Source organism: Vicia villosa, linkage group LG6, assembly GCF_029867415.1.
Source record: "Vicia villosa cultivar HV-30 ecotype Madison, WI linkage group LG6, Vvil1.0, whole genome shotgun sequence".
Taxonomy (NCBI): Eukaryota; Viridiplantae; Streptophyta; class Magnoliopsida; order Fabales; family Fabaceae; genus Vicia; species Vicia villosa.
Window position 1 is genome coordinate 111,754,742 of NC_081185.1, and position 72,089 is coordinate 111,826,830.

At 36.0% G+C, this 72,089-nt stretch overlaps 1 protein-coding gene and 1 pseudogene across 7 annotated transcripts; one reads left to right on the forward strand and one right to left on the reverse strand.

Moving 5' to 3' along the window:
- Positions 1-21,679: 21,679 nt before the first annotated feature.
- On the forward strand, positions 21,680-56,168 carry LOC131612103 (nucleobase-ascorbate transporter 6-like). 7 transcript variants are annotated; one of them, XM_058883920.1, is made up of 6 exons: positions 21,680-21,985; positions 22,186-22,249; positions 22,676-22,836; positions 22,921-23,083; positions 23,581-23,732; positions 55,849-56,168. In XM_058883920.1, exons 3-6 carry the CDS (start codon positions 22,726-22,728, stop codon positions 55,927-55,929), a joined length of 507 nt encoding a protein of 168 aa, XP_058739903.1. In that variant the 5' UTR covers positions 21,680-21,985; positions 22,186-22,249; positions 22,676-22,725; the 3' UTR covers positions 55,930-56,168. The 7 variants fall into 7 exon arrangements, with proteins under 7 accessions (XP_058739903.1, XP_058739904.1, XP_058739906.1 ...); XM_058883921.1 differs by having other exon boundaries at positions 21,680-21,955; XM_058883923.1 differs by having other exon boundaries at positions 21,680-21,911.
- Positions 56,169-66,702: 10,534 nt separating this feature from the next.
- LOC131614349 (protein FAR1-RELATED SEQUENCE 5-like) lies at positions 66,703-68,446 on the reverse strand (annotated as a pseudogene).
- Between the last annotated feature and the right edge of the window lie 3,643 nt (positions 68,447-72,089).

Genomic DNA, 72,089 nt, shown 5'->3' on the forward strand with positions numbered 1-72,089 from the left:
TGGCACAATTAACCGCAATGATCAATGGGTTTGATCACCATAGTCAAAAGATTAGGGGTTTTGTACCATTACCAATTCAAATCGATTGATTCGATTATCACTAATAACGGATTATTGTATTTTATTATTTTTATGAATTTTGTTTTGTATTGTTACCCCTCATAACCGATTGATTCGATTACGAATAATAACAAATTAAATTTAGAACAAGGGAGGATTAATCATCACAATCAATAAGATGATTGCAACCATTTAATCGAATATGATTTGATTTGTAATTTATTTAAATAATATTTTAATTAAAATTATTGTTGACCATAGCGATTAATCGATTTAATCGGCACGAACAACAAATTATCATTTTAATATAATTATCATGTACTAATTTATTTATAAAAATAATCATTAATACACAAATAAATATATTAAAAAAAATTAATTAAAACAAATAATTAATTAAAAAAAAAGATTTTAGTTTAATAGGACTAGGATTCAATGTGGTGGTCAGTAGGGTGCATGGTATAGGGCATTAGATCTGCAGCGTTGGATTTGGCTGAGTGGAGGTTGGAGGGTTAGATTTGTGAGGTTGTATGGTAGCTTACAATATGTAGAGCATGGGATCAGAAGTTAGAAATTCCAGAAAAATAATAGCAAGGGCCAGGGATCGAACCCTGGACCCTTGCGTGACCAACAACATGCTTACCAACCCAACCAGCGCGCGCACGTGTTAGCAATTTACCCTGAATATAATATATACAAAAACTAAATGCTAGACCACCAAACAGGCGCGAAATTCAAACAGCCCAATAGCGCGTAGCCACATCATCATCTTCCTCACAGAAACTCGTAACAAACCTGCAACATTTGCTACGAAATTGCTACAGTTTGGTTCGTAGCAAATTAACCTAAAAAAATAACGAATAGAACATAGATGCTCATAAACATTTCGCGATACCCTCATCTTGTTCGTCTGAATCATACGAACTCAGCCATGTTATTATTCAGCCCTAATTTTACCCCTATGCGAAAGCCCTAAATTCCAACCTAAAAGCTTCGATCGGCCTCCAATGGCCGATCACGATAGAAGACACGAGAACCTTGTAAATACCCCAGAAACGTTCGTGGCAGTCAGACAAAACCAAATACACCCTCAAAACAACATGGATATGCGTATATGATGCTAATCGATCCAAGCTTTAGAACGACTTACCTTGGTCAATCGGAGGTAATTCTGGGGTTGTTGTTGCAGAGCAATGATCCAAACAGCTTCAGAATGATCCCACGAATCTTTTGCAACTCTCAAATCCCCTTGAAAGCTCCCAATTCTCCAAAACCGAAATCAAGTTTCTTGGTGAATTTTTTTTGTTCTTGAATGTATGCCTCTGATCCGAATTCCTGAACCCTTATTCATATGCCTTGTGTCAACTACTTATAGAGGTTCAATTAGGTCTGAAACAAAGGCCCAAAACCCTTTAAATCCCTTCTTGCCATGTTTGTGAAAATTGGTTTTATTTCTTGAATAAAAACTTTCTTTTTTTGGCCAAAATTTGTGTTGATCTTTATCCAATTAATATGCACGAAAATTATATTATATTTGTCATTAATATTGATTGGAATCAATCTATATATACTTATTTAACAAAATATTTGATTCTCCATTTAATTTAAATCATTAAAAATGAGATAAAAATCATATTAAATCAAATATAATGCTAAATTTCGTGGCAAATGATTTTAGGCATACTAATGACTTGTGGACCAAGATTGCATCAAGAAACCATAGGCCCGTTTGCAAAATTTCTCCATTTGAACCTTCTCTTTTCACATTTTACCTCCAAAAGTCACCCAACTTTGATCAATCATATCTCACTCAATTTTTAAGCTATGAGGGAGTTCTAAGACTTTTTGGAAACCTCAAGAGGTCCTCTATAAGCCACTTTGGAATATATTTTTCATTTGGAGCTTTTATCTTGACCATATCCTCTTTGCGAAAAAACTGCTTTTGAAGGATGCCTGAAAAGGACCTGTAATCTTTTGCACTGTATCTATCAAATGAATCATTTCTAGCCCTGGCTTGTGAGAGGCACATTTGTAGATAATCCAATTTCCTTCAAAATAGGCTTTGAGTGGAGAATTTTTGATGTTCCATGTGAAAGTTATGCCCAGTCAAAGTTGGGTTGACTTTCTCCTAAGAAACCCTAATTTGAACCTTTTTGCATTTGTTCATCTCTGAGTTTCTATTAATGGAATCATGATCATTCTTGATCAAATGATGGTTATACTCCTCTATACTTGATGTTTGACCAATGATCATAATTTGAATCATGCTTTGATTGCGGTTGACCTTCAGGTTTGAATCAATTGACTGTGGATCTTGGGGATTATTTGAGCAAAGCTTTGGCATTGAATCTTGAACTCTGAATCATTGTGAATGGAACATGGAGGGGCAAATTTTGGGGTATGACATATAGCTTATTTTGTCTTGAGTTAATGTTAATTTGGTTTTGAGTTTGCAAAAGATCATTCAATACTTTAGTAGCAAAGAGTAAATTAATGAAAGTTCTAAGTTAAAGAAAATGTATCAAGATTCGATTTCATCGACCTAACTTCGTATGTCAACCTATAAATATATACATATGAACTTCTTAACGATCAATATAATTACGTATCGACGTCTATACCGTCCGTGTCCGCAACGATATAGTTAGATTTATCGTATTGTTTAACCGCCGATTTCTCCACCGTTTAAACAATACAAATAACGTTTTATAAACCGATACTAAGTAAATATCAAACGCTAAATCCATGTCTGCAATTTATAGTTTGATAGATGATGAAATTAGATCAAGGTACAAATATTGATGTCTCAAACATTTATACCATAGAAAAGCTTTAACAGACAAACTAAACCATCTATATTGATCATAACTTGTTCATACACATATATTCACAAGAAATACATACAAAAGTCAAGGAGGATTACATCTTATCTTGATACAAAAGAGATTTAGCTATCCATGAAAATGGTAGCTTGCTTAAGAAGATAAGGATGAAGAACAACAAGCATCTACGACGATTAATCGACGATCAAGGCTTCGATTCTCCAATTCTTCAGTTGCTACAGTAGTTTAGGGTTCTTTGAGCTCTTAAGATCATCCAACCTTTGGAAAATATCTGACTTGCTCCTTAAATAGCAATTCTGTTTTCTGTCAAGGGCGCGTCGCGCCCTCTAGCGCGCATCGCGCCAATACACTTGAAAGTTAAACCGCCCAAGCGCGCCACGCGCGCTTCTCTCTGCTGGAAACTTCAAGAAAATATTTTGCCCAGGGTGCGACGCGCCCTATTACTGCGCGACACGCGCTATGCTCTACCCAGCAGTCTTCAAACAAGGCCAAAACAAGCTCAAAACTTCCCAAAATGAGCTAAGACCTACAAAATCATAACTAAAACACATATTAACATAAAATGAAAGTTAAAAATTATAAACTATAAATAATTATCTAAAACTTCAGGGAATTGTACGAATACTCGATAAAAACGGTCGAAAGGTGCCACTAATTAAACTAAATATTAACACAATTTGGCACCTAACATAGTCTCATAATAATACAGAAGTCTCATAATAATACAGAAGTCTCAAACTAAAACATAAGTATAAACATAAAACATGACATCTATCAGACTCATTATCATAAGTAATTGGTCCTTCCCTAGGTAATGGTTCGCCCTGTGCAACTCTGAGTGCCCGAAATATCTCAGCAAACTGTTCGTCATCAGGATATGCCTGATGACGCTGTAAGTAACGATGAAGCTCATGAGAAATATAAGATAACCTCGGGTCTGACGGTCCTTCGTCATAGATAGGAACTGGTACTTCCCTCGGTTGATCATGTCGTGGTGCTATCAAAAGAGGATGTAACACAGTATAATAACACGCCAAATAATCATCGTCTGTCTCATACTGTATGGTGGCAAACACGGCTGTGGTACCATCTGTTGCTCGGATCACCCGCAACACACTCTGCAAATATGTAGCCCACTCAACATCCACATCAAGTGTGTCTACATTAGGAGGAGCAATCGGTATGTACTGTCTGTATCCAAACTGACGCAGACATCTGTCAGGTAAATATAGCACTACAATACCATACCACTTCAAACCACTCATGTACAAACAGATATCATCAAACAAACGGTGATGCCTATGATCCTTAAAAGGCCGCCAAATGACATCGCGAGGGGTCAACTGATCTAACACAGCTCGAATCTCATCAACTTTTTGCGTCCCCTGCCTATATTCCCATCTCATCGCCCTAGCCAGTGGACTACCGATGCCACAAATCCCAGAAGTACCTCTCTTTCCAATAGTTGGAAAATACTCATGAATCCAACACTGTAACAAAACATTAATATTATAAATTAAACTAAATCATAATCAAGTATGGATCAATTCTAATTTAAATAATTAAGTAACATTATAATTATGTATAACTAAATCATAACTAAAATTTTGTACCTGAAGAAGAGAGGCATAACCGCCAAGTTGCTTGCATGAATAGAATGAAGCATCTCCTAAATATCTGTATAGAGCCACCAGTGCAGCTGCCCCCAACAGTATCTACAACATCCATCCAAGTCTCTCAATAGTGGTAAATATTTTGCCTCGAAAAAGTAAAAGTCTTGTCGGCAAGAATAGTACAACCTAACAGCAACATGACGTAGGCTCCGACAGCACCGGTAAAGTTATCAGCAGCTCTTTGTTGCTCAAATACTTGCTTCAACCAATCCAACTTATAATAAGGACCCCTTACGGAAGAAGCCTCCCTAGATGCATCACTCAATGAAACACCAAACAACTCAACATCTAGATGGATAGCATCATAATCAGTGACAATATTATCGGGGTCAGCTAGCTCACCCCGAATAGGTATATGAAGAATACACGAGACATCATCTAGCGTAATGGTCATCTCGCCGAATGACATATGAAATGACGATGTTTCAGGATGCCACCTCTCAACAAAAGCAGATAAAAGATGCGTATCTACTCTGGCCAAACTAGTATGCTGTAGAGATGACAGACTAGAGGCAACTAACCAATTATCATTCATCGGCCTTGGGAGAATATGCGGAACCCATCCTATTAATTTACTGCCATGTGCAGCAACCTTTAAGGTTGTCTTCGGTCGTCTCTCTTGAAAATAATTTGTAATATATGTGTTAACATATAAGTACATATAATTTAAAATTATTCAACATAAATTTTTAAATTATTCAAACTTTTTTTTTATCATATGCGCTATTAACGTACCTCGCGGAACCATAAATGGAGGGCAACATGCTCCTGATACCTAGTCAAAAGAGAAGTATCGCTCGGTCCTCCGGAAAATCCCGGATGTTGTGGACCAGCCTCCGGTGCAGCTTGTTAGATGCTGGCCTTAGGATCTAGAGGGGGGGTGAATAGATCGTTCACAGTTTTACGGAGTTAAACGACTTTTCAGTGGAAGTGATTCTGAATCGACTCGCGTCTATTCCGAACCACTATCGAAACGATTATATATGTGTTTAAAAACCAGTCAAAGACTTGAGGTAAGTGATAAGAGTATACGTTGCAGAATCAAAGCGTTGCTCTTATTGAAAATCAGATTAACTTCTTGTATGATGGACAATGTTTGCAATGCAGTAAGATTGATAGAAACAAATATACAAACACTTGGTGATAATGATCAAATTGAAGGTGATTCAATGTGTGGTGGATTGTGATGTTTATGTAAGTTCTTAATTCACAATCTTAACACTCGAATCGTTGATCAATTTGCTATTATAACCAAATATGAACAGAATGTAAATGAAAAAGTAAAAGCGACAAGAACACGATATTTGTTTAGGCAGTTCGTCGATCGTCCTCGCTACGACTACGTCTGCCCCCAATTCCAAACTGAAATTGGGTAATCTTTCATTAATGTTGAAAGTAGTATATACAAAGAAGATAACAAAGCGATAAACGATAAACCAATTATGTCGATCCTTTGAATCTTCTTCCCCCTTAATCTTGAGCAAGATCAAGGTTATCCAAGAGCTTCACTTTGATTCCCTTCTGCAGTGTCTTGATTCCTTGAACTCCCCGTTCCTCAATCGTTACACTCAGCCGAATCCTCAATGAACGCCTCTTGATAAAAACCCCCAAGGACCACCCGTCGTGGAGGACAAAACCCGCAGATTTTATTCACCAACAAACCCCACAAACCTTCACCCACTAGGAATCTTCAATTCCGTTCCATGGACGTTATCGAACTCATCACTAACCCGCAACGCAAGAATGATTATGTGTAATTGTGTTGGAGATGATGAAGAACGAAGATGAGAAGCGTTTGTGTATCTTTCAGTCGTTGGTGTTCCTTTGAATAATGAACCTTGGACAATATATATGATAGCTTAACAGTTGGAGATGAGAGAAACAGAATTTTTGGCATTCTTGATCAGTTAGGTCGACCTCTTGTAGAGCTTAGGTCGACCTAGCAGTGCTTGCAGAATTTTGCTCCCAGTTAGGTCGACCTGTTAAAGGAGTAGGTCGACCAGAATCCCCTTCAGATGCGTTTTGGGAACAATTTCTTAGGTTAGGTCGACCTAGTTGTTGTATAGGTCGACCTAGCAGACTGATATGTAGATTTCTTCATTTTAGGTCGACCTGGGTTGACAGTAGGTCGACCTAACTACTGATTTTCTGCATTCTTCTTGTTCTGCTTGTGTTGAGTCGACCTATATGCATAGTAGATCAACCTGTACTGTCATGAGTGATCAATGCTTGCTTTTCTTTGAGTTTTCTGCTTCCGCCTTGTTGTTTGAATGCTTATTTGAGTTTGCCATGAATCAAAAACATCTTTGAGTGTAATCTTGTATTGACATACTCCCCCTTTTTGATGATGGCAAACCAATAGTCAAAACTTTGGTAGTAAGTGATAAAGACTCAACAAGGCTCCCCCGTACATCCAGCATCTATCTCTCAACCAAGCAATTTCTTCACAAAACTCCCCCGTACACTCAGCATCTATTGCATCTATCTCCCCCTTTGACAACATCAAAAAGAGGAACAAAGAAACAGAATAGGAGAGTAACAAGAGAAATATAAAGAAAATATCGGCATTCATAGTAATAGATAGCATGTAGATAGTGAACCAATAATAGCCAAACATGTTTTAAAGAAACACCACAACATACATAGTAGTCCAAGAGATTTATAGAAAACAACACAAAAAGTACTACATCATATAGAATTTTAACATAATGCTTAATGAAATGAAATGCAATGAAATGATGATATGATGAAGAATCCATCCTAACGCCTGCCCCTTCTTCCTCTTCCTCTTTGAAATGTGTGAGGTCGATCTTCTTCAACTTGTTCCAACAGATCCAGCACAGACATGTTAAGAGTGTTGAAGCTTTGACTTATGTTTGCATGACGATGCAATGCCGTTTCCTCAAACTGATTCTGTCTTAGAGTAGAGTTGGAGGCAAAAGTCTCAAAATCGCTTTTGTGGTCTTGAACCAAACTATATAGCTATTGATATTGACGTTGTTGTTCATCATACCTATCTTGTTGAAGCTGCTGCATGGTTTGGAACTGAAGCTGCTGTGTTTCAAAGTTCTGCTGTTGTTGAAGTTGCATAGCTTCAAGCATAGATACTATGTTGGATTGATCAGGAGGAGGTGGAGCAGTGTATCCCCAAGGAATTTCTTCCTCTTGAGGAGGTACATATTGCCAATTTGAATCCATGTCATTGGCAGCATCTTCCATGTTGTGATCCTCATCATTGGCAATTTCATGATCATTGCCTTCTTCTTCATTCTCAGGAATATGACCAAATTCCGTAGGATCATCGTAATTGTAGATGACTTTTCCCGATCCTTTCTGAATGAGATAATAGGTTTTCCTAATTGGATCCCAATGATATCTCATGAGGGTTAAGGTTGTTTGAGAGAAATCTTGATTCTGTTTCAAGTGAATGTACGGCAATCCATCAAGATTCATGCCAAAGTGGTTCACAATAGTTTGAATAATCGAACCATAACATAAAGCCGTAGTCTTCTGCTTTACTTCCTCAAACTTAGCAGTTAGAAAGTGTGGCCAATGCACACGAGTTCTGTTTTGAATCAGATACATTAACACCACTTCGTTACGTTCAATCCTTGAAAATCCCCTTGCTCGTGGTCGGATTACCCTTGAGATGATCCAGTTGAGAAGCCTAGGATCTCTTCTTAGATGCCCAGCTGTGATTGATTCATTTTGCTTGTCAAGAACAGCAGGATCTTTGAGAATGGATTTCATATAGGCGACATGATCATAATTTGCCGGAATGTCACCGTCTTCAATGCGAACTTCATCTCCCAAAAGTGTAAGGCCGAATATACTTATCCATGCCCGTTTGTCGACAATATGGGATCTTGACCCCATTTTAAATCTGAAATTACAGCCCTCCTCTCTTGTGAAACCAGCATAGAATGCCCTAATGGTATTCTCACAATACGGTGTAGCACATTCCAAAAGTGTATGAATATTTTGATGTTGAACCAAATCGACCACATTTGGAATATGCATGTGCTTGGCAACATGTTGATTATAGATATATTGTTTGACAACCTTCCTTTTCATTTGCCACTTTTCAAAATTATCTTTGCAATCCGGATGAACAAGAGTTAAAGCACTTACCGGTTGAGAAGATGAACTTGATGCAATTTCCTTTCCCTTTCTTGATTTTGGAGGCATGTTGTTGAAGATTTGAGAGAGAGAGATGATTTTGACACTTATTGAACTTTGAGGAATTAGGGTTAGCCGTACCAAATGTGATGAGAATGAGAGGGATTGAAAAAAAATGGAATGTTTTGAATGAATGAGAATGGGTCGGGTCGACCTAACAGACCCAAATCTGGAAAAATGATAGCAGTAGGTCGACCTAAAGTGAGGCTGGGTCGACCTAACAGAAGTAACATAAAAAATGACCAATTTAGGTCGACCTAGATTATGAGTAGGTCGACGCAACTGGACCTTTTTAGTTTCTGTAAAGAAAATTCTTCTGTAGGTCGACTCAAATACAGAGTAGGTCGACCTAAGTTCCCTTAAATGATGAAAATGCCTTAGAAAAGTTTCTATATGATGTATTTTTGCTTTGTCATTTGCTTGAATGCCCAAACATTGTATGTTATGAATGAAAATGATAAACACATATACATATGTAATTGAGAAGAGTAGATAAGAACACATGAAGTCACTATAAGCATGTTAATTGATAGCATATTATAGCATCAATAAAATTTTTGGAAGTGAACAATAAACATGTTACCGCTTTCTCAATATGTAGGTGTTTTGTCATCATTGTGTGGAGTCCTCTTGTTAGTGTGCCATACTCCTAGATTTGATGATGAATTGTTTTGATGGAATGTTTCACAGCTTGTTTTGCTTGATTTTTGCGAAAAACTCATCTAGTATCGATTACTTGATGTTCTCCCGGATGCGGGACAAGGTCCCAAACAATATTCTGCTAAGAATAGGTTTAAAATCTCTTTGCAATGCAACTTGCCAATTGCACATCAAGTAATGCGTCCTTTGTGTTTTTCGGGTTAACTGTATTTGTGATGTATCTCATACATTTGTGATGGCCAGGTCACCTACATTTCCTCTGCCAAGTATGGTTCTTCAATCTGTCTTTATAGATGACATACCAAGAGTGGTATGTCTTCCTTTATGTGTCTTGAGCACCAGCTGTCAAGGAACCACCACCTTTCGGCGATGTCAAGACACTTTTCCTGCAAAATTAAACTAGAGTGGAAGGTCCCCAATCTTCATTGGGTCCTGGATGGTGAGTACAATCATTGTTGCACTTAGGCAACCATTGAAATACTCCTTTAGGAACTAAAATTCTCCTAAATTTGCATTTTTCAATGGTATGTCCCTTTTTGCAACAATAATGACAGTTAATATGATGAGAATATGGAGTTTTGCTAGTTGATACTTTTGGTACAAAAGTGTATTTACTATATAAAAGAGTATACGATCTTTTGAACTTGTTTGGATCAACCGCAAAAGTCACTTTTGGTTGTAGAGCCTTGTCTAACTTGGCTTTTAGATCTCTTACTTCTTTTTGCCAAATGTGACATGTCTCACAACCAAACCATGATGTAGGATCTATTTCAACTTTATCCTTTTGAATGTCTAGCATAGATTGTTTTAAAGCTTCCATATCCTTTTCGGTTTTCTCAACTTTTGATTCAAGATATGAAAATATTTTCTTATTTGAGGCCAAAAGTTTGAAAGCTTTAATTGCATCTCTATGTAATTCTTCAAAAGCAAGTTTTAGTTGAGAATGAGATACCTTATCTATGAGTTCAGGTTTAAGATGACTTACAGCTTTCTTTTTCTTGTGTTGATGAGCCATGAAACATAGCTTTGCTGATTCTTCTTCATCGCTTGATGAGCTTTCACTAGATGAATCACTTTCCCATGCTATGTAGGCTCTTTTAGATTTGTTATGACCTTTGCTTTGGTTCTTCTCCTTTTCTTTCTTAAGGTATGGACAATCCGGTTTGTAGTGACCGGCTTTCCCACAATTGAAGCAAAGACCTTTGATTTTTCCCTTGTTGTCGTCATCTTGTTTGAACATGTTTGATTGCTTTCTATAGTTGATCAAGCCTTTGTCAGAATGTTTTGCTCCATTTTTCTTTAGATATTTGTTGTATCTTCGCACAAACAGTCCCATTTCCTCATCATCGGAGTCTTCGTCATCACTTGTGTCACTATCCTTTGGCTCTCGTTTTGAGGTCTTGGAGCTCTAAGCTTTTAGAGCTATTGACTTCTTCTCTACCTCTTTCTCCATGTTCTTTTCTTTCTTTGTCCTTTTCTCATGCATGTCAAGGCATTTAAGGTGTTGTTCATGTTCCTCTAGTTTACCAAATAGAGTTGTGATGTCTAAAGTGTTTAGATCATTTGCTTCCTTTATTGCTGTAACTTTGGGTTGCCATTCCCTGTTCAAACATCTTAAGATTTTGTTAGTAGCAACTGCATTGGAAACAGGTCTATCAAGAGAATTTAACCGATTTTTCAGATGAACGAATCTCTTCTGCATGTTTTCGATGGATTCACCATCTTCCATGTGGAAGAGTTCGAACTCTTGAGTTAACGTATTGATCCTAGCTAGTTTGACATCATCCGTTCCCTCGTGGGCAACTTGCAATGTGTCCCACATAGCTTTAGCTGATCTACAATGGGAAACGCGATAGTATTCATCAACTCCTAGAGCTGAGATTAGAATGTTTCTCGCTTTCCAATCGTATGCATATCTCTTTTCATCTTCAGCATCCCAAGTATTTTCTGGTTTTGGAAAAACTGCACCAGCTGCATTTGTCATGGTGATCTGAAAGGGACCATTGACAATAGCTGTCCAGATGTTCCTATCAATTGCATTGATGTGGACACACATACAATCCTTCCAATAGCCATAGTTTTCACCGTTGAAAACTGGAGCTCTATTGTGAGCCCCTTTAGGTCCGGAAGCCATCTTTCCAATAAGTGTTTCACGTAGCACGGAATAAACCAGGGCTCTTGATGCCACTTGTTAGACGCTGGCCTTAGGATCTAGAGGGGGGGTGAATAGATCGTTCACAGTTTTACGGAGTTAAATGACTTTTCAGCGGAAGTGATTCTGAATCGACTCGCGTCTATTCCGAACCACTATCGAAACGATTATATATGTGTTTAAAAACCAGTCAAAGACTTGCGGTAAGTGATAAGAGTATACGTTGCAGAATCAAAGCGTTGCTCTTATTGAAAATCAGATTAACTTCTTGTATGATGGACAATGTTTGCAATGCAGTAAGATTGATAGAAACAAATATACAAACACTTGGTGATAATGATCAAATTGAAGGTGATTCAATGTGTGGTGGATTGTGATGTTTATGTAAGTTCTTAATTCACAATCTTAACACTCGAATCGTTGATCAATTTGCTATTATAACCAAATATGAACAGAATGTAAATGAAAAAGTAAAAGCGACAAGAACACGATATTTGTTTAGGCAGTTCGTCGATCGTCCTCGCTACGACTACGTCTGCCCCCAATTCCAAACTGAAATTAGGTAATCTTTCATTAATGTTGAAAGTAGTATATACAAAGAAGATAACAAAGCGATAAACGATAAACCAATTATGTCGATCCTTTGAATCTTCTTCCCCCTTAATCTTGAGCAAGATCAAGGTTATCCAAGAGCTTCACTTTGATTCCCTTCTGCAGTGTCTTGATTCCTTGAACTCCCCGTTCCTCAATCGTTACACTCAGCCGAATCCTCAATGAACGCCTCTTGATAAAAACCCCCAAGGACCACCCGTCGTGGAGGACAAAACCCGCAGATTTTATTCACCAACAAACCCCACAAACCTTCACCCACTAGGAATCTTCAATTCCGTTCCATGGACGTTATCGAACTCATCACTAACCCGCAACGCAAGAATGATTATGTGTAATTGTGTTGGAGATGATGAAGAACGAAGATGAGAAGCGTTTGTGTATCTTTCATTCGTTGGTGTTCCTTTGAATAATGAACCTTGGACAATATATATGATAGCTTAACAGTTGGAGATGAGAGAAACAAAATTTTTGGCATTCTTGATCAGTTAGGTCGACCTCTTGTAGAGCTTAGGTCGACCTAGCAGTGCTTGCAGAATTTTGCTCCCAGTTAGGTCGACCTGTTAAAGGAGTAGGTCGACCAGAATCCCCTTCAGATGCGTTCTGGGAACAATTTCTTAGGTTAGGTCGACCTAGTTGTTGTGTAGGTCGACCTAGCAGACTGATATGTAGATTTCTTCATTTTAGGTCGACCTGGGTTGACAGTAGGTCGACCTAACTACTGATTTTCTGCATTCTTCTTGTTCTGCTTGTGTTGAGTCGACCTATATGCATAGTAGATCAACCTGTACTGTCATGAGTGATCAATGCTTGCTTTTCTTTGAGTTTTCTGCTTCCGCCTTGTTGTTTGAATGCTTATTTGAGTTTGCCATGAATCAAAAACATCTTTGAGTGTAATCTTGTATTCACACAGCTCCCCAATGTCCCTCGTCATCCATCAGCCTCTCGACGTTGTCTTCCTCCTCGGTGCATTCCGTCGATCGAACCCCCTCTTCTACGAACCACTAAAAAATAACAATAAAATATAATTAAAATATAAATAATATATAAATAAAATATTAAAAAATTTAAAAAAAATACGAGCCGGACAACACAAGGCTGGGATGTCCGGTTGTGGAAACCTAAAACCGAAACACACAACAACGGGTTATCCGGTTGGTAATTTGAAATTTTTTGAAAACCGGAACACCCATCTTTGTGTTATCCGATTGCTAATTTGCCAGAAAAAGAAGAACCGGAACACACACTCTTCGGTTATCCGGTTGTGCACTGAAAGAAATGAAACTCAGCCTTTTTGGATGTCCGGTTTATGTACTCTATCGTGTGACTTTATGCAAAATGAGTGAAAAGTAAATTTTTTTAATTTTTTCACTATTTATATAGGGGCAAATTCGTCCAAATTATTTTCCGCAAAGGTATAGGGATAATTGTTGGGCTACATGCTATCATTTTCATGATATTGTCTCAAACATGGAATTGTCTCACGTGATGGATTCTCTCACATGATATTTTCTCTTCTCTCATTTTATTGATCCAAACTCTTTAATCTTACATTTACAATTAATAGTTTTCATGTTTTATTTTTCTAAAGCTTTTATTGCGATAGTTTTTAAAATTTTAAGCTTTCTATTAAATTTTCCCTCACTAATATACTAATTGTCTTAGTTAGTTTTGTTATTACTTGTCCATGCTAGATAAGTATTTGTGTAAAGAAGGAGTTTGAATTTAAATATATATTCATATATAGTGTGGAGAAATTGTACAAAAGATATGTTAATATTACTTAGAGCAAACATGAAACTTAACTACAAATGGAAAATAGTCAAAGGCAATTAATTAAATCAAATCCTATTTTAATGAAAATATATTCTATTAATAACAAAAGCACTGCCATCTTGATTTGAATGGAAACCGTACATCTATGCACGATTTGTTGTGATAATAATTTGGCAGAACAAGTTTTATTTAATTATGAAATTGAAAGAATTGCACGAAAAAAAAAAAGTAAGAATAGAAAGAATTAGCTGCAAGCCAGGTTATAACATTTAGAAAATACTTTGTTTGAAAATAAGAAACCTATCAACAATAACAACAAAATCAATGCAATGGAAGAAAAATTCTTGAAACTAGAATGCAATGGAAGAAAAATTCTTGAAACTCTTTGACAACAAACAAATTATTTTTCGCTACAAATTCATTGAAGCAAAGACAACCATTGCGGTGTTCTCCCAAGGTGCATCTGAAACTCTTTGACGATCATTCACATATCCTCATCTTTACAAATGGATTATAAGAACAACCAAAGTTGTTGTTATTAGATGTTACTGCAATTGCAATCATTAAAGAAAAATGGTATCTACAAGTCCTCAGTGATCGTCAAGGACAACGTAACAAAAGTCATTTGCAAAGAAAAATGGTATCATAGAGTTGAAGACCAATGATCATATTCTGACGCAGAATAAGTTGTCGACACAAACAGTGGGTAAACTGGCATAGAAGTTGCCTAAACTGGCACAACAATGAAAGGAAATATTGTCAATAATTCTTGGCTTCATACTTTTCTCATTATTATTTCTCGTATATATAAAGGTTACAGGGCTATATCGGTAATTACACTAAATAATTACATTTAAACTAATTCCTATTCACACCCCCCCTCAAATTGATGCTGCTTGTCAATGAGCATCAATTTGCTAACAAGAAACTGATGACGTGGACGCAGAACAGTCTTGGTAAGAATATCTGCAATCTGCAACTGAGTACTGACATGAGGAAGTGATATTATTCTGTCATCATAAGCGTCACGGATTGAGTGACAATCAACTTCAATATGTTTGGTGCGTTCATGAAAAACAGGATTCGCAACAATTTGGATGGCACTTGTATTGTCAGCATAAAGTGAAGTTGGCTCTATTTGAGGAAATCCAAGTTCAGCCAAAAGACTACGAAGCCAAATTATTTCAGAACAAGCAGCAGACATGGCACGATACTCAGATTCAGTAGAAGATTTAGAGACTCTCGCTTCTTTCTTACTTTTCCATGAGATCAATGAAGAGCCAAGAAACATGCACCAACCAGTGACAGATCGTCGAGTATCAGGGCACCCTGCCCAATCGGCATCACTATAAGCACTCAATTTAGGAGGAACTCCAGTAGGAAAGAATAAACCACGATGAGAGCTTCCCTTCAAGTAACGAATTATACGACGAACTGCTGCCAAGTGAAGGTGGCGAGGAGAGTGCATGAATTGACTTACTTGTTGAACAGCAAATGATATGTCAGGGCGAGTAATAGTCAAGTAATTAAGGCTACCCACGAGTTGACGATACAATAAGGGATCATGCAATAGATCACCATCATCACGATGATATTTAACATTAACCTCAAGAGGAGTATCCACTGGATTAGCCGATTGCAGACCAGCCATAGAAATTAAATCTGTGGCATACTTGTGTTGATGGAGGAATATGCCCTTGGATGTAGAATGAACCTCAAGACCAAGAAAATAATGCAAATTACCAAGATCTTTCATATGAAACGCTGCTTGTAACTGCTGTTTAAGGCTTTGAATGGAAGCATGATCAGAACCAGTAATAATCATATCATCAACATACAGAAGAAGTAGGACAATTCCAGTAGATGTTCTATGAATAAATAGAGAAGAATCATACTGACTCTGAGTAAAGGAAAACCCAAGTAGAGTGGAGCGAAATTTTTCATACCATGCTCTAGGCGCTTGTTTCAAACCATATAAGGAGCGTTTGAGCTTGCACACACCCTTAGATGACGGAAATAAACCTTGAGGAGGAGTCATATAAATATCTTCCGTCAGATCACCATGAAGAAAAGCATTTTTCACATCTAATTGATGAAGAGCCCACCCATTAGAAGCAGCTATAGAGAGTACCGTACGAACATATGTCATTTTGGCAACCGGTGCAAATGTGTCATCATAATCAATTCCATATTCCTGCTTGTTTCCTAAGGCAACCAAGCGAGCCTTGAAACGGTTGAGGGACCCATCAGAATTCAATTTCACAGAATACACCCATTTGCAGCCAATGGGTTTAACATCAGGAGGACAAGAGACAATATCCCATGTGAAATTCTCTTGAAGAGCTTGAAGTTCCTCATTCATTGCTTTTATCCAACGTACATCTTTAACAGCCTGTGAATAACAAGTAGGAATAGATATGCTAGAGAGTGTGGCAGTCAGAGAAGTATGTGAGGAATCATACCTGTCTGGTGAATATCTATCTGGTGCTCGAGATATTCGACCAGAACGTCGTGGTTCAACCGTTACAGGAGCAGGTGGCGGTTCAGCGTCGGGAAGGGGTGTGGGAACCTGCTGTTTGTGTTTTCTGACATATACATGACCTGCTTTATAGCGTTCTATAGATTGAGGCATAATAGAAAACTTAGGAAGAGTAACAATATCATCCATGACAGGAGAAACACATGGAAACATAAACTGATTATCAAAAAATGTCACATTCCTAGAAATGCGAAAACGATGGTTAGTGACATCATAACACACAAATCCCTTATGAGAGTGACTATACCCCATAAACGCACATTGAACAGACTGCGCTCCAAGCTTATGCCTTTCAAATGGAGGTAAATGAACAAAACAAACACATCCAAAAGTATGTAAATCATTATAATTAGGCTGAATTTTAAAAAGACGAAAAAAAGGAGAATCGAGATCAATAATCGTAGAAGGAAGACGATTGATCAAGAAGACAGCTGTGGAAAGAGCCTCCACCCAAAATCGGGGTGGTACAGAAGCTTGAAGAAGTAAAGTGCGGGTCACATCAAGCAAATGACGATTCTTGCATTCTGCCATCCCATTTTGATGGGGGGTATTGGGACAAGATCGTTGAGACAACATGCCTTTTTGTTGAAGAAATTCTTGAAACTCACGAGACATGTACTCACCACCAGAATCAGAGCGAAATTTTTTAACATTTTCATGAAATTGAGTTTCAACATATGTTAGAAATTTCTTAAACATAGAAAACACTTCAGATTTAGACCGAAGAAAATATATCCAAGTAAAACGACTATAATCATCAATAAATGTGACAAAATATTTATAGCGAGCATGAGAAACTACAGGAGACATACCCCATACATCACTATGAATCATTTCAAAACAAGAGGAAGCCCGATAAGCACCAGACGGAAAAGGAAGTGTTTTACTTTTAGCTAATTTGCAAACAGAACATGAAAGAGAGGCATTAGAAACAACATTTTTTCCCAATAAACCAGTTTTAAATAAATGAGATAAAACAGCAGAGTTAGGATGACCCAATTTTCTATGCCAATCCTCATAAGAATTCAAGACATTATTACAAACAAGAGATAAATGACTAGAAATAAACTGAAGTGGAAACAGTCTTCCCACTTTAGGCCCCTTCGCAACCACCTTCCCCGACACCTGTTCCTGCACAAGGCAACCATCACGAGAAAAATTTACATTACAATTATTATCAACCAATTGACCAACAGATAATAAATTGGAAGCAAGTCCAGGTGCTACAAACACATCTCGAAAATCAGAGTTGAGGTCACCAACATTCGTGATAGAGAGAGCATTACCATCCGCAGTTTGAATTTTCTAATTACCATGGTAAGAATGTAAATTGTGCAAGTATTTAGAAGAGGCTGTCATGTGATTGGATACACCAGAATCAAGAAACCACGGGCAGGAAACATTCGAAGACTTACCCTGAATTCCTAAGGTTGAGAGAGCGGAAAGTACCATCTGTTGGATTATTTCAGGTTGGAGAGCACCACCATTAGATGGATTGGTGATGGAAGGACCAACTGCAGAGCTTGTACTAGCAGGAAATGCTTGCACCGAACGTTGTGCTGATCGTGGAGGACGGGTGGGACAATCAGAGATAATATGGCCCCGCTGCTTGCAATAATTACAAAACTTCTTACTGCAACTCTGAGAAAAATGTCCAAATTGTTTGCAAGAGAAACATTGGACATGTCGAATATCACGACCTTTACCTCTACTCTGAGGAGCATATGCAAACATAGCAGACTCAGAAATGACAACATCGTGAGACATGGATCCTTAAGTAGCAAGACGTTGTTCCTCTCTGAGAAGTTCACCAACACATGTATCTAAAGAAGGAACAGGATTCCTATTCAGCAAAGCACCTCTGACAACCTCAAATTCTTCACGAAGCTTCATGAGAAATTGATCTCGCCTACTAGTATTGTAGACCTCTTGGACATCCGCGAGAGAACTCTTGGGAACATCAACATGTAAAATCGCAGAGTGTTCTGTCCACAAATTCAAAAAACCAGAATAATATTCTTGAATAGACAGATTGTCTTGTTTGTAATTGGCAATGTCTAGCTCCAACTGAAAACGTTTGGCCGCGTTGTCTAGGTTATAGATACGCGTCAAGTAGTTCCACATTTCTTGGGCAGTGGAAAAAGATCGCAAATTATTAATCATGTGACGATCAATAGTACCGAGAATCCAAGTGATAATCTGAGCATCTTCTATTTCCCATGCATCTAAGTCAGTTGTCTCTAACGGTGCTAAAGAGACATCGTCCAAGTGACTCCATAATCCTTTCCCTTTGACATACATCCGAAACTGAAATTCCCAAACAAGATAATTCTTTCCGGTAAAATGAACACAAATATGATCTATCTCTTCTTCGGAAGCCATAATATCAGAGATGACTTAAGAACAATTTTGTTAACGTAACAATTTTGTTAACATGAAACAAGAAACACCAACGGAACACTGAAGAAAATACTTGCCGACACCAAATCAACACCCCAATTCAGGATACTCGCCGACACCAAGTCAAAACCCTAATTCAGAATACTTGCCGACACCGAGTCAAAACCCTAATTCAGAATACTTGCCGACACCGCTACGATAACACGATCAAAGCAAACACGATTTGTAAGCACCCGAGATTAGAATCGCAATCTTGGAAGAGATTACCGAGAACCGAGATGATTTCAATTACTGAGAAACGAGATCTACCGAGACGATTTCAAGAGCGACCCAGTGGGGTGACGCTGAATAAAGTCAAGATTAACCTAAAACTCACAGGTTTGATCGAAAACCTACTGATACCATGTCAATAATTCTTGGCTTCATACTTTTCTCATTATTATTTCTCGTATATATAAAGGTTACAGGGCTATATCGGTAATTACACTAAATAATTACATTTAAACTAATTCCTATTCACAAATACATGAATCACAACAAGCATATTGCATTTTGTGAATTATGCAAGGGCGATCATCCAACTAGATTTTTCCCTCCAACTTATGAAAAATAGAAAAATAAAATGAAAACTAAAAGGAGGTGGAAATAATAAATGTGGAGAATCACCTTCAACAAGAGAAGTAAGAGAAAAAAAATAAAAATTTCACCAGTTCAGAACTTACCTTATCTCCGTAATCCGATAAAGAAAGATAAGGAAAGTCAATATGCCAGGTTTCTATGCATTTTCAAGAAGTTACACATAAACATCATATTTTCAGAAGCCATATAGAAAATGATTGATTACACCAAATTCATGAAAGAGATCTTGACCAAGAAAAGAAGATATACTGATGAGGATACAATTCAGTTAGAAACTAGTTGCAGTGCAATTATTCAAAGAACGTTACCTCAAAAGGAAAATGATTCAGGTAAAAATACATTACCTGTCACCATAAGCAATATCAATGTAGGCAAATATCTAGTTGACTTGGGCGCTAGCACCAATCAAATACCCCTAGAAGTTGTTAGAAAAATTCGTGATCTCGAATTGAAAAAGACAAAAATGACATTACAGCTACTAGACAAACCTGTAAATGAATCTTCGGTATTGCAGTAGATGTATTGGTAAGAGTGGCAAAATTATTTTTTTCAGTAGATTTCATAGTAATGGATGTTGAAGAAGATCATAAAGTCTGTCTCATCATAGGTAGACTTTGTATGAAGACATCTTGAATACTGATCAATGTCAACAATGGACAAATGATGGCTAGACTCCAGAGTTCAAGATGAAGATGTAAATTTCAATATTTTTGAAGCCATGAAATGCCCTAATGAGATAGGAATTTGTTTTCTAATATATGCCATAGAGCTATACGAGAAGTTAAGAAACAATTGCATAACCCTAATCATTTCGAACAAGTACTTACAAAGTATTTGATACAAAAGATGAGCAGGAGATTCAAGAAAGATTGAATGAATTATATGCCGCAAAGGAGATCTCCCCAAAAGAATCTCAAGTGAAAAAATCGAGAAAAATCCATACCAAACAACCTCAAACTGAAATTGAAAACATTGCAACCATATTTAAAATATGTCTTTTTAGAAGAGAGAGGCAATAAACTGGGAGTCATAATAAACTCTCTTTCACTAAAACTAAAAAGAAAGATGCTTCAGATACTGAGGAAAAACAAAAAAGTTGTAGATTGAGAATTAGCTGATTTGAAATGAATTAGCATGTCATACTGCATGCGTAAGAAATGGTCAAATATTGATGGAGAAAAATTTCAAACTTATAACCGAACACCAACGACATATGAACTCCAACGAGAATTGTCACTAGATGGAAAATGTGCATAGACTATAGAAGATTTTTCTAGGCCACAAGAAAAGACCATTTCCACTATCCTTTTTGGACTAGATGCATGAAAGACTAGAAGGCCAAGTATTCTATTGCTTCTTGGATGAGTATTTCATATATAACCAAATCACGACAAACCCAAAGGATCTGGAGAAAACTTCTTTTACCAGCCCCTTCGGTGTCTTTGCATATAGAAGATTGTCCTTTGGTTTGTGCAATGCCCCCATAAACTTTCTAAATATGTATGCAGACAATCTTCTCACACTTAATTGAAAAAAGTATAGATTTCTTCATGGGTGACTTATCTGTGTTTGAAATGTCATTTAACATATGCCTAGACAATTTGGATACGGTACTAAAAAAATGTATCAAGAGCAACCTAGTTCTAAATTTGGGAAAATGTCACTTTATGGTGAGCAAAAGTATTGGGCTTGGACATAAAATTTCTTCTAGAGTCATTGAAGTGGATAAAGCAAAAATATAAATGATCGATAAGCTAATGCCACCAACAAATGTCAAAGGAATTAGAAGCTTCCTCGGTCACTTTAGATTCCACGCACTGCGCCAAAAGAGGCTTTAGACAGCGCATTTTAGACAGCGCTTTTTTACAAAAGCGCTGCTATAAGTAAAAGAAAAAATAAAACACGGACACTGTATACGAAAATGAGTAAAAGCGCTGCTAAAAAGCCGACCTTAGACAGCGCTTCTGAAAAACGCTGCTAAAGGGGTTGCTTTAGAAAGCGCTTTACAAAAGCGCTGGTAAAGGACTACATTAGACAGCGCTTTTCAAAAAGCGCTATCTAAGGTCAAATAAATTTCAAAAAAAATATCTTAAAAGCGCTGCTAAGGCCCATATTAGCCAGCGCTTCTCCAAAACCTCTGTCTAAAGTCATATATAATTAGAATTAAAAAATAGAATCCCTTTTCACATAACTCGTTTTCCATATCTCGTTTCTATTTTCACCGACGCGAAACCCTTTTCACTTCCTCCTTCCGCCGTTCCTCCAACCTCCCCCCTTTCCGGAAGACACAACTAACACCGTACGAACGGCCGCTGACAGCCTTTCATAAACCCTAACCAAAACAACAGTTGGCTCTCGAAGCTCGTTGATCTCGCTCAGAGGTTCATCACTTACAGCGCTCACAAACTCTCCTTCTCTGTTTTTCGTAAACGCCTTCCTCCACCACCTCCTTTAGGTTCTAATTTATCTGCCAGATCATTGTGTGTTTTGGTTTTATAAAAATTATAATTAGGTTTTAGGTTTTATATAGCTGTTTCTTTTGGAGATGAATGACATTATCTAATTTATCTCTAATTTATGTGGTAAATCATTTCGTTTATGTTTTTATTCCCTTTTCATTGTTTCATCTTGATTTGATTTTCAATATATTATCAGCTATGCAGACAAAGGATCAACCTGTTGTCCATAAATTTCAGCTCATCGAAGATCCTTTCTCTCCGTTAGTCCTCTAATCTACTCTTACTATCATTATATTAGGGTTTATCATCGCAGTTTTGGAGCAGTATTCGCTTCCATTCCCCCTTCCATTGTTGCTGCACTATATTGCTTGTTCTTTGCTTATGTTGGTATGTCTTATTTAAGATATTAAGCTTGCGTGTGTTGATTTATTTGAGCATATATCTATTGATCTTAACTTTTGTGATAATGTTTGGATCAGCTTATGAAAATAACTTATGACATGTTCATTAGCTCTCTAGAGTAGCTTATGAGAAGGACTTAGTTTGATTTAATTTCTCTTCTGATAGAAATAATTTAATACGCATATGATAAGCACTTATGCTATACGTGGTTAGTTAAGTTTAACATTCAGGCTTTTCAGTTACTTTGATGCTTATAATAACCATAATTTAACTTTCATTTGTAGGTTCGGGAGGTCTAAGTTTCCTTCAATTCTGCAACCTCAATAGTTTTAGAATGAAGTTTGTATTAGGCTTCTCTATCTTTCTGGGCTTATCTATCCCACAGTACTTCAATGAGTACACAACAATTAATGGGTTCGGTCCATTTCACACTGGAGCAAGATGGGTATGGCTCTATTTTTTCGATTCTTGTCATGCACTTTTTTTATGTACCTTGGTTACACTAACATTTTGATGCACCTGTGTGCAGTTCCATGATATGGTAAATGTGCCATTCCAATCAAAAGCATTTGTAGCTGGAGTTGTGGCATATTTCCTTGATAACACACTACATAAGAAGGAATCTGCTATTAGGAAAGATAGAGGAAAGCATTGGTGGGACAAGTACAGGTCCTTTAAAACCGACACAAGAAGTGAGGAGTTTTATTCACTTCCTTCCAATCTAAACAAATACTTCCCATACTGCCATCGATGCTTTTTTTTCATCATTAATTTTCTTTATTTCAAGATTCTGCAAGAAATACTTGGTTGAGTAAACATATCACAACACGAAATAAGGACTCATAAAAAATAGAAGAGAAATAGATGAAGAAGTCATATAAATAAAAGGCATAGAGGAGAGATTCTGCATGAATGCTGCCCCTTAAATGTTTCATAGTGCTTATTTCGTCACAAATACCTTTTTTTTGAATCGGACCCGGAATTACTTGCATGCCAAAATCTGCCTGGTGCTTGTAATGTTGTAAGGTAGATATTTTGCTACTAACATGAATATATGTTGTCTTTTGCAGGTCTAACCTTTTTTTTGAATCGGACCCGGAATTACTTGCATGCCAAAATCTGCCTGGTGCTTGTAATGTTGTAAGGTAGATATTTTGCTACTAACATGAATATATGTTGTCTTTTGCAGGTCTAACCAATTCGATCATACAAATTTTTCCTTTTTCCGATGATAAATGTGATCTATACGACTACAATCAAATTTTAGTTGGACAAAATAAATTCGAGAAATTATACAGGCAATCATGGGAAGCCGGCGATCAATCCAACTTTACAGATCCGGTAATATATTATAAATTCAAATTATGATTATGATGATGATGATGCTACTTTGCTTCTATTGTTTTTTGTTTTGAGGTAAAAAAACAACTATATGACTTACTTGAAGCTACTGTTAAACCTTTATTCTTATCATATTTCAATCTTTCAAACATTAGTTCCTGTTATATTTAATTCTCAATAATTCAATTGATTTTCCAGGAATTGTGAAGATATTGCAATTGTGAAAATAGATATTGCAATTTAATCTTTCTTTGTTCATGGTTTTTGAGACATCTATTGTTCTATTTTTTGGTGTAGTTTCACATTTGTGTGTGTGTGTTTATAAAGATTCAATTTTGTCTCAAGCTAAGACCTAAGTTAAATATAGGTTTTGATTTCAGTTATATGGGTAAAATACCTCTTTTATATTTTAGGATTCTTTGTTCGGGATGAATCAAAATTTGATATTGCATATGAATCAATCATTCTACAGTTGTTGTATACTTTATAGAGTGGGGATATGAAGTAGAGTACATATGAGCATATGTTTGTACTCTTTGTTCTTATTCACGTGTGTTTGGTCTGGGTATTTTAGATAATGTTTTATCTAGTTAAATTAAATAGTTTGTAACTAAACTATTTTGTCTTGCATTGAATGTTCATCGAGAGCATTAAGGAGTGACAGAATTTGTCAAGGACGAGCATTGTTTGGAATTTTAATACCCAATGGGAGGTTTCTAGAGGCTAGAATTTCACTATGCCAATGAGGGAACATTGCAGAACATGTAGCTTGGGCTGAGTGTAACATAGAGAGAACTGTTGGTGTCTTATATGAAAAATTGAGTTTTCATTGAGTTTTAAATGCTTTTAAAAGCTTACATGAGAAAGTGGTCAAAGCAATATAAAATATTTACTTTTAGTATATAGTTTTAAAAAAACTTGTTACTTAACTTAGTTTGTGAGTCTTAATTCATAGTAGCCATCATTTGTAGAGAGCACGTGTGTAATGATGGTTAAGCATGATTCCCACTTGCGGTGAAAATAGGGATCTAGATTTGGTGTGGTGTCGTTTTTTTACCTCCCCGTTTCACTTGGGAGGACGGCACGCTAGACCCTTCACGCGAAATTTGGAAGGAGAATGCGCCCGTGGTGGGAGGAATTTTGTTTCAGTTCTTCCTACGATATCACACGAACTTTCTTATTTGTCCTATGAGTAGGAAAGGGAAAAAAAGATCTCAACTAAACCCTAGGAGTTTGCTAAGTGTGGGGATTTCACCTAGACTAGAAATTCTGGAGTCCGGGGGGTCGGTTATACATAGGGAAGTGTTTAAACACCCTACATATCTGTAGTACTCTACAGGAACCTTCTCTGTGTCATTGTGATTGTGTTTATTGCTAATGATTGGGAAAGTTTCTCCTTTGTGTTAGGAGAAGGAATTTAATTGATTTGAAAAGACAGACAGACAGACAGACTGACTATTTTTGGTATTTTATTAGCTCGCTGAGATTCCTTGTGAACCTCATGCCTACATATCCCTAGTGGAAGTCAGAGCTTAATGTAGTTCGGGGAACTAACTAGGGAAATTAAATATTTTTTTGGTGCCTTGCTTGAAGCTCAAGGTTGAAGCTTGAATTAAATCTCTGTTTACAGTAAAGAGACATGAAATCATCTTTACAGAGAGGTATTTGTACTATTCTACCACAAACATTTTAAAAGAGTGACAGAATAACTGAATTCATTTCATTCAAGAGGGGGACCTTACTTGTGTATATGCAAGTATACCAGTCAAATGCCTCTTAAATGAAAGAAAGATGCTCATCCAAATTTGGGAAAGTTACCACATGTCTGGGTTTTACTGCCAGCTCATGCCTTTCAAAATCCTAAATGGGAGACTTGATTAAAATTGAAATTGAAATGAAAATGTTTGTTTGTTTGAATGTGGTAGAGTAGTAAAAATATCTCTCTATAGAGATAAGCTATGTCTATCTACTGTATAAAAGATTTGACTTTAGCTGGCTTGTATGAGGCCCAAGCTTGAGGCTTTTTGATTGATTTATTAATTATTATTGACTTTGGGAGATGACTCCATTGAGGATTAATTACAGGGTATTTTTGTGTTCTGTACAAAGCCCAGAATTGAGGCTGACTCTATTTGGAGAGTGTTTATTTTGATGGATTTTTATTTGGTGTGCTGTACGAAGCCCAGAATTGAGGCTGACTCTGGCTAGGAAAAAAACATTATTTTCTGCCTTGTACAAAGCTCAAGGTTGTGGCTGACTCTTAAATAAACTGAGTGTGGATGACTCTATGGGGAAAAGATCCTAGGTGTTAGGAATCTTTGACACATAAAAATATGGTTTAATCTGCCTTGTACAAAGCCCAAGGTTGTGGCTATTGGATGACGAAGAACTCACTGGGGAGACTCTATTATCTGCCTTGTACAATGCCCAAGGTTGAGGCTGACTCTTGACAGGGGAGTTTTATTGTTTGGTGCCTTGTATGGAGCCCAAGGTTGAGGCTAACTGTTTTTGTTGGTTTTGACTCTACTGAGGAGATTTTATTTATTAAAAGACTGTTTTTCTTTGGAAGCTAACCCTTTCCAGGGATTTTGACTCAGCTGGTGAATTTGTCTGTTAAAAGACTGACTTTATCATGTTTTTGGAGGCTGACCCTTTCCAGGGGTTTTGACTCTTTTTTGGGGAAATTATCTCCTAAGAGAATGAATCTTTGGTTTTGAAAGACTGATGTTGGAGGCTAACCCTTTCCAGGGGTTTTGACTTTTTAAACAGATTTTTATTAATTGACTTTGGAGGCTAACCCTTTCCAGGGAATTTTATTAAAATGAAGGAATGATTTTGGAGGCTAACCCTTTCCAGGGATTTTTATTAAAATGAAGGAATGATTTTGGAGGCTAACCCTTTCCAGGGATTTTTATTAAAATGAAGGAATGATTTTGGAGGCTAACCCTTTCCAGGGATTTTTATTAAAATGATAGCAGAAAGATTATCTAGTGGAGACTTCTTGTTTAAAGCCCAAGATGAAGGCTGACACTTACTGAGGATAAGCAAATAAGGATCCTAGACTCTGCTAAGGAAGATTGATGAAGATAAGGGTGACAGAGACTGTCCATGTCTCTCATTCCAAAAATGTACTCAATGTGAAATTGAGACAAACTTAGCTTGTTTAAAGTCTGGTTTAAATTGGAAGAAACTCACCAGGGTATGTTAAAAGGTGACTAAAGACTTGTTCCTATGTTTATAAGAAACCTGATGGGTCCTTGTATACAAGCTCAAGAGGAACCTGGAAATGCTTTTAAGAAGCCTGTGGGTCCTTGTACAAAGCCCAAGAGGAGGCTAATCGAGGGTACTTGTTATAGCACAAGAGAAAGCTATGTAGTTTTGAACTTATTTTGGCTCTAAGCAAATGGGTAAGAGGTTTCACCGAGAATAATTCCTCTTTGGGTGGATGTGTCCTATTTTTGGATTCTAAGGTTTTTGCCAAGATGTTTCACCGGGAATAATTCATCTTGGGGGTTTGAACTACAGATCTCTAATTAGGAAAGAGCCTTCACCGGGAAGACATTCTCAATCCTAGGTCATATTCCTATAATATATATATATATAGTTTAACTGTCCTAGGGTTTATACTCAAACGCAGTTCTAAACAATATATAAACAGTTCTATATTTGACAGTAATTTAAACAAAGACTGTAAATTGAAAGCTTGTAAAGCCTAACCTGGATGGAGTGGAGGCCTTTGGAGAAGTATGTACAGAGCCTCAACAGTAATTGGTGGATAACAGTTGAATATATATATGATAAACAGTTAATGGTTTTTGAAAACAGAAGAAGTGAAGATGGACATAGGTCACATAGGTATCTGAAGAGTTTCACCGGGAATAATGCCCTTCAAATACCAGAAGAATGTTTTGAAAACAGAAAGAAGATTTTGAAAATACAGTTTTGAAAACAAGCTAAGAAGAGAAGGTGTTTGGGACTTACACTCTATTAGAGGCCCAGTACTTTACAGTACTGGTTACAAAAGCAGTTTGAAAATGATTTGAAATGGTATAAGGTTTTGTTGTTTGAAAACCTTAATCATCCGTTTAATCGGAGACTGGTAATAGCTTTGAAAATTGACAAAAGTCAACTTAATTAAGGTAAAGAATAAAGATCTATGCCTAATTAAGACCTAAACAAATAGGGTTTTATCATGAGCTTATTCACAAAATAAATAGGTTAAAATAAAATGACAATATATATTTAAAGTATTTAAGAAAACACTTAAAAACATACTATTTTAAACCTAATTAAAATACATGAAATAAATAATATTTTTATGATTTTTTTTGATTATTCACAAAATAGATATATTAAATGACAAGTGTGTGAAAAATGAAGTGAAAATAAATTAATTTGATAGGTTAAATAATTGGTTGAAGTTGTGAAGAAATCAAATGAAAAAAAGTGGTAAAAAATAGGGTTTTGTCACCAACCAGGTTTGAACCCACGCCCTTTATGTTACCAGCCCAAAACAACACCACTGAGCCAACGCGCGCTTAGTGACAAAAGAATGGTTCCATTGCAAATCATACATTACTCAAGTGCATAGAAGCAATAAAAGAGAAATAAAATCAAAAGGTCTAGGGCGAGGGGGATTCGAACCCCAGACCTTGGGCACGCGCAACACACAAACACTCTTTACCACTGGGCTATCACGTTTTAGTCGTTTATAAGACAACTATCACTCAAAATAAAATAAACTCTTTCCTGAATTTGAATTTTTGCGCGCCACCACCATTGTCATCTTCAACCTCTAGCTTTGAATTTTTGAAAATCTGAACTCTCTCAACTCTCAACCATTTGCAACGATGTAAAGACCAAACTTGCTCTAAATTCACTCACGATTCTAAATATGTAACTAACATAGATTTATATTAACTACATCTAACTAATTTACCAGAAATCGTGAAGAACCCTAAAATTTAAAAATCAAATTAAATGGCTATACTGAAAGATAAATGAATGATGATAGAGGGTTTTCAATCCTCTGATGATGCTGAACAAGATAGAATCGAGCTATATCATAAAGAGTGCTTAAATTAAAGAGGTGGAGTTCAGAAACTTACCTCTGAAAATGGAGGTCGTGAGGATGATAGAGAGCAACTGGGCTTGTATGAATGATCCCAAAAGCATCCTTGGGACTCAGTGATGCTAACTGAATGCTTGTTGTAACCTCAATCCTTCTGAATTGTTCTATGGACCTCCCTCGATTTGAGCTTCAAGTGAACATGGAGAGTGATGATTCTTGAGTTACAGATGAGCTGCAGCCATCTGAACAGCTTCACTACCTCCTATGGAACGTGCCTGGATGCTTGGCTCGATTGGAGACCTTCTGAATTGCACTATGGACCTCCAACTGCAACAGCTTCAAAGTGAGAGCAACAATGGTGTTCCTCCACTTACAGAAATGATCCAGGTGCTTGGATCACCTCAAATGACCTCCCTTGAGATGTTAGAATGCTTACTTTCCAAAGATAAGCTCTGGTTTGAAGAAAACGATTCTTCTTGCCAAAGAACTTTGAAAAACAATAAGCATGAGAAGAGAAAGAGAAAGCAAGGAATATGGTTGCTTTGGTGTGTTTTTCTACTGAAGTATGCCCTCCTATTTATAGGCAAATGAATGCAGATCAATTGGCTGTGGTGAGCTTGCTTAATGAAAGAAGTTTGGTTTCTTAGCCAAGAAGAAATTTTGAAAAGATCCTAAATGCAATGATGCATTTTCGGGCTAGCTTCCCCTATCCATTGATTCTATCTGATCTTGGGGAACATTTCAGATGCAAAGTGAGCTCTAATTGGTTGGTGAGAAGATTCCTTGGGTGATTCATCAATTTGCCATAAATTCACAAATGTAATCATTACATAATCACATGTTCTTGTTTTAGGAATCTTCTTCAATTATCATGGCATGGTGAAAATGAACGCATGGTATGTTTTCAGATGTGTTATGGGTCGTGTAGCATCCATATTTGAGGTCATGTGCACAAAATTTCAAAGTTCCAAAATGATGCATGACCTATAATTTCACTTCATGAGGCCAACTTTGAACAAACATAACTCTTAGCTCAAAATGAATTTGGAGAAGGTTGAACACAATTTGGAAAGCCCTAAACATCTACTTCAAATCATTAGTTTGGAGTTTCTTCAAAATCCTTTGGAAAATTTGTGAAAAATGAGGCCAAAGTTGGAAGAAAACTAGGTTAAAACACTTAGAAAAATTTCTAAGTGTTTATGACCTAAAACTCCAAAATTTCCAAAACTCTTAAATGATTGATCTTTTGAAAAAAGTTCCTTTGTAAGATGTTGTTTTATTTTGCAAGATCTACAACTTTCATGATGGAAGTTTTTTGAGTTGTGTAGGTGAAATTTTGAGTTCCCACAATGCCCTCAAAAACCCTAATTCCCGACTTTTTGCTCCTTGAAGATTCTTTTTGAATTTCTTTGGTCAAATGACTTTAATATCCATATATTGATGATATTGATCCTTGAAAGTCATGGTTTGACCAAAAATCTTAAAAGTCAAAGGTGATCCCATACAGTTGACTTTTTCCAAATAAGGTGAAATTTTGGACTTTTGTGTAGAATCAAGATCTTCTCCTCAAATGAATGATGTAAATGGATTATATTGAGGTAGTAGAGGTTCTTGAATCATGTCTTGAGTTTTGGATCCATGCCCTGATTAAAAGTCAACTATCCTGGTGAATTAGGTCAAAAACCCTAATTGTCGACCATATGAAAATAATGACTGTAGACCTTGAATTGAGGTGTGATGTCCAGTTGATCTTGTCATATGAGTTATTTAAAAATGATTGATATCTTTGAATGATCCCCTGGGGCTTTTTAGGGTTTCCCAAAGGTGATCCCTGATTTTAGTCCTTGATAGGCTAAAAAATCCCTAGTCTGGTGACCTGAGTAAACCTGTACTCAGATGACTGGGTGTCTAATCAATCATAGGTGAAATAATGAAGCTCTTGAGTCTTATGATTGTATTAGAGACTAATCCTTCTATTGATTGATCCTTTGCCTGAGTTTTTTTGTTTTTGAGCATCCTTGATTAAATGCCAGATGAAGAAGTGACTGCTCTGGGTACTTGCTTTGACCTGATGAAAATCCTAAAGATATGTCATCTCAGGGGGGTCAAAAATTAGGGTATGACAGATGCCCCTATTTAAGTTTCTTTTATCTGGAGGGAGAGAGATTGATATCTCGATCTCTCCTGCGTAAAAGAGACTTAAATATCGAGGAATGCCCAAATTTTGGGCGCTCCTGAGATGTTGTAATTGATAAAATCTTTGCATGACTTTGATCCCGTTGTCGCACTCGGCGGGGATGAGGAGACAAACTCCTGTAGAAATACTTGATGTGGACTCTGGCGAATGGATGGCAGTGTAGGATGCGTAATCCATCTTCTTTAACTAAGTGTTGATACTTAGAAAAAGGTAAACAACCTCCCCCTTGTTTCGGATGTCCATATCTCGAAACTGGTCTTAGTTGCGTTTGGACAATATCTCAGATAAAGAGAAAATTTCCAAAGGTCTGTTTCCTTATCAAACTTCTCATCAGCACTTGGAGATGAGATACCATTTGACGGTAAAAGAAACTTCAAGGGTTTGTTTCCTCATCAAACTTCTTACCAGCACTTGGAGGTAAGATACCATTTGACGGTCAATAAAGAAACTTCAAAGGGTTTGTTTCCTCATCAAACTTCTTACCAGCACTTGGAGGTAAGATACCATTTGACGGTAAATAAAGAAACTCCACCATCTTCCCTTTTGACTTGGCATCTTTGAAAGATTGTCATATGGGCCCGCGCTCTTTTGAGGGGCTAATGACTTTGTTTGAAGGCGGACGAACTGTTTTCGGGGTGAAAACCAACATTTATTGTCCTCCTGAATGTTTAACAGACAAACTGTCTTTCCTTGGGGAAAGACTACCATTTGTTGACTCCGCTGGGGATCATGAACTATCTTCTGGACGAAGACTACCATTCACTGATTCTGCTGGGGGATCACTTGTTGATCTGCTGGGAGATTCTGAATTATTTTTTTGACGAAAAAGTGGCATCTCTTGACTTTGCTGGGGAAATACCAAACTGTTTTTCAGGAGGAAAAACTGCCACTTGTCAATTATGTCGAGGAATCCATATTTCTTAGAGAAGAGAACCGCTTATCGACCCTGTAGGGAATTCCAAAAATGCGAAACAGACTATCTTATCTGAAGAAGATTGTCGAGCGTCGCTCTGCAGGAGATTCTCAGTTGGGGAATTCCAAAAGTGAACAAACTATCTCTTTGAGGGAGACTACCATCTGTTGACTTGCTTGGAGAGATCCTTGTGTATGAACTGTGGTCTCGAAGGAAAAAGTTTCTCCGGAACTTGCAGGGGAAACTTGAGTTCATGCCTCAATGAATCGGGCATTCACATGATCAAAGCCTGACTCGACTATGCAGTTATGATGTAATGTATGCATGAATATTACGACAATTATAAAATGTAAAGTGAATGTGAATAGAATTGTCGCAGATGTAAAATCCTATGATACGACTTGAATTCTTGTTGATCAGAAGATGTCCTCTTCTTGCAGTTCGAACTCTGCCGGGAATACCGGGTTATCAGTTGTCCGCTGTCCGAAGTGAGTAATATGAATTGAAGTAAAGATCCGTCATCGGGAGATGTTCGCAAAGCGACCTCATGGGGAAATCTTGATTCCCGGAATCTCAACCGTTCTCGGAGCAACTGTTTGCATTCTTCCTACTGTTTGTAAACCTCAGAAAGAAATTTCACCTTTATTTTTGCAAGTAAATTCATTTCATTTTATGAAAACAATTGTTTCAAGAAAATGACTGTTTAAACTTAAAATGCATTTCAAGAAACTGAATAAGACTAGATTGCAAAGAAAAGCACAAGGCTCAAATTATTATATACGGAATGGTAATCAGCCAAATGCTTGATTCCATGGAGTATTTACAAAGTTGGAAATTGGTAATTTTCGGGAAAAGGGCTACGATGAAACGTGACGACCGTTATCTTTCCCTTCCACTCCGAGTTGCGCTGTATTCGTGCTTTGTAGAAGATGACCTACTGCTGATGAATACTCCGCTATGGATTTTTGAATGATCAAGTTTGTCCTGAACACAGTTACTTGCCATATATCCCTAATTTTTGCGTAAACTACCCCTTTCGGGTTTTAAGTCTACCGGGATTGATTATTTTTTTTTTATGTCTCTAATTTTTGCCTGAATCGCCCTTTCGGGTTTTCGATTCACCGAGACGCTCTTTTTTGCTTAAGTCGCTCTTTGCGAGTTTTCAACTTAGCGAGCTGTTTTTTTTGTTTATTTAGGCGAAGTATTTCTTGATTGCGTCGACGTTCACAGGACGGGTGAATTCTTCTCCATCCATAGTCGTGAGTATTAAGGCTCCTCCTGAGAAAGCTCTCTTGACCACGTAGGGGCCGTCATAATTGGGAGTCCATTTCCCTCTTGAATCTGTGAGAAAAGATTGAATCTTTTTTAGTACAAGGTCGCCTTCTTTGATTGTGCGAGGTCGAACCTTTTTGTCGAAAGCCTTCTTCATTCTTTGTTGATATAGCTGTCCGTGGCATAAAGCTGTCATGCGCTTTTCTTCGATTAAGTTCAATTCATCGAATCTGCTTTGACACCACTCGGCTTCTGTTAATTTTGCCTCCATCAACACTCTCATTGATGGGATCTCAACCTCTATTGGTAGGACTGCCTCCATGCCATATACAAGGGAGAAAGGAGTTGCTCCGGTCGAAGTACGTACTGATGTACGGTAACCATGAAGAGCATACGGGAGCATTTCATGCCAATCTTTGTAAGTGATGACCATCTTCTGAATGATTTTCTTGATGTTTTTGTTAGCTGCTTCTACAGCTCCATTCATCTTTGGTCTGTAAGGAGATGAGTTGTGATGTTCAATCTTGAATTCTTCACAAAGCTCCTTCATCATTTTGTTATTCAAATTTGACCCATTGTCAGTGATTATCCTGCTAGGAATGCCGTAGCGACAGATGATGTGATTTTTGATAAACCTAACGACAACTTGTCTTGTAACGTTTGCATATGAAGCTGCTTCAACCCATTTGGTGAAATAGTCTATAGCTACCAAGATGAAGCGATGTCCGTTGGACGCTTTTGGCTCGATCATTCCAATCATGTCGATTCCCCACATGGAGAAAGGCCAAGGGGAAGAGAGTATGTTGAGAAGAGATGGTGGCACATGAATTCTATTGGCGTAGATTTGACATTTGTGACACCTCTTTGCGTACTGGTAGCAATCTGACTCCATCGTCAGCCAATAATATCCTGCTCTCAGTATTTTCCTTGTCATGGTATGTCCATTGGTGTGAGTACCAAAGGAACCTTCATGTATTTCTCTCATGAGTACTTCTGCTTCTTTTCTGTCAACGCATCTGAGCAGAACCATGTCGAAGTTTCTCTTGTACAGAACATCTTCATTCAGGAAGAATCTATAAGCTAACTTTCTCAAAGTCTTTCTATCTTTCTTTGATGCCCCAAGAGGGTACTCTTGCTTTTGAAGAAAGTTCTTGATGTCGTGATACCACGGTTTGTCGTCGATGATTGCTTCTACTGTGAAAACATGAGCGGGCCTATCCAGGCGCATAACATCGATCCAAGGAATGTCATTCCAATGATTTATCCTAATCATGGAAGAGAGTGTGGCTAATGCATCAGCCAAGTTATTTTCTTCACGAGGAATGTGATGAAAATCTACCCTGTCGAAGAATGGTAACAATCTTCTCGCGTAGTCTTTGTAAGGAATTAGCCCTGGTTGGCGTGTTTCCCATTCTCCTTTGATTTGATTGATGACCAAAGCAGAATCTCCGTATACATCCAAGTGTTTGATCCTTAGATCCATGGCTTCTTCGAGACCCATGATGCAAGCTTCATATTCGGCCTCATTGTTTGTACACTTGAAAGTTAATCTGGCAGTAAATGGAATATGGGTACCCTGAGGTGTAACAATAATTGCCCCAATTCCTCGTCCGTAAGCATTGACAGCTCCGTCAAAGATTAAGCCCCACTGGGATCCTATCTCAGGTCCTTCGTCTGGTAGTGGCTCGTCGTAATCTTTCATCTTGAGGTACATGACGTCCTCGTCCGGAAAATCGTAACTGGTTGATTCATGACCATTGAGTGGGTGGTGAGCCAGGTGCTCAGCTAGAATGCTTCCTTTCACGGCTTTCTGTGCGTGATACTCAATGTCATATTCTGATAACATCATCTGCCAACGGGCAATTCTCCCGGTTAAGGCAGGCTTCTCAAAGATGTACTTGATTGGATCCATATGAGAGATCAAGCAAGTAGTATGTCGAATCATGTACTGGCGGAGACGCTTGGCAGCCCAGACCAAAGCACAACACGTCTTCTCGAGCATGGAATAGCGGGATTCACAGTCAGTGAATTTCTTGCTTAGATAGTAAATGGCATGCTCTTTTCTCTTCGTCTCGTCTTGCTGTCCAAGGACACAACCCATGGAATCTTCTAAGACGGTTAAGTACATTATCAAAGGTCTTCCTTCCATTGGAGGAGATAAGATGGGTGGTTCGAGCAGATATTCCTTAATGCTGTCGGACGCTTTCTGACAATCGTCTGTCCAGACGCAACTTTGATTTTTCCGTAGAAGTTTGAAAATAGGAGCGCAAGTTGCAGTCATGAGATATATGAATCTGGAGATGTAATTCAGACGTCCAAGAAATCCTCTAACTTGTTTCTCGGTTCTAGGTGAAGGCATTTCTTGAATTGCCTTGACTTTGTCTGGATCTACTTCAATTCCTCGTTTGCTGACAATGAAACCAAGGAGTTTCCCTGAGTAGACACCAAAGGTGCACTTGTTGGGGTTCAGGCGAAGCTGAAACTTCCGCAAGCGTTGAAATAACTTTGTCAGATTCTGTATGTGATCTTCTTCATTTTCTGATTTGGCAATCATGTCGTCCACATAAACTTCCACTTCTTTATGCATCATGTCGTGGAAAAGCGTAGTCATGGCTCTTTGATAAGTTGCCCCTGCGTTCTTTAGTCCAAAAGGCATAACACGATAGCAGAACATGCCCCAGGGGGTGATGAAAGCTGTTTTTTCCATGTCTTCAGGTGCCATTTTGATTTGGTTGTATCCTGAAAATCCGTCCATGAATGAGAAAACTTTGGATTTTGCTGTACTGTCTACCAACATATCAATATGTGGTAAAGGAAAATCATCCTTAGGGCTAGCCTTGTTCAGATCTCTGTAGTCGACGCACATGCGGACTTTTCCGTCTTTCTTAGGAACGGGAACAATGTTAGCTAACCACTGAGGGTATTCTGAAGTGACGAGGAAACCTGCGTTGATCTGCTTTTGAACTTCCTCTTTAATTTTCATGGCCATCTCCGGATGAGTTCTTCTCAATTTTTGCTTGACCGGAGGGTATTCTTCCTTTAATGGCAAGTGATGCTCCACTATACTGGTATCCAACCCTGGCATATCTTGATAAGACCAAGCGAAGACATCTGAGAATTCTTTGAGCAGCTGTATCAAACTCTCTCTGATCTCTGAACTGAGCGAAGCTCCAATCTTAACTTCTTTTCTGTTTCCATCGGAACCAAGGTTAATGATCTCTAGAGGCTCATTGTATGGCTGAATGGCCTCTTCCTTTTGTTGAAGTAATCGTGAAATTTCCTTTGATATTTCTTCGTCTTCTTCTTCCTCTGCCTCGAATACAGGAAACTCAAAGCTTGGAGAAGTCATACGATCGCACGTTTCAACGGGGTATTTTATGATTAATCTGCATATGTGTGATAAGTTTTATTTAGACAACGAGGGAAGACTCGGTGTATGCAGTTAATGATTTTTGATGTTTTTTAAGGGTGTTTTTTAGGATTACCAATTTCCGAAAAAAGAAAAGGGAAAACTAACGAAGGAACAGAATGACATTTTTATTTATTGACAGTCATTTCTTGAAACAAAGACCCTATAAAACAAAACTCTATTGCTTTGGGTGAAGCAAAGAGGGACATTTTCCTAAGAAATAGTAAAATGCAAAGCCCTATGAAACATCTCTTCACCCTGGGCTATGGTGAGAGGATAAAATAACGATGAAAGTTCCTACTTAGGAGTGCGAACAACAGTTGTAACTTCAACAGCTGTCCAATAGTGGCGAACCCCATTGTGCACTAAGTAATCTGGAACCTTAGGCTTAAGCTGGCCTGTGGTAGGTCTTGATTTACCAACCACTGTCTTTGCAACACTCAGACGATCTTCTTCTACTTCAGCAGACTGAGCGGCGTGAGCATACCCATTCCCAAGTGGAGTATGTCGGACTTTCTTTTGAGGAAACTTCCAATCTTCTGAATGGAGAGACTCGTTGTCGGAGACACTTTCGAGATCATCCTCTTCTGTATTTTGGTCTTGCTCTTCTCCCAAGATGGCATTGACTAGATATGTGAACTCTAGATCCGTAGCCTCGGAGGGTGACTTGGGGATATAATCCTCAATGATGATTTCACCAGTCGATGATGATGAATAGCAAGGGTTATACATCTCTTTTGGCTGAGAGAGGTACTCAAAATCACTGTTCCATCCAGTTGGAACAATATCTTCAAGAGAGATTCTTGAACTTTCAGGAGCGGAGTATTTTACCATGTAGTCGAATTTTCCGCTTGGTTCTCCTAATGTATCCCAAGTCTCTTCGGGGATAGGAGGAACTTCTTCTGATGAACCATGACTTCTGGTGGTGAAGCTGTCAGTAACTTCATCACTGCTTGGTTGAGTCTTACTTTCAGATCCTTTAGTCGGATAACAGCAAGGTGAATCAGACTCTGGTAGGGAGATGTATCCTGCTCTGTTAAGATAGGATAACCATTCCTCTTCATCGGTGTTTTCCGTACCGATGGTATTGACTATTTGTTGAACAGGTTGAAGAAAACCTCCACTGCAGAAAGTTTCTTGAATAGGGAGAACTACCTCAATCCCTGGAATAGCTTTTGATGGTGTTGGAAAGAATCCAATTCCTGTTCTATTCTTGTTGTTGGTAGGAATATTAATGTGCCCCCAACCACTGGTAGTGCCATCCTTTACAACTTGGATTGCATCTCTGTAGGAAGAAATAGACGCTGCTTTCTCCTTTCCTTTTTCCTTGTCCAAGGAAAGTGCTTGGAATTTAGTTCCAACAACTTCTTTTGGTTCTATGTCGGAGAATGATGACAGGTTGCTGACGATCAGAGCTCATTCTCCACATACGGTTACCAATTTGTCATCTCTTATGAACTTCAGTTTCTGATGAAGTGTTGAAGTAATTGCCCCAGCCTCATGAATCCATGGGCGACCTAGCAAACAACTGTATTGCGCTGGGATATCCATAACTTGGAAAGTGATTTTGAACGTCTGAGGTCCAATAGTTATAGGAAGATCCACTTCTCCGAAAACTGACTTTCTTGATCCATCAAATGCTTTGACGATGACATGACTTTTTCTTAGAGGGTAATCTTCGAAAGATAATCTTGATAATGTTGATTTAGGCATGACGTTGAGAGAGGATCCATTGTCTATTAGGACTCCTGTGAGTACATCACCCATGCAGCCAACTGAGATGTGAAGTGGAAGATTGTGGTCTACTCCTTCTTCAGGAAGATCTTCGTCACAGAAACTTAGGCTAGTTCCGGCGGAGATGTTGGCAACGATGTTGTTGAATTGGCTTATTGTGACGCCAGGTTCTACAAAAGCTTGTCCCAAAACTTGCTGTAGAGCTTCCCTATGAGCTTCAGAACTCAATAGCAGGGAAAGAACAGAAATCCTAGACGGAGTATGTAGTAATTGATCTACAATGTTGTATTCACTCCTCTAGATTAACTTCAAGATCTCATCATTTTCTTTCGCTTGAACAGCATTGGTTGGATGATTGTCTTGCCTATGTGGTACTTCCTCCGAAGTTTTCTCCACACTTTCTGTTGTCCTGTTGAAGACTCGTCCACTTCTGGTGACTCGACTAACATCAGCAATGTTGACAACAGACGGTAATGGTATTTCCTTACCATTTTCAATGAATGTAGCATTATACTTGTATGGTATAGCCTTGTCAGACTTATACGGTACCGGACCTGGTAAGTAGATGACTAGTGGAGCAACTGCTGTCTTCCTGCTATCATACTTGACTTGCATTGGTTCAACTTGATTAATTTGAGGAGATATGGTAAAGACTTCATCATCTTCTCTGTTGGCAAGAACAGTAATGGTATTGTCATCCATTAGCTTTTGAATGTCGTTGCGAACACGCAAGCATCCTCGTGAATTTCTTCGGCAGATTTCGCATCTACTGTAAGCGTGGAAATCTGTTCCAAAGTAGGCAAGTCCATTTAAAGTTTTGTGGAACCTGACTACCGATCCTTCAAGATCTTCAACTTTGTAGATTTTGTATTCTCCTGGACATCCTTGAACCATGTTGATGTCATGTTCAGTTCTGACTCGGATATGGTGAATCCATCCTAAGTCCATTTGTTCTTGTAATGCAGCTTGAACTACGACACATCCTTGATTATTCTTTGGACAAATTTTGCATGTGAAGTAGTTGTGAGGTGGTACATGACCGTACCCATCTTGTTTAGCGTGCATCTTGACAAGATTTTCCCCTATCTGACGAATGTCGTAGATTTGAATGATGTTGGGGTGTTGATCTATCAGATTTACTGAAGCTTCTTTATGCTGTGGTAAAGGATTTGCTTGGACATTTGGATTAGTATCTTTAAAGGATAGCATTCCGCTCTTCACTAATCGTTGGACGTCAATCTTGAAAGGGAAACAGTTCTCAATATTGTGACCTGGTGCCCCCTGATGATAGGGACAAGATTGGTCAGCCTTATACCATGGTGAGGAACTGTTTGTAGGATTTGGAGGACTTCTTGTCTGAATGAGTCCTTTTTCCAGTAATGTTGGAAATAATTCTGCATACGGCATTGGTACGGGGTCAAAGGCAGGATACCTTGGAGCCCGATTGTTGTAATTTGGAGGTCGAACCTGCTGCTGAGGTTGCTGCGACCTTTGCTGAATTTGTTGTTGCGAGACCTGAGGTTGATAAGCTGGCGCTGAGTTAACAACCGGAGTTATTGTTGCAACTTGAGGTTGGAATTTCTTCTTGATTTTGTGCAAGACATTGTTGACATCTTGATCCTTTTTCTTCTGGAACGAACTTCCATACTTCCTTGGACCAATAGAAGATTTTGGTTCTTTGTTCAAGCGTCCTTCTCGAACTGCTTCTTCTAAACGTACACCCATGTTTACCATCTCGGTAAAGTCACTTGGTGCACTTGCGACCATTCGTCCGTAGTAAAATGGAATCAAAGTTTTGAGATAGATTTTTGTCATTTCTTTCTCTTCAAGTGGTGGACAAATTTGAGCAGCAACTTCACGCCATCTCTGAGCGTATTCCTTGAAGCTTTCTCTATCCTTTTGAGTCATGGCCCGGAGTTGATCTCTGTCGGGAGCCATATCCAGATTGTACTTATACTGTTTGACAAAGGCCTCTCCGAGGTCTCGAAAAGTACGGATCTCTGAACTGTCCAAGTTCATGTACCATTTGAGTGCAGCACCAGTTAGGCTGTCTTGAAAATAATGAATGAGTAATTGTTGATTATCAGTTTGAGTTGACATTCTTCGAGCGTACATTACGAGATGACTTTGTGGGCATGAATTCCCTTTGTACTTCTCGAAATCTGGTACTTTGAATTTGTGAGGAATCTTAACATTTGGAACCAGACAGAGGTCTGCAGCATTCTTTCCAAATAGATCTTGTCCTCGAAGAGTCTTGAGTTCCTTCTGCATTTGCAGAAACTGTTCCTGGAACTCGTCCAATCTTTCATACACGCCAGCATCCTCACTTGGAGCGTGATGATATACTTGTCCATCCTGTGGGGGAAAAGTATGCATAATCGGTCGTGGAGAGGCCATGACAGCAGATCTTGGAATCTCAGCATTCTGTTGTGCGAAATCCATTGTCGTTGCTCGTGGAACTTCAATCTCCAGAGGTTTGTAACCCTCCGGTGGACGCATATCCATGGTGACTTTTGGAGCTTCAGAAGCTGGAGGTATGTACCCTTCTGGAGTAAAGTTATACGGCATGCCCCAAGGTCGGTTGGGTGGCATGGTATACTGAGGAATAGGAGTAGAAACAATCTCGGAAACCACAGTCCTTTGCGGTTCTTCTGGCGTTGGTCGATTCTGCGCAACTACCAGGGCTTCTACCATACTATTGAGTCTTTCAACAGTACCTTTGAGAGTATTAATCTCTTCTCTGAGTTCTTCATTCTCTTGCTCAAAGTCTTCCATTCTTTTCTTGCAACTTGAACGAGTGTTGTATGGATGAGACAGCTTGAAAGTCTTGGTTCACCTCCTTCTCCTCCTCTCTTTCTGGAGAAAGGAAAGTGACTATTAGATCCGCGACAATTCTCGTGTCAGTGCGTACGACTAAAGCGATGTATGATATGCAATTAAGTTAATATTTTCAAGGAAACACCATAATTACGTTATGAAACATCAAACTTTTATTAATTAAGCGAAAACGCCGTTTTTTTACATACTTTGAAAAAGAAATATAGAGAAACTGAGAGAAAGGACTCTAAAACTTTGATGATGAGCCGACTTCACGTTCTAACATCTTCTTCTGTTTCTTGAGCTGAGCGTTCTCTGACGTGAGCTGATCGATGATCCAGGAAGCAGGAGGGATATGATGAGAAAGTGATGATTGTGTCACTTGTCGATCGATTACTTCAAGTAACTCATCCTTCCTTCTTAGGATGTTTTGAATCTCAACATTTTCCGTGTTGACGACTCGATACTTATTCCTCCAAGCATTCCTTTCTTGGCATACCTTGTTTAATGCCGCTTGTAATTTTTCAACATCGGTGGAGAAAAGGTATATTGGTTCCCTTAGGGGAATGGGTTCTTGATGTTGATATGGCATCCTGAGCTTGAATGCTCTGACGCGTACCCATTGAAGGTAAGGATCCAGGGAGATACAAAGATGTTTTCCTAACAATCTTCTCCCTTTGCTGTGAACAAGACGCCAGGCTTGGACAATTTCCTTCTTCAGCATGTTGCCATGATCGTCGATGTTCTTGAAGAACAGACCCTCCACTTGGATGTTACTTGGTATATTTTTCATGGGATAGCCGTATTGACGACGGGCTAAAGCTGGATTGTAACTGATTCCCCCCTTAGTTCCAATAAGGGGTATATTGGGAAAACTTCCGCAACTGAAGATGATCTTGGTTTCGTCGTTGTCAGGACTACACCAATCAATGTCTGTATGAGTGAGAGACATGATTTTCTGTGACCAGTAAAGGCCATCCCTCATATTCCAGAAAGTGCTAGACTTTGGCAGGTGCGAAACGAACCATTCGTATAACAACGGTACGCAGCATGTGATTAATCCTCCTCGCTGCAGGTTTCTTGAATGCACAGAGTGATAAGCATCCGCAAGAAAGGTTGGAACTGGATTTCCAATTAAGAAGATCTTAATTGCGTTGATGTCGACGAAATCGTTAATTTTAGGGAACAAAAACAATCCGTAGATAAGCAAATCCAAGATTTCCTCAAAAGCGCTCATATCTTGGATGCTGACGAAGTACCTAGCTTGATCAAACAGGAATTCGGAGGGAAATCCTTGAATTCCTCCTCTTCTCACCATATGAGTTCTGATGTCGACTACGTTCAAAGGAGTAGTTGCAGCAATGATAATGTCGTCAGGATTCTTTTCCAAACCGGAGTACGGATCTTGCGCGTACACGGGTATTCTTGGATCGTAAAACTGTACCAAGGTGGGAAGGATTCCATCCACAATGTTGGTATTGAGCAAAGGCAGAAGTTTTCCATACTTCTCCTTGAAAGCCTGGGGGTTGACCACCAGTTTTCCGAGCTTTCCCAGTTCCTCGACCTGGGGAATCTTGAAGGTGTATTTCCTAGCTCTCTTTCTCCCGTAATCCATGGTATAGATCCTTAAGTCCTTTCTCCGTTTCTCTCTTTCTATGAAGTTCAAAACGTTCGTTATTTAGTTTCCTTGAAAAAACGACTCGAAAAAGACTCTTTTTGTTTTTAGTTGTTATTAATGAATGATGCATGAATGCATGAATGCACACACAAGAGTTTTTAAACAAACATGGCGTTGAAGGGTATAGTGGTCATGAAGTCAAAACGCAAACCCCGCCCCAATGGTAAACTAAGGTTAAGGATTTTTGTACCTGTAGAACGGGTTCTAGGGGTCTCAGAGTTTTTGCTCAACCTTAAAGATACGTTGATTGGTATCTATAAGAGAGTTTTCTCTGAGTGTAGTATCTGCGTGACAATTACTTCCGTAATCACCGCTCTACGTCCTAAAAAAGGCTTTAAGTGGGGTTAATGTGTTTCTAGGTCCTCCTGGTACAAATCAGTCTCGGAATGCAGTGGCGCAGTTAATCACAACCAGCCAGGTGAATCCCAAGAGTAGACTTGGAAACCAAGATTAGAGGGTCTTCACCGGGAAGACATCCTCCATCCTATCTTATGTTGCACTCAAATCCGGGTATAGGATTTCTCACCACAAGGGGGAATCAAGCCCTTTCCCGATACAGAATAAACAAAATAAACAAATATATATGCAACAATCACATGAAATGACACAGAGGTTAGGCAGGACCTCTCTTATTTGAGGGGGAATTTGGCATCCCTAATTCCTCATTGGGGCTGGACCAGCAACAGGTCAACCATTGGTTTGGATGAAAAACCAAGGTTTTTAACACTTATATCCCCAGCAGAGTCGCCATTTTAATCTGTGGTGTCGTTTTTTTACCTCCCCGTTTCACTTGGGATGACGACACGCTAGACCCTTCACGCGAAATTTGGAAGGAGAATGCGCCCGTGGTGGGAGGAATTTTGTTTCAGTTCTTCCTACGATATCACACGAACTTTCTTATTTGTCCTATGAGTAGGAAAGGGAAAAAAAGATCTCAACTAAACCCTAGGAGTTTGCTAAGTGTGGGGATTTCACCTAGACTAGAAATTCTGGAGTCCGGGGGGTCGGTTATACATAGGGAAGTGTTTAAACACCCTACATATCTGTAGTACTCTACAGGAACCTTCTCTGTGTCATTGTGATTGTGTTTATTGCTAATGATTGGGAAAGTTTCTCCTTTGTGTTAGGAGAAGGAATTTAATTGATTTGAAAAGACAGACAGACAGACAGACTGACTATTTTTGGTATTTTATTAGCTCGCTGAGATTCCTTGTGAACCTCATGCCTACATATCCCTAGTGGAAGTCAGAGCTTAATGTAGTTCGGGGAACTAACTAGGGAAATTAAATATTTTTTTGGTGCCTTGCTTGAAGCTCAAGGTTGAAGCTTGAATTAAATCTCTGTTTACAGTAAAGAGACATGAAATCATCTTTACAGAGAGGTATTTGTACTATTCTACCACAAACATTTTAAAAGAGTGACAGAATAACTGAATTCATTTCATTCAAGAGGGGGACCTTACTTGTGTATATGCAAGTATACCAGTCAAATGCCTCTTAAATGAAAGAAAGATGCTCAACCAAATTTGGGAAAGTTACCACATGTCTGGGTTTTACTGCCAGCTCATGCCTTTCAAAATCCTAAATGGGAGACTTGATTAAAATTGAAATTGAAATGAAAATGTTTGTTTGTTTGAATGTGGTAGAGTAGTAAAAATATCTCTCTATAGAGATAAGCTATGTCTATCTACTGTATAAAAGATTTGACTTTAGCTGGCTTGTATGAGGCCCAAGCTTGAGGCTTTTTGATTGATTTATTAATTATTATTGACTTTGGGAGATGACTCCATTGAGGATTAATTACAGGGTATTTTTGTGTTCTGTACAAAGCCCAGAATTGAGGCTGACTCTATTTGGAGAGTGTTTATTTTGATGGATTTTTATTTGGTGTTCTGTACGAAGCCCAGAATTGAGGCTGACTCTGGCTAGGAAAAAAACATTATTTTCTGCCTTGTACAAAGCCCAAGGTTGTGGCTGACTCTTAAATAAACTGAGTGTGGATGACTCTATGGGGAAAAGATCCTAGGTGTTAGGAATCTTTGACACATAAAAATATGGTTTAATCTGCCTTGTACAAAGCCCAAGGTTGTGGCTATTGGATGACGAAGAACTCACTGGGGAGACTCTATTATCTGCCTTGTACAATGCTCAAGGTTGAGGCTGACTCTTGACAGGGGAGTTTTATTGTTTGGTGCCTTGTATGGAGCCCAAGGTTGAGGCTAACTTTTTTTGTTGGTTTTGACTCTACTGAGGAGATTTTATTTATTAAAAGACTGTTTTTCTTTGGAAGCAAACCCTTTCCAGGGATTTTGACTCAGCTGGTGAATTTGTCTGTTAAAAGACTGACTTTATCATGTTTTTGGAGGCTGACCCTTTCTAGGGGTGTCATACCCTAATTTTTGACCCCCCTGAGATGACATATCTTCAGGATTTTTCATCAGGTCAAGACAAGTACCCAGAGCAGTCATTTCTCCATCTGGTACCTAATCGAGGATGCTCAAAGACAAGAAAGCTCAGGCAAAGGATCAATCAATACAAAGACTAGTCTCTAATACAATCATGGGGTTCAAAAAACTTCACTTTTCTCATCTATGATTGATTAGACATCCAGTCATATGAGTACAGGTTTACTCAGGTCACCAGACTAGGGTTTTGAGCCTATCAAGGACTAAAATCAGGGATCACATTTGGGAAACCCTAAAAAGCCCCAGGGAACCATTCAAAGACATCAATCATCTTCAAATAACTCATATTACAAGATCTACTGGACATCACCCTTCAATTCAAGGTCTATAGTCATTATTTTCACATGGTTGACAAATTAGGGTTTTTGACCTAATTCACCAAGATAGTTGACTTTTGATCAGGGCATGAATCCAAAACTCAAGACATGATTCAAGGATCTCTACTACCTCCATATAATCCATTTATATCATCCATTTGGGGAGAAGATCTTATTTCTACACAAAAGCCCAAAAATTCACTTTGTCAGGAAAAAGTCAACTGTGAAGGATCATCATTGACTTTTAAGGTTTTTTGGTCAAAAAATGACTTTCAAAGATCAATATCATCAATATATGGATGTCAAAGTCATTTGGCCAAAGAAATTCAAAGAAATTCATCAAGGAGCGAAAAGTCGGGAATTAGGGTTTTTTAAGGCATGGTGAGATCTCAAAATTTCACCTACACAACTCAAAAAACTTCCAACATGAAAGTTGTAGATCTTGCCAAATAAAACAACATCTTACAAGGGAACTTTTTTCAAAAGATCAACCATTTATGAAGTTTTGGAAATTTTGAAGTTTAGGTCATAAACACTTAGAAATTTTTCTAAGTGTTTTAACCTAGTTTTCTTCCAACTTTGGCCTCATTTTTCACAAATTTCCCAAAGGATTCTGAAGAAGACATAAACCAATGATTTGAAGTAGATGTTTAGGGCTTTCCAAATTGTGTTCAACCTTCTCAAAATTCAATTTGAGCTAAGAGTTATGCTTGTTCAAAGTTGGCCTCATGAAGTGAAAATATAGGTCATGCATCATTTTGGAACTTTGAAGTTTTGTGCACATGACCTCAAATGCAGATGCTACATGACCCATAATACATCTGCAAACATGCCATGCATTCATTTTCACCATGCCATGATAATTGAAGAAGATTCCTAAAACAAGAACATGTGATTATGTAATGATTACATTTGAGAATTTATGGCAAATTGATGAATCACCCAAGGAATCTTCTCATCAACCAATTAGAGCTCACTTTGCATCTGAATTGTCCCCTAAGATCAGATAGAATCAATGGATAGGGGAGGTGGCTCGAAAATGCAATGATCACACTTGGATATTCTTTGAAATTTCTTCATGGCTAAGAAACCAAACTTGCTTCACTAAGCAAGCTCACTCTCTCATTCAGTACTGAGACATTTGCCTATAAATAGGAGAGCACAATTCAGTAGAAAAACACACCAAAGCAACCATATTACTTGCTTTCTCTTTCTCTTCTCTTGTTCATTGTTTTTCAAAGTTCTTTGGCAAGAAGAATCGATTTCTTCAAACCAGAGCTTATCTTTGGGAAGTGAACATTCTAACATCTCAAGGGAGGTCATTTGAGGTGATCCAAGCACCTGGATCACTTCTGTAAGTGGAGGAACACCATTGTTGCTCTCACTTTGGAGCATTTGCAGTTGGAGGTCCATGGAGTGATTCAGAAGGTTTCAAGGCAAGCCAATCATCCAGGCACACTCCTCAGGTCATAGTGAAGCTAACCAGATGACTGCAGCTCATCTGTAACTCAAGAATCAACACCCTCCATGTTCACTTGAAGCTGAAATCGAGGGAGGTCCATAGAACAATTCAGAAGGATTCAGGTTGCAATAAGCATTCAGTTAGCAGCATTGAGTCTCAGGGAAGCTATTGAGATCATTCATTCAAGCCCAGGTGCTCTCCATCATCCTCACGACCTCCATTTTCAGAGGTAAGTTTCTGAACTCCACCTCTTTAATTTAAGTACTCTTTGTGTTAAAGCTCGATTCTATCTTGTTCAGCATCATCAGAGGATTGAAAACCCTCTATCATCGTTCATTTATTCATCTTGTGCATCATTTAATTTTAAAATTAGGGTTTATGTGTTCTTCGTGTTCATGATGAAATTCGTTAGTTACACTTAGAATAAATGAATTCTGAGCCCATAGTCATGTTCCTTGTCCAAAAACGAGTGAGATTGATGTTTACATCATGCCATTTAGTTGAGAAACCAGAGAGTTAGGAATTTGAAAATCTGAAGCTCGAGGAAGAAGATGAACATGGCGCGCGCAAAATTTGAATCTTCTGGTTTGTTTTAAAATATATTATGTTGGATGCGTGTGAATAACAAACTGCGCGCGTAGCCCAGATGGTGGGAGTTTTGGCCAATGACTTGGAGGGCGCGAGTTCAAACCCTCTAGGTGACAAAACCATTTTTTTTATCACCTTTTTCACTTAATTTCTTCACAACTTTAACCAATTAGTTAACCTATCAAATTAACTCCTTTTTAATTCATTTTTTATGCACTTATTGATTAATATATATATTTTATAAATAATCAAAAAAATCATAAAAATATTATTTATTTTATATGTTTTGATTAGGTTAAAAATAGTGTTGTTTTAAGTGTTTTAAAATATATTTCAATATATGTTTTCATTAAAGTTTCAAAACCTAATATTTTATAAGTGTTTTAGTGTTAAAAACCCTAATCATTTAGGTCTTAATTAGGTATAGATTTTGTCTGTACTTCAATTAAGTTGACTTTTGTCAAAAATTCAAATTATGTTCAAACTTCAAAGTAAACAGACGATCGAGGTTTTCAAACAACAGAACCCCGTATCTTTTCAACTGTTTTCATAAACAGTAAACCATTTTTAAACTGGGCCTCTAATAGAGTGTAAGTCCCAAAAACCTTCTCTTCTTAGCTTGTTTTCAAAACTGTATTTTCAAAATCTTCTTTCTGTTTTCAAAACATTCTTCTGGTATTTGAAGGGCATTATTCCCGGTGAAACTCTTCAGATACCTATGTGACCTTTGTCCATCTTCACTTCTTCTGTTTTTCAAAAACCATTAACTGTTTATCATATATATATTCAACTGTTATCAACAAAACAACAAAAATTACTGTTGAGGTTCTGTACATACTTCTTCAATGGCCTCCACTCCATCCAGGTTAGGCTTTACAAGCTTTCAATTTACAGTCTTTATTTAAATTACTGTCAAATGTAAACTGTGCATATATTAGTTTAGAACTGCGTTTGAGTGTAAACCTTAGGACAGTTAAACTATATATATATATATTATAGGAATATGGCCTAGGATTGAGAATGTCTTCCCGGTGAAGGCTCTTTCCTAATTAGAGATCTGTAGTTCAAACCCCCAAGATGAATTATTCCCGGTGAAACATCTTGGCAAAAACTTTAGAATCCAAATAAATAGGACACATCCACCCAAAGAGGAATTATTCCCGGTGAAACCTCTTACCCATTTGCTTAGAGCCAAAATAAGTTCAAAACTACATAGTTTTCTCTTGTGCTATAACAAGGACCCTCGATTAGCCTCCTCTTGGGCTTTGTACAAGGACCCACAGGCTTCTTAAAAGCATTTCCAGCTTCCTCTTGAGCTTGTATACAAGGACCCATCAGGTTTCTTATAAACATAGGAACAGGTCTTTAGTCACCTTTTAGCCTACCCTGGTGAGTTTTCTTCCAATTTAAACCAGACTTTAAACAAGCTAAGTTTGTCTCAATTTTGCATTGAGTACACTTTTTGGAATGAGAGACATGGACAGTCTCTGTCACCCTCATCTTCATCAATCTTCCTTAGCAGAGTCTAGGATCCATGTTTGGTCATCCTCAGCATTGAGTCAGCCTTCATCTTGGGCTTTAAACAAGAAGTCTCCACTAGATAATCTTTCTGCCAATCCTTTCATCCTTTAAATAATTAATGGAGTGCTACCCAAATCATTCATTTTAAACCCCTGGAAAGGGTTAGCCTCCAAAATTAATTAATAAATAATTTCATTCTCTTAGGAGATAATTTCCCCAAAAGAGTCAAAACCCCTGGAAAGGGTCAGCCTCCAAAAAACATGATAAAGTCAGTCTTTTAACAGACAAATTCACCAGCTGAGTCAAAATCCCTGGAAAGGGTTAGCTTCCAAAGAAAAACAGTCTTTTAATAAATAAAACCTCCTCAGTAGAGTCAAAACCAACAAAAACAGTTAGCCTCAACCTTGGGCTTCATACAAGGCACCCAAACAATAAAACTCCCCTGTCAAGAGTCAGCCTCAACCTTGGGCATTGTACAAGGCAGATAATAGAGTCTTCCCAGTGAGTCCTTCATCACTCAGTAGCCACAACCTTGGGCTTTGTACAAGGCAGATAAACCATATCTTTCATGTGTCAAAGATTCCTAACACTTAGGATCTTTCCCCATATAGTCATCAATACTTAATTCATTTAAGAGTCCGCCACAACCTTGGGCTTTGTACAAGGCAGAAAATAGTGTTTTTTCCCTAGCTAAAGTCAGCCACAACCTTGGGCTTTGTACAAGGCACATAAATAGAGTCTCCCTAAGTAGAGTCAGCCTCAATTCTGGGCTTTGTACAGAACACTAAAATACCCTGTAATTAATCCCCAGTGGAGTCATCTCCCAAAGTCAATAATAATTAATAAGTCAATCAAAAAGCCTCAAGCTTGGGCCTCATACAAGCCAGCTAAAGTCAAATCTTTTATACAGTAGATAGACATAGCTTATCTCCATAGAGAGATATTTTTACTACTCTACCACATTCAAACAAACAAACATTTCAATTTCAATTTTAATCAAGTCTCCCATTTAGGATTTTGAAAGGCATGAGCTGGCAGTAAAACCCAGACATGTGGTAACTTTCCCTAATTTGGATGAGCATCCTTCTTTCATTTAAGAGGCATTTGACTGGTATACTTGCACATACACAAGTAAGGTCCCCCTCTTGAATGAAATGAATTCAGTTATTCTGTCACTCCTTTAAATGTTTGTGGTAGAATAGTACAAATACCTCTCTGTAGAGATGATTTCATGTCTCTTTACTGTAAACAGAGATTTAATTCCAAGCTTCAACCTTGAGCTTCAAGCAAGGCACCAAAAACAATTAATTTCCCTAGTTAGTTCCCCGAACTACATTAAGCTCTGACTTCCACTAGGGATATGTAGGCATGAGGTTCACAAGGAATCTCAGCGAGCTAATAAAATACCAAAAATAGTCAGTTTGTCTGTCTGTCTGTCTTTTAAAATCAATTCAATTCTCTCTCCTAATACAAAGGAGAAACTTTCCCAATCATTAGCAATAAACACAAACACAATGACACAGAGAAGGTTCCTGTAGAGTACTACAGATATGTAGGGTGTTTAAACACTTCCCTATGTATAACCGACCTCCCGGACTCCAGAATTTCTAGTCTAGGTGTAAATCCCCACACTTAGCAAACTCCTAGGGTTTAGTTGAGATCTTTTTTCCCCTTTCCTACTCGTAGGACAAATAAGAAAGTTCGTGTGATATCGTAGGAAGAACTGAAACAAAATTCATCCCACCACGGGCGCATTCTCCTTCCAAATTTCGCGTGAAGGGTCTAGCGTGCCGTCCTCCCAAGTGAAACGGGGAGGTAAAAGAAAACGACACCACAAGGGGTTTTGACTCTTTTTTGGGGAAATTATCTCCTAAGAGAATGAATCTTTGGTTTTGAAAGACTGATGTTGGAGGCTAACCCTTTCCAGGGGTTTTGACTTTTTAAACAGATTTTTATTAATTGACTTTGGAGGCTAACCCTTTCCAGGGAATTTTATTAAAATGAAGGAATGATTTTGGAGGCTAACCCTTTCCAGGGATTTTTATTAAAATGAAGGAATGATTTTGGAGGCTAACCCTTTCCAGGGATTTTTATTAAAATGAAGGAATGATTTTGGAGGCTAACCCTTTCCAGGGATTTTTATGAAAATGATAGCAGAAAGATTATCTAGTGGAGACTTCTTGTTTAAAGCCCAAGATGAAGGCTGACACTTACTGAGGATAAGCAAATAAGGATCCTAGACTCTGCTAAGGAAGATTGATGAAGATAAGGGTGACAGAGACTGTCCATGTCTCTCATTCCAAAAATGTACTCAATGTGAAATTGAGACAAACTTAGCTTGTTTAAAGTCTGGTTTAAATTGGAAGAAACTCACCAGGGTATGTTAAAAGGTGACTAAAGACCTGTTCCTATGTTTATAAGAAACCTGATGGGTCCTTGTATACAAGCTCAAGAGGAAGCTGGAAATGCTTTTAAGAAGCCTGTGGGTCCTTGTACAAAGCCCAAGAGGAGGCTAATCGAGGGTCCTTGTTATAGCACAAGAGAAAGCTATGTAGTTTTGAACTTATTTTGGCTCTAAGCAAATGGGTAAGAGGTTTCACCGGGAATAATTCCTCTTTGGGTGGATGTGTCCTATTTTTGGATTCTAAGGTTTTTGCCAAGATGTTTCACCGGGAATAATTCATCTTGGGGGTTTGAACTACAGATCTCTAATTAGGAAAGAGCCTTCACCGGGAAGACATTCTCAATCCTAGGTCATATTCCTATAATATATATATATAGTTTAACTGTCCTGGGGTTTATACTCAAACGCAGTTCTAAACAATATATAAACAGTTCTATATTTGACAGTAATTTAAACAAAGACTGTAAATTGAAAGCTTGTAAAGCCTAACCTGGATGGAGTGGAGGCCTTTGGAGAAGTATGTACAGAGCCTCAACAGTAATTGGTGGATAACAGTTGAATATATATATGATAAACAGTTAATGGTTTTTGAAAACAGAAGAAGTGAAGATGGACATAGGTCACATAGGTATCTGAAGAGTTTCACCGGGAATAATGCCCTTCAAATACCAGAAGAATGTTTTGAAAACAGAAAGAAGATTTTGAAAATACAGTTTTGAAAACAAGCTAAGAAGAGAAGGTGTTTGGGACTTACACTCTATTAGAGGCCCAGTACTTTACAGTACTGGTTACAAAAGCAGTTTGAAAATGATTTGAAATGGTATAAGGTTTTGTTGTTTGAAAACCTTAATCATCCGTTTAATCGGAGACTGGTAATAGCTTTGAAAATTGACAAAACTCAACTTAATAAAGGTAAAGAATAAAGATCTATGCCTAATTAAGACCTAAACAAATAGGGTTTTATCATGAGCTTATTCACAAAATAAATAGGTTAAAATAAAATGACAATATATATTTAAAGTATTTAAGAAAACACTTAAAAACATACTATTTTAAACCTAATTAAAATACATGAAATAAATAATATTTTTATGATTTTTTTGATTATTCACAAAATAGATATATTAAATGACAAGTGTGTGAAAAATGAAGTGAAAATAAATTAATTTGATAGGTTAAATAATTGGTTGAAGTTGTGAAGAAATCAAATGAAAAAAAGTGGTAAAAAATAGGGTTTTGTCACCAACCAGGTTTGAACCCACGCCCTTTATGTTACCAGCCCAAAACAACACCACTGAGCCAACGCGCGCTTAGTGACAAAAGAATGGTTCCATTGCAAATCATACATTACTCAAGTGCATAGAAGCAATAAAAGAGAAATAAAATCAAAAGGTCTAGGGCGAGGGGGATTCGAACCCCAGACCTTGGGCACGCGCAACACACAAACACTCTTTACCACTGGGCTATCACGTTTTAGTCGTTTATAAGACAACTATCACTCAAAATAAAATAAACTCTTTCCTGAATTTGAATTTTTGCGCGCCACCACCATTGTCATCTTCAACCTCTAGCTTTGAATTTTTGAAAATCTGAACTCTCTCAACTCTCAACCATTTGCAACGATGTAAAGACCAAACTTGCTCTAAATTCACTCACGATTCTAAATATGTAACTAACATAGATTTATATTAAATACATCTAACTAATTTACCAGAAATCGTGAAGAACCCTAAAATTTAAAAATCAAATTAAATGGCTATACTGAAAGATAAATGAATGATGATAGAGGGTTTTCAATCCTCTGATGATGCTGAACAAGATAGAATCGAGCTATATCATAAAGAGTGCTTAAATTAAAGAGGTGGAGTTCAGAAACTTACCTCTGAAAATGGAGGTCGTGAGGATGATAGAGAGCAACTGGGCTTGTATGAATGATCCCAAAAGCTTCCTTGGAACTCAGTGATGCTAACTGAATGCTTGTTGTAACCTCAATCCTTCTGAATTGTTCTATGGACCTCCCTCGATTTGAGCTTCAAGTGAACATGGAGAGTGATGATTCTTGAGTTACAGATGAGCTGCAGCCATCTGAACAGCTTCACTACCTCCTATGGAACGTGCCTGGATGCTTGGCTCGATTGGAGACCTTTTGAATTGCACTATGGACCTCCAACTGCAACAGCTTCAAAGTGAGAGAAACAATGGTGTTCCTCCACTTACAGAAATGATCCAGGTGCTTGGATCACCTCAAATGACCTCCCTTGAGATGTTAGAATGCTTACTTTCCAAAGATAAGCTCTGGTTTGAAGAAAACGATTCTTCTTGCCAAAGAACTTTGAAAAACAATAAGCATGAGAAGAGAAAGAGAAAGCAAGGAATATGGTTGCTTTGGTGTGTTTTTCTACTGAAGTATGCCCTCCTATTTATAGGCAAATGAATGCAGATCAATTGGCTGTGGTGAGCTTGCTTAATGAAAGAAGTTTGGTTTCTTAGCCAAGAAGAAATTTTGAAAAGATCCTAAATGCAATGATGCATTTTCGGGCTAGCTTCCCCTATCCATTGATTCTATCTGATCTTGGGGAACATTTCAGATGCAAAGTGAGCTCTAATTGGTTGGTGAGAAGATTCCTTGGGTGATTCATCAATTTGCCATAAATTCACAAATGTAATCATTACATAATCACATGTTCTTGTTTTAGGAATCTTCTTCAATTATCATGGCATGGTGAAAATGAATGCATGGTATGTTTTCATATGTGTTATGGGTCGTGTAGCATCCATATTTGAGGTCATGTGCACAAAATTTCAAAGTTCCAAAATGATGCATGACCTATAATTTCACTTCATGAGGCCAACTTTGAACAAGCATAACTCTTAGCTCAAAATGAATTTGGAGAAGGCTGAACACAATTTGGAAAGCCCTAAACATCTACTTCAAATCATTAGTTTGGAGTTTCTTCAAAATCCTTTGGCAAATTTGTGAAAAATGAGGCCAAAGTTTGAAGAAAACTAGGTTAAAACACTTAGAAAAATTTCTAAGTGTTTATGACCTAAAACTCCAAAATTTCCAAAACTCTTAAATGATTGATCTTTTGAAAAAAGTTCCTTTGTAAGATGTTGTTTTATTTTGCAAGATCTACAACTTTCATGTTGGAAGTTTTTTGAGTTGTGTAGGTGAAATTTTGAGTTCCCACAATGCCCTCAAAAACCCTAATTCCCGACTTTTTGCTCCTTGAAGATTCTTTTTGAATTTCTTTGGTCAAATGACTTTAATATCCATATATTGATGATATTGATCCTTGAAAGTCATGGTTTGACCAAAAATCTTAAAAGTCAAAGGTGATCCCATACAGTTGACTTTTTCCAGATAAGGTGAAATTTTGGACTTTTGTGTAGAATCAAGATCTTCTCCTCAAATGAATGATGTAAATGGATTATATTGAGGTAGTAGAGGTTCTTGAATCATGTCTTGAGTTTTGGATCCATGCCCTGATTAAAAGTCAACTATCCTGGTGAATTAGGTCAAAAACCCTAATTGTCGACCATATGAAAATAATGACTGTAGACCTTGAATTGAGGTGTGATGTCTAGTGGATCTTGTCATATGAGTTATTTAAAAATGATTGATGTCTTTGAATGATCCCCTGGGGCTTTTTAGGGTTTCCCAAAGGTGATCCCTGATTTTAGTCCTTGATAGGCTAAAAAAACCCTAGTCTGGTGACCTGAGTAAACCTGTACTCAGATGACTGGGTGTCTAATCAATCATAGGTGAAATAATGAAGCTCTTGAGTCTTATGATTGTATTAGAGACTAATCCTTCTATTGATTGATCCTTTTCCTGAGTTTTCTTGTTTTTGAGCATCCTTGATTAAATGCCAGATGAAGAAGTGACTGCTCTGGGTACTTGCTTTGACCTGATGAAAATCCTAAAGATATGTCATCTCAGGGGGGTCAAAAATTAGGGTATGACATTTGGTGCTTAAGAAAAGGATACATTTAGTTGCACTAAATAATTTCCATTATTAATATGGGATTGGACGGCTATAGATCTTCGACCATATTTATGTTTACGTGATCCTTAGAATTCAAGGATACAATAGTACAACCTTATTTGAACATGATATGTTCTACAAGATCGTGCTATTGTATTACTATTGATTTCTAATGAAAGACATAATTTATAGGTTCAAAGAACTTTTCAATATTTGTTAGTACCTGAACTGTTTGTGGCAGATTGAACACTCATGTATTGATGTGCACTAAATTATGCAGGTTAACCGATGGTTGTCAAGTTGTGGTTATAAGCTTTGGTATGAGATTCGAATATTATTCGGAGGATCTGACGATAATTAAGCTCTTGCTTACGGTATGAGAATAGCCGAACATCCTGACATTGTGCTGACTGTTGTTAAATTTGTGTCTCCACCCGGAACAACATATCATTCGGCGCTAAGTTAGTCGGTGTTTCATCAGTAGAATATACTATGTTAGGAAGAATGTAAATAGGTTAATAGTTGATTGTATATTATCAAAGAATGTAAATAGGTTAATTGGTGATTGTATGTTATCATTTCATCATTAATTTTTTTACAGAGGTGCTTTTGAATTTTCATTTGTATCATATTTCCAAACAATAATATTATTATTATGATTATTATTATTATTGTGATTATTATTATTATTATTGTTATTATTATTATTATTATTATTATTATTATTATTATTTTGTGTAAAAAACAGGTGCATAAAAAATATATAATTCAAACAGCGCTATTTTAAGTAAATTATATAAAAAAATTGTATAGCTTAGATAGCGCTTTACACTAAAAGCGCTGCCTAAAGTAGCTTTTTTTTAATTTTTGGTTTACTAAAAGCGCTGCCGTAGGGGGGCCTTTAGCAGCAATTTTAAACTAAAAGCGCTGGCTTAGGTGGGCCTTTAGCAGCGCTTTTAAACTAAAAGTGCTGGCTTAGTGGGGCCTTTAGCAGCGCTTTTAAACTAAAAGCGCTGGCTTAGGAGGGCCTTTAGCAGCGCTTTCCTTTTGAAAAAAGCGCTGTCTTTACCTACAGCAGCGCTGGAATAGACAGCGCTTTAAAGCGCTGTCTAAAGCCAAAAAAAGCGCTGTCTAAGGTCTTGTTTGGCGTAGATATTCATCAAAGATTTCTCCAAAAATACAAAATTGTTAAGCAATATGCTTAACAAAGATAAGTCATTTCAATATGATGAATAATGCATACTTGCTTTTAAAAATCTAAAAGAAAAATGGTAATTGGTCCTATAATCACTACACCATTTTGGACACTGGAAATTTGAATTAATGTGTGATGCTAGAGATTATGCAATAGGAGCAGTATTACGACAAAGAAAGGCTAAATTTTTTCATGCTATACAACACTCAAGTAAAGTTTTAAATGTCGCTCAAGTCAATTGTGCAAATACTGAAAAAGAGTTACTTGCTATAGTATACGCCTTGAAAATTTTTTAGTCTTATTTAATTGATTTTGTGATCATTATATAAACTAATAATGCAGCCATAAAGTACCTGATTCAAAAATAGATCAAAAAAGGTCAATGAAGCACGAATACTTCAAAAACCCTGCCGAATCGTATCCGATACGTCCCGATACGCCGATACGCTCCGATACGGCTCCGATACGTATCGGAGGAGTATCCGAATTTATTTATTTAAAAAAAAATTAAAAAATTTCCGATACGGCGGCGATACGTCTCCGATACTCCTAGATACGTGACTCTTTATTTTTTTCAACAAATTCTTCTTTTTAATCATCCTTTATTACCCTATTAATGAGTATTCATTCCCCAGTCATTCTGTTTATATCCTAACTAGACCTATGGCCCGTGCGTTGCACGGGTATAATTAAAATATGTCTTTAAAATATTTTATAAATTTTAAAACATCAATTTAAGTAAATATGAACTTACAAAAAAAAATCTTTTAAACATAAAACTGAGTTCATATTTAATATTAATTTATTATAGAAAATAAAATTTTATACTATTTATAGGTATTAAAATTATACAAATTTTTTGAATATAGTGGTTTAGTGATAAACTTAAAATTATAATGTTAAAGATATTGAGTTTAATTTTTTTCTTCAATTAGTAAAAGAGACATTTTTAAATTTTTTTAAAATAAATAAAAGTAAAAATAATTTAAGATGGTTTTATAGTATTCAATCAATTTTAAATATGATATCATATTTTATTTTAATAGTGCTATCAGATGATATTTTATTCGCATATGATTGGATATTTTTATATCATTTATATTTATTTTTTGTTATATAGGATTTGTAGATAACAACTTATTTATATTATAATATTTTTTATTACACACTTATCCCATAATACATAGGTTTTTAGGTTTAAAATATAGTCATTCGATTATATTTTCACTAATATTCTCTTTATCAAATTTTAAGTTTATCAAATATAGTTTAAGTTTCACTCTCAGGACTATTGTGGCTAAATAAATTATTGTGAATTTTTAATGGTCTCTATTCAAATGTACCATCAACAGACATAGAAATTAGTTAAAATATTTAGTTTTGATATCTAAATCAATTATAATATTTATAATTTAGAAGTTAAAAATTTACAAAATAATAATTTATTAATCACTCAAGTGTAAAAAAAAATCAATCATAAATAAAAAATTGAGAGAAACTTAAGGTTAAGATTTTTTTTATATATTAGTTAAATGTTTATTTTAAACTAAGATAAATTTTTCATTTAAGTTTATTTTATTTACAATAATTTTATTTATAATCAATAAAAAAAATAAAAAACTATCCAACTTATTGTATTCGTTAATAGATAATATTATTTAATAATATTTAAATATTATAATTCATTTTCAAATATTTTAATTGTTCAAATCACTTGCAAGATGTAATTAAAATGATGAATAAAAAAAAGACAATAAATTAAAATTTTAAAATTTTATACCTTTATTTATTTTTCCAATAAATTATAGTAAAGAGAAAGTAAAATAAAATAATATAGTAATTGCTCAAATCACATAATAAGAATGGAGAATGGAAAAGAGAGAAAAAGGAAACTTTTTTAAAATTATATTCCTTTCTTGTTCTTCCGAAATAAAATTCTTAACAATATAAAGATAAAATTCTTAAGTAAAATTTTATAATTTCAAATTTAGTTGATGCAATTAAAACGGTGAGAGACAAACTTACCTCTAAGAGGTTAATTGTCATCGATTTCTTGAACACTAAAGATGCAATTGAAATAACAATATAAAGATAAGATCAAGTTACTTGAGTTAGTATCATACAACATTAACTAATATAAAGAATACTCAAGATAATATAAAAATTAAGAAGGATAAAAAAAATTATAATAATACAAAATTAAAATTCTGCTACAAAATTAATGCTAAAAAGTGATTACAAATAAAAATCAAACATTAACTAATAAATAATCAAGATAATAGAAAAATTAAGAAAGATAAAAAAATAACAATACAAAATTAAAAAGTTGCTAAAAAATTGCAGCTTTTATAAAGTGATTACAAATCAAAATCAAAACCAACATCTATATTCAACATTCAACATTTAGTATATATACATGATTTGATGCATATTTCTTGAAATAGACAATCTAGAGAACACATTTAAAAAGAGAAATGAAAAAAATTGAAATTGAAGGCTATTTTTCGAAGTATTTATAATGAATGCATAGAATTCAAAGAGACAGTAATTGAAAAGTAAAAAAATTGTAACGTATATTCAATAAAAAAGATAATTTTTTTTTGAATAAGTTAAAATGTAGAAGATGGAAAGTTTTTATTCTCTCTTTAGAATTATTTAATTCATTATTATTGTACTTAATAAAATTAAAAAGTCATAAAAAATATTTAACAGTTATATTTAAATTCATTTTTTATAAATGTTTTTGTAGAATTTTTTTTTATTAAAATTCTATGCGAGTGTTAAATGTTAGAATATTTTATTAAAGATTATTATCTTTTTTTGGTTACAATTTTATTAAAGACTATTGTATTAAAGACTATTGTAACGTATATTCTAACTGTTAAATGCTAAATTTTTATAATTGCAATAAATTTTTCATAACCTCCACTTTTATAATTATGTGAGTGTTACATTATCTTGACTGTTGCATAATCTTTAGAATTGAATTCTGTTTAGAATCTGAATTGAATAAAAACATAATTATTGCAACGTATAATCTTTAGAATTATGTGAGTGTCACATAGCTAGAATTGAATTGCAATAAATTTTTTATAATCTCCACTTTTACAATCTTTAGAATTGCATAATCTTTAATAAAAAAACATGTAACTGGTGCATTAAATTTTTTTTATATTTTACAATAAAATTCTCCACTTTTATAATCTTTTATTGCAATACGAATAAATTAAAAGAAAGTTTAATAAAACATATAAAAAAATTACATTTTTATAATTTTTATAATCTTCTAAGTTCTAAGTACAATAAGAATGAAATTATAAAAATGATTTTTCTTTTAAGAATATAGAACATATAGAAATAAAAGTTTAATAAATATCATTTTTATTTCAACTTTATGAGATGTAAATATTGTAACATAATAATTCTTAATAGAAAATGTGTAACAATTCTAATAATAATAACATGAAAATACATACATATAAAAGTTAAAAATATACACATATAAAAGTTTTTAATCTAATATTTTTATACTTTATAATTAGAATATATTTGAGAGTTACAAAATATTAAATAAAAAAATACTATTAAAAATATATACATTAAAATACATATATATATACAAGTTTTTCATCTAATATTTTTATACTTATAATTGAAATATATTTGATAGTTACAAAACATTAAATAATAGAATATTGTTATTATCATTATATGAGAAATTTAGAAGAATTTGAGTTAATGTAAAATTTAATTTGTTGTCCATTAAAAATTAAATATAATTCTTATTATTATCATATTTAATTGGTAGAATTTAAATAATAAAATTTTATTAAAAATATAAAACATAAAAATACATACATATAAAAGTTAAAAAGTATATACATATAAACGTATTTTTATCTAATATTTTTATACTTTATAATTAAAATATATTTAAGAGTTACAAAATATTAAATTAAAATATTATTAAAAATATAAACATAAAAATACATACATATAAAACTTATATTTGAGAGTTATAAAATATTAAATAATAAAATATTATTAAAAGTATAAATATTAAAATACATACATATAAAAGTTTTTTATGTAATATTTTTATACTTTATAGTTGAAATATATTTGAGAGTTACAAAATATTAAATAATAAAATATTGTTAGTAATTTGGAAGAATTTGAGTTAATTTAAAAATTAATTTATTGTCCATTAAAAATTAAATATAAGGATCTATATATGGAGGTACTCTACCCAATTTTTTGTGACGGGTACTGAGGGAGGTACATATTCATATATAGATAATTGTTTGTTTGCGGATGAAGAACATGTTGCGCCGAACCACATAATCGAACAATACGTCAACCAAATAAATCAAAGACTTCATAAAAATTGATGAGCATGTGAGACTGTTTGATAACGTTGTCTAAACTTTGTATATAACATCAAAGTTGTTGGAAGTTTGTTATTCATACTGAGTTTAAGATGCAGACTTGAGAATAGTTACAGTACATGGTTCATAGCAGAAGTTAGTGTGATCCATATACAACGACACTGTGGCGGAATTGTACTTTTGCAAACACATAATTTACAAGCTGAGTGGCAGGTAAATTTCACAATATCTGCACAACGACACAAAGGAGGGGTTGTTTTTGAGCAATTACAATTATCACAACAAGCTGTTGAAGTTATCAATTTGACATTAGGGGGAACTTTAGTGTTGACGGTGAATTCAAACAAGAAAAACAACAAAGCTACTTTCAACAATATCTTGCTCAATTCCATCGTCCTCTGTTCCTTTTTCTGATTGTAATATGTGTCTTTTTTATATATGCTTAAATTTTAAGAAATGGAAAAGATTTATTTTTATATTTTTTCATATATAGTTTTTGTCATCGAAAATAACGATTTTGAGCTGTCACTATGTGGTACAAGATCACGCAGAATATTGTTTGGTATTTGATGACACTTCTTTATGCCTTTTATTGGTTAATCTCTCCTTCATCATGGTTTCGAAGCATAGATATCACCGTTCTTGATGTATTTAAAAATTACTTAATGAATCATATTTGGTCAATTAAGTTACTCTACTTGTTTTGAGGTGGAATGAGAAATACATAATGCTTCTGAGCTACTGGTACGATAAAGACTGGATGACATGTAATATTAGTACTCTAATGTCTAAGTTGGTGAAGTTATAGATAAGTAGTGGTCTAGATCGAACATAGAAATCTCAGTCGACCACTCTAAAGAAATTGCAATCCTTCTAGAATCTTCTCAGTGCACGAGGACTATCCTACAAATCATTACAGAGGACCTCAACATCAGATACATCAAACGGCTCCCCGTAATCCACGTCTGACAAATAGAAGTTGGTTATCTGCTCTCTACTATAAATAGAGAAGCCTCCAAATTCAGGTTTTATGTTTCAAATTCAATTTATATTCATTCTTCTACCTCACATATTGACGTGAGCGGTTGGATTGCTAACCTTGCAGGTCAGTCCTCTCTGCGCTGCATCATAAGCTTTGATCCACTATTACTATCTATCCTTACTCCAATTAATGTTTCAGAATGGAACAATGGTGCCGTCTATGAGAATAGACTTTTGATTCCTATGTTTTCCACGATTTCATGAACGCTCTCTAATTCATCAGTCAGAAACTTTCTCAAATCATCAAATTGAGAACAATAAAAGTCGAACACAAAGATTTTTCGCGTTTGATTTGATCAAGCATCATTTCAACCCTGATTTCCTAAATTACCAAATTTTTGATACACACGCCTTCCAAGTAATATTAGATCCAAGGCTTCTCGTTTCGCCACTGCACGTGAAGCCGCTACTATAGCTTAGGAAGTAATCAATCAACCACCTCCATGTCCTCTGCAAGGCATCGAGAATCTATGAATATAGATTGTGTTGCATAGAGATCTAGTTCATACTCCTTTAGTAGCTGGAGCTGTCCAAATGCCTCTAATTCCACCTCTAGTCTCACAAACTGAAGTCTTACCTGGTTTTAAATTACTATGAGAAAAACTTGGATTGCAAGATGCTAATGAGCTGCTGAACATAATATAAAACATCGTTCGACAGCAAAGTCCGCAAGTAATATAGAAAAGCTTACATCACCTCAAAAAAAGCCTCCACAATGCTCCTCTACGAGGAAACACTCTCCAAGAGTTTGCATCAAGGAGGACTCATACCATCGCTCATAGGCCTACCACGACGAAGAAAGATGAAGCTCCTAAATTAAGAAATCAACATAGGAGCAAGAAACATGAAAGTCATCCCCAAAGCTCGAGGAAGATCAAGGCAGCCACACTCCTTCCATGGATTAAGCAGAAAACCAGTTGTTGAAGGTTCAAAAGAAGCATCCATTGTGCACCAGGATTTTGGAAACCAAAATATCAAAATATATAGAAAATTCTCCCAAGCATGGAGAGTATGAAGGAAAGGAAGATCAAGACGAGCACATGCAACTCGTTAATGATCAGATGAATTGCATCAATGTAGACAATGCCTTCCAATGCAAGTTCTTTGTACCCCAAAATTTGCCCACACTTTTCAAGTTATTCAAAATTATTTTCAAAATTGGATTTTTATAAAATCTTAGGTTCATTTACATTGGCACCCTGAATTTTATAAATATTCGATTTAAAGTCTATTTTAAAATATAATAATTTACTCTTAAATTATTTATATTTTAATAAATAGCGAAATGCTGACTGATGCTTCATACACTTTCAATTGGCTTTTTATTTCGAACAAATAATATAGCACAATTGATAAGGAAGTAAGGTTTGCACGTACAGAGTCCGGGTTCATTTCCCATGTCTGACATTTTTCTTTTTATTTATTACTAACTTTATTTCTGTTTTAAACTTTTTTTCACTTTTATGCATTTTTTTTGTCAAAAAATCAACAAAATCATAAAATATTCAAAAATCTATAAAAAGAAGTTTTTAATATTATTTGCAGCACTTTTTGTATCTTAAGGACCAAACTAAGATGAATAAGTAATTATTGATATAACATTTCCAATATGGTAAAAATTAAATCAAATAAAATTTAATATTTACTATATTTGTTAATTATTGATATTATTCGATGTTTTATATTGACCTAATTTTTTAATACAAATAGACAGATTATTCCATTCCATCGGGGGAACAAGCTAACAATTTCTAACCCTTAGACCATTTACAATGGGGGTGTTGAAAAAATTATTCAATAGTTGAATGTCTACAATGGTTTGTTGAATGAGGTGTTTAATGTGATGTGGATTAATTGGTGTTGAAAAGATTCAACATGTTGAATGAGAAAAAAGTGGGGCCACATGCAACACTTTACACAATTTTATTGGTTGTTGTGATTATTTAGATTTTATTTTCTTTTAATCATTTAAAATCAATTATTTCATAGTAAATAAATTTTTTATTTATTTTTATTTTTATCAAAATTCATTATTTTTTTCCTCTATAAATAGAGACTTGGTTCATTTAATTTGGACTCATAAAAAAAATTCACTTTTAATTGATAATAGATATTAATATATAATCATAAAAACAAAACTTTAAAAGAAAATAAGAATATGATGTGGGGTAGGGTGTTGAATTTTATTAAACAAAACCATTGTAGTGAAAAAAATTGAATAGGTGTTGAATTATTAGGTGGAAGAGAGAGAAGATGATGTGGAAGATAAAAAGTGAAAAAGTAGGGTGTCGAATAATGTAACCATTGTACATAGTCTTACAGTGTCATGTACATACTCTACTAACCCTTATTCTTTCTCAGACACAAACTCACGTACAAAAAGCACAAATCTAACAATTCTCCATTCGGCACATATTCACGTAACACACAAAAACAACTTCACTAATCCTAACCCTCACTATCACTCTCTCACGTTTACAATAGAAACAAACCTACACTTACAATAACCACTAACCCTTATTTTCAACCCAAAAAACCTCTTCCAATTTTGTTTCACGTGTGAATTTGTTTCACCAACACCAAATCTTCACTCAAAAAACCAAAAAAGGCTCTCTTCCATTCACTAGCAAAAAAACACATGCTGTTAGTGTTAATATGTCTCTTGTTATTATGTCACCATGACTTATTTCATTCCTTCAAAGAACAATAGCAAAAACCAGAACTTTAAATCTTCAAAGCAAACAAGGAAAATAGAAGGAGCGGGAGAAATTGTGACTAAGACCGGAGCTGCGCCGAAACTGAATCGCGTTCAATTCCGACGAGTATCTCAATTCGACGACAATAGCACAGGCCAGCATCACGATGCTATTACCGATCCAACAGTCTTCCAGACGCAACGTAATCATGATCCGTCAACACCGCGAGCCACGTCCATTCAACAACGAGCTGATAACGCAAATCCGCGGCTGAAGCACAACGCGAATCGCGCCGTTTCGTCATCACCATCGGTAATCTTCTCTTTATTATACCATTTTTTTTCATTAGGTGGTTGTTACGATTTTGTTTGCTTTAGATTTGGTTAAATTGGCTTGTGAATTTAGATGTAGTTATTTGCCTGGATACAATGTTGATTGTGAGTAGAGTTTTGATTTGTTCTTGAGATATCTTGATGTTGTTCTCGAATTTGTGAGGAGCGTTTCTTGATGTTGTTTGTCGGAGAGGGAAGTTGAAACAGGGAAGCGTTGATTTTATTTTCTGGAAAAAAAAAAAACAATAAGAATAGGGGAAGGTTAGTCGGGGGGAAGCGGATTCTCTAACGTTCACGCGGGAACGTTAGAGTAACTTTTGCATCATAACGACGATAAATGAAGAAATTTGATTCAAGTACTATACTTGTAAAGCATAAAGGAGATGAAGATACAAAATAGCTTTAGGCCATAATGTACCTTTATGATATAATGTATAAGTTGATAGTTTGTGTTTTCAAGTTCAAGTAAGAAGATCAATTTTTGATCTCTATCCATGTATTGAAATGTTATGAATAAACAAGTTCTCATTTTCATTATAATATGCAATGTTAAATTTTACTGTCATATAAATCAAGAGACCTTTGTTAATGTCATATATGCTACAGAATTTTCTATGGGCATATTATCTATCTATAATGAAAGGCAATTGATGAAAGACAATTGAAAAAATGTTATGTATTGACAACAAAGTACCAAGCATATTGTGAAATAGGTTGAAAACAAAAACAATACTGCATATTGTGAATGAAAACAATACTGAAAAGAAAAACAAATCTGCAATATAAAACAAATCAATCATTGATATGTACATTAATACATGAACACAATTGTAATATTCAACTCTGTCAACATTATAGAAAATTATAGCTTAAAATTTAATAAAATAAAAATTATAGTTTTCAAAAGAAGGTAATGGTTAATAAACCATGTGAAGATCCCAAATTAACATAACAAGTTCTATCATCCCAAATTAGAGTCAATAGTCCCAAATTAGAGTCAATAGGAATAAATGAGAGTAAAATCATGCATCATACTGTCAAACTTTTAAAATCAAGCTTAAAATTATACTGTCAAACTTTTAAAATCACATTCAAGATTATACTGTCAAACTTTTAAAACCATGCTTGAAATCATGTCTAAATGCAGAATTTTAACTAAACATAATCACATGCAGAATTATAGTTTCCAACGTTACAAAATTGTGCTTCAAATCATGTCTAAATTCAACACCGAACTAAGCATAATTACATTAGAACTCTGATTTCTAAAATTACAAAATCCTGCATCAAAGCATGTCTAAAATCCAGCTTCATGATATAATTCTACATATCAATTACAACTTCATGATACTACATCATGAACTACCTAATTACAATTTTCAATTAATCAAGTAAGTATTGTACCAAAAAATAGTAACACCAAAATATCAACATAATGTATTCCCAAAAAATTATAACTTCATGACTAATTAGTTTCGATCGCTATAACGATGTAGTATTTGTTTCATTTAGGGGCGCCTACAAAGTAACAAAAAAGAATTAACATCATGATATGTATAAATAATGATAATCACTTTTGAAAGACAAGACAAATTAAATTACCATCAAAAGTGTTGTGAAGCTAAACATATCCTCTTGTGGAGGTGCTGAACAAGATATGACATCGATCAAACCACTTCTTAATGCTTTTTCCTGAGATACTTGATTGCGTGACTTTCTGCTAGACGCGATACTTATTTTTTTTTTAGGTTGTCGTTCAACCCAACCCTTAAGTCGCTTATGTCTCTTTAAACCCTTTCGTTTCTTGAATCTCTTCGGATGCGTAAGATCTTGACTTAGAAATGTTGGATTCTCACTACTATGAGCGTCATTGTCTCTGTTTTGCAAGCGAAGTTCCATTATTTTCTTACGCACGATTTCTACACTTTCATCAACGATTGTGAGGTATTCTTCGTAGGACGATGCGTCAGTCGCAACTCTAATGAATTTAGAGACAATTTGTCTAAGTTTCCGTGTTCTAGATAGCATTGGATCTCCTTCAACTTCTTTTCCCCTAAAATCTTGCACAACTTCGCAACGAGCTTCCCTTGTCCACCTTTGTAAAATGTACCTCACGGGAATAGCCTTGACATCGTTCACTTCAAGCACTTTTAATGCATGTGAACAAATTATCCCCTAAAACATGCATTTTTTGAAATCTCTTAAAAAAAGCATCCACCCTTCATCAATTCCCAAGGTGTTTGATTCCGTTCTGCAACAAGTGCCAGGTGCATAAACCGTGGTGAGTCTCAGGCATTACTTCAGCAAGTGCTCTAGCCATTGCTTGATCTTGGTCGGTAAAGACAGTGTTTGGCTTTTTGTTGCTATGTGCCTGTAAGAATGTATCAAATAACCATTTAAATGACTCGATTGTCTCGTCATACAATAATGCTGCACCGAAAAATCACAGTACGTCTACAGCAATTGAAACCAGAAAATAGAGCGAGTGGTCTATTAGCATGGTTCGTACAATATGTAATGTCCAATGACACCACATCACCAAAGTATCCGTAATCTAAAACCATATTTGCATCACACCAAAACACATTTGTAATTTGTTCTTCTACATCCATCTGATATGCATGAAAAAACGATGGATTCTCCAACAATTGCCACTGAAAGTATTGTGAAATACATCCAGCATCACCGTAAACCATGCTTCTTTGTCTTCTTACATTGAGATAATTTTTTATATCCAAACGTGTATATCCAAGATTAGAATTATGCCGCTTGTGTGCACATAAGTTGAAATGTTGACTTCTGTCGTAATCCAGAGTTATCAGCTAAATCAATTTCATATGCTTGGACCTCAGTTATCTTTCTATGTGATGCTAGCATGTGTGTGGTCTCTGGTTGTTTGAAAGAGTGATTATGATCCTCTATGAATTCATGAATAACAAATTTTTCATTCTTCAATACAATAGAAATCCTTGCTTTGCAATCAGTTCTTGTTTCAGCTCTATGGTTACTAACAAAAGCATCTCTCTTGTCTGTTTGTCGTAGTCCTTCCTTGCAAAAAACGAATCGGCATGATAATATAGAACCTGTTTTTTATTCTTGTTCACGTAACATTTTCTAACGCCAAAGCCACGTGTGCACCGTATGCGAGCCAAAATTGAAAAGCTGCCTCTGATGAATCAAATTCCATACCAATCATTGGCTTCCAATCAATATTTGTATATGTCATTTTTTATCATACTTCCAAGCAAAAGAACCTGAAATTTTGAATAATATAGTTAAATGAATGTAGTTGAATAACATAATTTACATACACATAATTAGAAATTAAATACAATGAACTTTGTTTTGTCTAATTGATAATAGGAGATAAACCACAACAACAACCAAAACAACTTTGATGAACAAAAATTGAAAACAGAGTCAAAGAGACAATAGACAACAACTTAAAATGATTGTTTCTTGTTTAACAACTTTCATCAAAGTCAAGAGTAAGAGTTAAGAGAAAACAACTTAAAAACCTTGAAGAAGTTTATTATTTGCCATTAGAATAGCTTAGATTAACATGTGTTAAGTTATTTTTTCAATCAACATATAAGGAATGTTAGAAATTAAAAAACAATTCATACAAAATAGAGACACCTTGTTGAGACGAGGAGGAAATAGTGTATCGGTGGCAGCTACGGTGGTCGACGGTAATACGATAGTGGTGGTGATACAGTAACAGAAAGTGAAGTGTATTGCTGAAGGAGAAAAAAAATTTGATCATTTTTCAGTGTTGTTTCTATATTCTATTTTTAATTCATTTGTTAACTAAGCCAGAGCCAGCTGGAAACATTTGAGTGGTCAGAAGTATTATGTGGTAGAAAATTAATCAAAGTTACTCTAACGCTCCCGCCAGAACGTTAGAGGATCCGCTTCCTTAGTCGGGGCACCGCTCCCTGTGTTGATGTAGACGTTAGAGGATTTTTTTAAGAATTTCAGGTTTTCTATTTTTTTTTCGAACTTAATTTCTCTTCTCTTCCTTGTGGTTTGGTTCATGACTTTTGTTTGTGGATAAACTCATCATAATTTTCCGGTTGCTTAGTTAAGGTAGTGTTTAGTGTATAAACTAAATAAAACATATTAGTAATATGTGGTTTGTAAGGATCATACATGGTCCATTGAAGAAAAGGAGGTTATTAATTAGTTAATTTTAGGTTTTAAGCTTATAAGTTATGTGAGTTATAGTGTATTAAGTTTGGAAGAAAGTTTAGTGTAGCAGCATGTTCACTTTTACGCAAAAAATACCAAAAATATTATTATTATTATTATTATTATTATTATTATTATTATTATTATTATTATTATTATTATTATTATTATTATTATTAAGTTTTTTAGAATTTAATAGGATTATTAGTTAGATTTTCTTTCGGTAATTTTGATTCATGTTTGTTCATATTTTCACCATCTTTCATCTACTATGTTATGCTTTATCACTAACATTTTTTGTTCTGATTGTGAGGTATCACTTTAAGGCTCATGTACTATTATGGACATTTGCAAATCCTTGTACATTTAATCATTTAATTTCCACTTTAATTTTCATTTTTGGGTTTGTAATAATTTTTCATCCCCGTTTGACAATATGTAATCCTCATCCCGAAGCCTTGTAATAGCGTATGATTTAATTTCTGCACTTTAATATTTCTGTACATATTTAACTGCTAGTTTAATTAGGATTGTATGGCAAAACTAATAAACTGAACATAGATAACCAATAATTCAAGATAAATATCTGAAATCAAATACACTCTTCACACTTGCACCTTTGGGGTAGCTTCTCTTTGTTGCATTTTCGATTACAAAATGGTCAAGTCCCTCGAGCGTATGGATACTTTAGCACATGTTGCCTACGATTCAAATCATCATGGTCCCTCCGATAAAAGATCATAGTCCCTTCGAGTTACCTACGATTAAAATGATCTTGTCCCTCGATGACGCTTCGATTAAATGATGATCGTCCCTTTGAATTGCTAAGGTATCCTTACATGTTGCCTTCTATTACCATTCGATGACTAGGACTACCTACCCACAAATGGTATGGATAGTACTCTCTCTCTCAACGAAAGCCTTAAAGTATAGGAAAAACCTTACAAATTAGGGGTAAGTAATTCTTAAATGCTTGCTCATAACAAATCAAATCTACAAATACTTTTCACACCTCTTTTTTCAAAACATCTTTCAAGATAACACTTTATATACATCCGTACAAGGATCATTACAAAGTTGAATTCTTTTACAAACTATTTTTCTAAACACACGCTACACTTTTAAACATTTCAAACAAACAAGTGAACTAAGCAATTAAGAACCCATGGATAACCATGGATACAAAGGATGCTTACACCATTTAGTCTTTCCTAATTGGATAAAATAAAAGTCGGTGGCGAATCTTGCTCACCGCAACATTTATTTGCGAAATATAAATAAAAAGTCAGTTCTCCCACCGTATTACACATTTCAATTTACATTTTCGATTGTTCAAATAACTTTTAGGAGGATCTTATGGTTGAGATATACGCTTTTGTTTGCTACACATTTCCTTCATGTGTATCAACAATATCTAGATCCTTATCGACCAGTATAACAAATATGTTGTGTTGATCCAAGACATTAAAGATATGTTGCTAATGATAATTTCAGAATTGTTGATTTCGAGACTAGATGATAGAGTAAGGATTATGATTAATTAGAAGTAGAATTTATATTATTTTTATTTAATTTATAATACTTTTTAGAATGTTCTTAGGACCTTAAAATATTATTGAGGTGGACTTTAATTAGTTATTAGGCCTTTAGTTACTATCCACTACTACTACTATATATGTACTCATTAAGAGATGGAAAAAGGAATCAAATGAATGAAAATGTTATCTTTATTTTAATTCTCTTTGATAGTTTTTGTATTGTTCTTCCCCTTTTCTATTACAAACCCTAGTTCATAACTTTGATAGGAATTGCTTTCTATCAATTGGTGCTTTCATCCATGTACTCAAATCCTCCTATGGATTACCCTTATCATACACCTTCATATCATCCATGGAAAATTCCTCCTACCTATCCCACAAACCCCTCTTTTACATCTCCAATCACTTCCTCATTTCCATCTTTTCCATGGGAAATTTTCTCATCTTATTCCACAAATCCACATGTCACAACCCCATATTTGTATTTTAATCAGGGGTATACACCACCTCCAGCTAATCTATGTTCATCCTATTCATCATCTCATTATTCCTACTACTACAATAATTATTATCAACAAATACAACCAACAAAAACCTCCTACACAATTAGAAGAGATTTTGAGAAGCATTTGCAAGTGTCTCATCCCTCTTTTAAGAAAAACTAAAAAAAAATCAAAAACCATTCTCACAAAATCCAAATCAACGAATGTCACACTAAAAACCATTAGATCAGGGAGTTATTATGCATCCCCTTCAACAAATTTTTTAGCTTTCGCTCTCTCCTCGTCCCGAAAACTCCCATCCATTTCTTCCAACCATTTATCATCTTCCAAATCCGAAAAGGAAAACAAAAACCCAAATTTCACTCTCCCATTTCAAAAAGGAAAATCCCACATAGAAATTAGGGATTTAACCCAATTGAACAACCCAAAACAAAAACATATGAAAGGTGAATCTCGCGATAAGGCTATTACGGAAGAGCCTTGGGTAGTTTTTAATGGTTCTGTTGATGAAACGACGAAGTCTGATGTCATTGAACGGGAAGGAGAGATCCGTCATAACGGTTTGGGATCTGATGTGGATAACGTTCATGTTACTAATAATGTTGTGGAGGACCTTACAATAGCCTCTCGCGACGGC

What these genes read in the sequence shown, in the direction of transcription:
- LOC131612103 (XM_058883920.1), top strand. Translation starts at nt 22,726, where the DNA reads ATGAAGTTTGTATTAGGCTTCTCTATCTTTCTGGGCTTATCTATCCCA. An exon ending in CTTTAAAACCGACACAAGAA is followed by an intron (nt 23,084 to 23,580) that starts GTGAGGAGTTTT and finishes TGTCTTTTGCAG; the next exon opens with GTCTAACCAATTCGATCATA. An exon ending in AATCCAACTTTACAGATCCG is followed by an intron (nt 23,733 to 55,848) that starts GTAATATATTAT and finishes TAAATTATGCAG; the next exon opens with GTTAACCGATGGTTGTCAAG.